Consider the following 72,089-nt stretch of genomic DNA (forward strand, 5'->3'; position numbering starts at 1 on the left):
TACAAAAGGACATCGCAACCTCGTTTTCAACGCTCCGGAAACTAACGCGCTGTGTTTGGTGAAATTCGAATTTATACTTTCGTAATACGAAAATATGCAGCGTATATGTTGCTGCAAATGAAAGGTCTTTCCAAAATTTCTCTCCCTTTTTTTAATTAAAGGTCTCTCCAAAACCTTCTTTGCCCCATCATTTCTTTTTTTTCCGGGAAGTTCTATGCGATTGTATAAAATGTTAACCATTCAAAGGATTCATAAATCTACGGAAAACCTACTGTCACTTAGCACATAAAAAGTGTATTTTCGCCCGGGAAAAATCATATTTTTTAAACGGGGTATCCGGGAGAAATCCGGGAATTTTTTTTCCTTGTCCCCGTATACACCCTGAGTTTGTTTCGTCGTGTGCCGGTTCCACACGTGACTGCCTGCTGTGCCACAGGTGGGCCCTGGCAGCCGATGCTGGCTGAGGGGAAGTTGCAGGTCCGCCTCGCAGCCGAGTGCTGGAGGCTGGCGGGCGCGAGTCTCTCTGGCGGCCCCACGCTGGCTCGCGAGCCCTCACCCCAGCCACTCACCGTCACGCCGCGCGGCGAATCCGCTGCCGGCGCATGCGCGGGGATCGCCTTCTCGCTCGCCGCCGCCGCTGCTGTGTTCTGCACTGTTCCCTTAGCTGCAGCGTCCCATTGAAACGTAAAATGTGGAAAAATAAGTTGTTGCTGTCGACAGGGAAAGGAAGCTCCCACACTCAATCCGGCCAGTTCACTTTCGACGTCAACATTTTATGAGTCTTTCACATGGCTTGACACTTTATAAGAACCTCTTCTGTGCACAGTGGACATGTATCTCTTCCCTCTGTAACCAACAGGTATTTGCTTCAGTCTAGCACTGTTGTCAGGGGAACCGTCTTTTGAAAGTTAGTTGTCGTAGTGAGTTTCGTTTTTGACATCCCCGCTGCTCGTTCCGTCATTTTTATTAAACGTCGTAGACTCAGGTGACGAAAGTTACGAAATAACGACACGCACATTTACAGATGGCGACAGTATGGCAAACTGTATAATTTACATCGGCAGTCACATCTACATTTGAATTAACGTAACAGCAAGTGGCTCATTAGAATCTCACCAACAGTTGGAAGCACTTCCTCGATTCGCGGGCCAAAGTAGAGAATTTTATTTGTTTTACTTTTCATGATAGTGTGACCTCTACGAATCTGCATGATGTGTGACTCGTTCGGTGTGCAGTGTTGTCAAGTATGTGGTGTAACTCTTGCTACCAATGTGAGGCTGCAATTAAAGACGGCAAGCACTTGCAGACTGTAGATACATAAGAATACTCGGCGTGAGAAAGCAACTGAAGACACATTCTGACTGAACGACTTTTGTACCAGTAATTTGAGTATGGTGGAGTATATGCTGGTGTAACATAGCACCTCACATGCTAACAGCATATAGTTTCCAGTAATCGGGTAATGTAGTGGACTGGTTCGAAAAACGAACGTTAATGCAGCTGCATGATGTAGACAACCAACAATATTGCGCCATTCGTGTCTTCAAAGAGATTGAGTGCTGATGTTTTCAAATGCAGGCAGTCGTGATAGATGTCGGCTGTGTTCTTGTAAGTTTCTTGCATATGTTGTATACCGTGAGGAAGACAATCTTGGGAGAGACAAGTGGTGCTTAGTAATAGTGGAGTGTTTTACAGTTGTTACTCAGCTTTTTCAAAAACTGATCGTGAAGTATTTTACAGACTGAACGGCTCCTCACATTAGTTTACAGGTCGTTACAGTTGTCACGGTGTTACCAGAGTTGTCATACGCAGCACAAAATGATATGTACAAATAAATGAACAAAGGATTCATTTTTGTATTCTTTATTTGAAAGACCAACACATATGATGTAACTGATTGTGCTTCCTGAATGCCGTATGTCAGCGTTGTGTCAGCATATCCACCAGCTGCTGCTTTCTGATCGTCCTGGCGAAGTCCAGCGGGATCCTGCCACCACCATCCCTGGCCCTCCTGTCCGCGCCCGCCAGGAGGAGCTCAGCCGCCGCCTCTGCGTGGCCCCCCGCTGCCGCCCTGTGCAGCGGCGTCCGCCCCCGACAATCCCTGGCGTTGGGGTCAGCAGAGGCGCCGACCAGCAGCCGCACCACACCAGCGTGGCCACTCTGTGCAGCCGAGTGCAGGGGCGTGCTCTGCTGCAGGCTGGTCCTGGCGTCGACCTCCGCGCCGGCGCCGATGAGGCAGCTGGCCGCCGCCACGTGACCCCCGCGTGCTGCCCAGTGCAGGGCGGTCCGGATGCTCCCCAACAACCCCTCCTCCCTCGCCCCCACGTCCGCCACCGCCGCCAGCAACTCGCGCAGCTGCTCCACCGCGCCCTGCTTGGCCGCCTCTATCAGCCTCCTCCCTCTCTCCTGTTGAGAGAGGCTCCTGCAAAAAACATCGACACTCTCTCACTCTACTACACAGACAGACACACACACACACACACACACACCAAATCAAAGAAACCATCACAGACGGCACACTGCGAGCAGCCCTCAATACACTTCTGCCCAGCCACGAGTTACAAATCTAGAAATCTCCCCTCTACGATACAGATCAACCAGCGTATCACAGACACATACCAGTATCCCATTATCGAAATCTGCAGCCGCTTCCCGTTAAAAATTGGTGCACTGCATCTCATTACCAGCTGTCATCTCATTACCAGCTGTTTTAACTTTTCCTCCTAATTCACTCCGAGGAGTCACCTCCTGTGACCTCAGCATCCTGTTGGTAACCGATCTTTGAGCTTCAGAGAAACACACCTCTAACGGTTACTTGTGTGTGGAACAATCCCTTCCGACTCTGGCGAAGAAAACATAGGTAACTAATGGCATCTCTAACTACAGAAATACAACTTCCTCGTCTGTTAACAAAACGTAGGTCGCAACACGGACAATATTAGTGAAAGCGAGAGCGGTGAATACTGCATCCATTGCTGGGTTTATGTATTACTCTATATCAACGTTGTCTTCATCAAAATATTTTCCACTACGTGACAATACATTCATTCCAGTGTTTGTTCCGCTGTGTCAAACAAATCTGCAAGTTTTGTTGTGATACCCTGTAGTTCTCTCAGCAGTGCATTTCAAATCTCATCTGTGTATGAAAAAGACAGCCCTTTACGGTTCGTCGTAATTTTTAGGAACAAAATTTCACATCGGGTGATGGTGCAGCCAAGGGCGTCAGCACAGCATGGTTTGTAGCGAAACATGCAAGAACACGCAACGAATTGTAAGCAGATGCGTTATCGCAGTGCAGAAATCATCAACTGTTCCGCCACACATCTGGACTTTTTTTTTTTCGGATTGCGTCATGCCGCTGGCGTTGAGTTTGTAGGTTTTACTGCTTCCTGACCGTTTCACCTTGTGACAGGAATTCGTGGTGCACCAAACTGTTGAAATCTAAAAATATTTACATCAGTCGTAAACACTTCCCGTACTGATAGTAGATTCGACAAAAGCAAAATCTAATGTCTCTAAAATCTTGATGACTTTCACTCCGTTCTCACAGCCAAATTTAATTCAAATGCGATAGTCCGCTTTTACATGAAAGAAACAATCGCCACTTCTACTAACACACCAATAACCTTTCCGAGATGTGACATCAGACAAAATATCCCATTTACCTGGTGGAGACATACTTTTCAGACATTTTTACCTACAGAACGACAAAAAAGTCTTGCGAATCTGTTATAAAAAACGCCAAATGGCGAGTTCCCCGTTACTTTTGAGCACTACTCGTGTCACAAGAGTTGTCGCGTTTCAGAGCACCCCATCAAAGGAAAGGCTTAAATTCTCCAGTACAGCTGCACTGTGTTTTGTTTAAAAACAGTATCTGACGGAATGTATGCGCCACTTGTGGACGAAGTTGAACACGAACACGCATTCACACGAACAGGCATCCGCTTTTATATTTCTAACAGATACTGGAACGCTGACATTAGATTCTTGTTCCCGTGTTGGTGCAATTTACTCCGCAATGTCGTGTTTTCCTGGACGGGGCAGTCGCCGAGCTGGGAGTGAGCGCCGCCAGGCTGTGTGGCCAGACTGGGTCGCCGGGACAGCACTGTGGAGCGGAGAGGGCGCACGACTTGACGGACACACTGTACCGCGTCCAGGGCAGAGGGCGGCCAGGGCAGGCTGCGCCGTCTGCAGGCGGCCCTCGCAAGCGACGCCCCCTACCACCTGTCAGCGACTGTCGAACACATTTCAGTATGTGCTGAAAGTATTTGAATAAAGTATATTCCGTCTACGTACAATTGCGAGTAGTTTGTAATTTCGACCTGAGACCAGGTGTTTCACCGTCAGGAAGTAACAACGTGCCTTCCAGCAGAGACCAGGTCGAATGTTAGGCTGAGCCGGCGGAAGTCGTGTGACAGCCGTGTCTGGACACGCAGGCAGCTGCGGCGTGGCGCACGCGAGCTGCAGGGAGGGCCGAGCGTCGGCCGGGCTGCCCCTTGTACTCGGCTGACTCGCCTGCTAGGGCTGCCGCCGTCTTCTCCAATGGCCGCACCGCTGCAATTGACAGACTTCGGCTGCGGAACGGCAGTCGGCGGTAAACCAGGGTATTTTTAATAACGTGGAGCATCAAATACATCAATATTTACTGAAATGTCGATACCGACTCTCGACATATTGAAAAAACTGTGCATCGGCGGACAAAATATCGGGACACTCCTGCATATAAAAATATTGGCTGCACATTGTAAATGGACTGCTGCTTTTGGAGCTGTACAAGTATCGATTTATTATTACATGTCCTGTACACCAACAAGCTAACAGGGTGTATAGCCTGCATGTACAAGGAAAAAAATTCCCCATTTCTTTCCCTGGTGTTATGATGACGCAGGAGGCCCTTATGTTCGTACGTGTAAAACAAAGGATCTTACATCATGTCACGAAAGAAACAAGACATCACAGGATTACTTCAAGAGCATCCGGATTTCGTGCACCACACTAAAATGCACAATTCGCCTTAAAGTGCGCATTCCTAAATCGAGATTTGGATTTCAATTTTCTTGCAGCAGCAGTACTGCATTACATCATGTTTGGTTCTTTATCATGGTATAATACCATAAGTGCACCTGAAACGCAGCGAACAGTTGAAACTAGGCAATAGTGTGAAATTAAATACTTTGTGTGAAATAAACTGACTGCCTCAGCGGGAAAGATTAATAGAAGCCACTTCTCTTTAGCGAAAAATAGCTTCATTCTTCTGCAAGGTGATTAATGGTTGACTGTCAAAGGTGGAAATAAAATCTGAAACTGACAACATATTTTAGCCCTCCGTAATAATGCGAACGTATTTTAATTCATTTGACAGCTCCCAGTCACAAAAATTCGTTTTGCTTTAATTTAACCCTAGAGCAATAAACGAAGAGGAAACAGTGAAACCGCTGAACGTATACACAGGCCACGTGGAGGCGACCCACCCGCCCACTACAGCTCGGGCTGCCCTGAGCACCAGCCCCGGATCCACCGCATTTCCCAAGGGCGGCGACGTCAGATGGCGGCTCCCAGCCACACTTCTGTAACCACAACAGGGAGGAGGGAGTGCTCACATGCCACTCAACTGCGCATGCGCGAGAGGCAGCCCGCAACTGTTCAGACGAATCCAAGTCAAACAGTCGTCACATCACGCTCGTCGGAGGCAATTTGTTGTTATCGAGCACTGCACAGTGTTACTGAAGCTTTCGACATACTTTGCTGTTGGCAGAAGCTTGTATGAGCACTGTGTTTTGTTGTTGTATGTGGCGCATTTCCTTCGAAACTAAAATTTTTGCGAAGAGTCGTCATTGCTGACAGACAAGCAACACTGCGTGAAATAACAGCAGAAATCTACGTGGGACATTACGACGAACATATGTGTTGGGGCTGTGCTGCGAAATTTGGCGCTAATGCGTTACGGCAGCAGATTTCTGATGCGAGTGCCTTTGCGAACAGTGCGACATCGCCTGCATCGCCTCACTGGGGTCCGTGGCTGGAGACCAGGCGCCTGGAGAACTGTGGGCCGGTCAGGCGGGTCCAGAGTTCAGGTGGTGAGGGCTGGCAGTGGGGTTCGGCTGCGACGTGGACCCCGTGAAGCCCCGGAGGAGAGATGCCGACGAGGCACTGTGCAGGCCGGTGGTGGCCCGGCAGTGGCGAGGGCTGCGTCTGTACGGAATGGACTGGGTCCAGTGGTCGAGCTGAACCCAACACTGACTGGGAATCAGTTGAGGTCGGCCACTTTGGGGGCACGTGGAGCGACTCGAGGACCTCGAGTTCCTGAACGATGACGGAATGTTTGTGGATGGCAGTGCGCCCTGTCACCGGGCGACAAGTATTTGCGACTGGTTTGAGTAATGATCTGGACAACTCGAGCGAATGATTTAGCCGCCCAACTCGCCCGATATGAACCTCACCGACTATTTATGGACATAAGTGAGAGATCTGTTAGTGCACAAAATCCTGCACCGGCTACACTTTCGCAGTTATGGAGCGCTGCAGGGGCAGCACGGCTGAGTATCTGTGCAGGCGACCTCTGACGACTTGCTGGGCCCGCGCCGTGTCCAGCTGCTACGCTACGTCGAGCAAAGGGATGCCCGCCACATTAGCAGGAGGTATCCCACGACGTTTGTCACGCCAGTGTGTTGTCACTGACGATATTGCCGCGTCTGTGCTTTTAAGACAAACGAAGCAACGTTCCTTTTGACACGCATGCACGTCCGAGGAAGAAGGCACTGTAGTGGCCGCAGCTGTCGTGAAGAGCTTGAAATGTCCTCACACATGCGAATGCGGACAACCGTCAGCTGTGTGAGGGACGGAAGGCAATGAAGATTTGTGCCGGACAAGGACTCAGCCCCGGATTTCTCTCCTTGCGCGAGCGCACGCCTTAACCACTTCGACTATCCGTGCACGACTCACGGCCAGGCCCGAACTCCCAAATGTCGTTGTTACTCCATCACAGTCTGTACGCGTGTACACACATGTGATGCGCGTACTGTAAGACCTTCGGTACACACACCGTCAGATTATTTGGCTTGTCGCTCTAACGAAGTAGGCGAGTGTCAGCAATATGTCTCGTGGTCTTATCGTGGTGTGTTTATCTTCTGCCGTTAGGTCGGACGATAGAAATGCCACTTGCACGCTTAGAGTAGCAGATTGACGGTGACCAACTTTAAACAGAAGTTGATTAATTTTCACACACATTTATTGAAATAATAAAAAATCATAGACATTACGTAACTTGATTCTGGATGCTGTTTACAACTGACAATCTGATGTTCCTATGGTCTTGGTACGTTAATCTTATTCTCACATATCTCTGATACCTGACAAAGTGTCTTTTCATTTATCTTCATGGCTATGTACAGGAATATGATAAACCTTATTAGGCGCAGACTGAAACTTGACTACAGACTGATGCAGACTGACTAATCGGAGGTCTATACACTCGTTATAATACCTCGCGCGTTCAGGTATCGCTGCACGAGTGTGATCCGCAAGGAGAAAAGGTTCTGTGTTAGCAGCAATCTCATTGGCTCCGTTTCATATTAATACCCGGATTGGCGGAAGCAGAATTTAGTCCATCTCTAAGACAGCGCCATCTCGTAGTGCGGAGACGGACTGCGCTGTTGTGCTTAGCGGGGCGCACTCTAGTGGGAAAGTTGTGTACACGCTGACTACGTGGAACAATGAACACAACAACACATCAATCACCGTGCAGGGGAGGATACTCTGATTGCCGGATGCTGGAGGATGAAGACTATAATTCCTTGCCTGTTGTTGATTGTATCTTCTTAACAGCTGTTGTTGTCACTGTGCCTCTTCCTTCGGACATGTGTTTGTGTGCAAAGGACCTCTACATCATTTTTCTTGAGAGGTAGGGATACTGTAGCCACAAGAACGACAGAAATCGGCTCTCGGCATATATGCTGTCCAGGGAGCAGTCCGATCCGTGAAGGTGTCGGCATCAGTTGCACCACCACTTTCTCTCACTGGGGCAGGGAGCTAACTCCAGAGACTTACTGGAACGTCAAACAACAGCGGCCAGCAGCAGTGTACCACATTGGTTCAGAACTGTGGTGTCAGTTAATGGGGAATTCAGAGTTTGCAGTTGCTCACTGGATTTGCTGTCTTATTTCACTGATGCACAAAATATTCTCAGCTCCAAACCTGAACGCTTTGTCATTGAAACTTGCCTGCAGCATCAGCGAGGGGCAGGCAGGACACGGCCTGACGTCGCCGCACTGATAGCTGCACCCACCAGCGTACAAAATGCAAGTGGCCGCTCACGCCACGTTAAACCCTGGCCAAGCCCTGCCACTGGGACGATCCAGTTTGCGGTGGAGCCCCTAATTACTCTCATTAGTTTTACCCTCGACAATAATGGTAGTGTAAAGTCCACTAGTAGCTGTGAGTAGCTTTCACTATTAGTCTGTAAGCAAGCTGAGCTTCACTCCTATGGGGTGAGGGTTGTTAGTCTAGCGTTGCTATTTTCCCAGTTGCCCACGGTGATACTGTGTAGAGCGTGAAGAGGCTGTTTCCTGTGTAAGAAGTTAATGTACCTGAAGTTCGCACATTTATGGAGCTATGCAGGTGGGCGTGGCATACAGTCGGGCTGCGTTTCCGTCGAAGACGGCTGAGAATCGTGATGTGCGTGACAAACGCGCCAACGTACGAAAGTGAACAGACGTTTCAATACACTGAACTAGGAGAAAAGACCCAAATCAATAAGTGAGTCTGATAGGGTTCTGGGCGGTGGAACACAGAGACTAGCACAGTCAGTTTCAGGGAACAGAATAACGAAATTGGATTGTAACAATAGGAAGCCGTGCGACCCATCACAGATAGATCCACACATTCCACACGTGTGCGGCTGACCACCACGGGTAATTGAGCAATGAAGCCCTTGAATCTCTGTATAGGGAGGAGTAATGTGTTTTCTAAAATCAGTTCATACATATCCTGTCCCGTGAAAGGTACAACATACGTTTCCCACCCACTTTCCCAGTTGAAACTTAGGACACACCTCTCTGTATAGCATCTTGCTGCATTCTGCTCCGATCAGTTTCATGCTGAATAGTCGCACTGTTGCTAGTCTGAGGCCTGAGCAAGTACTATTCTAGGACATTAAGCAAAGTCAAGGGAGTCTCAATGAAGCCATCTCGTAAACCTTTCAATTCAGTGTCAGATATAAATTTTTGTTTTCATAAAGCAAACTGTCCATGTCGGCTACCATCGGTCGCTGATATGCAATAAGCAAAGTGAGTATTAGAAAGGTATTGGGGAGAAACTGCTCCACGGTGAAAGAAAAACCAACACTGAAGAGACGTGCCGAATCCCACCAGCTGCAGGGCGTGGTTTAACACGCCTCCAGCCTGCCACACCCACAACGGAACTGACCTCATTTCCTGCTTATTGTGAACGAGCATCACAGCTGAGCATGCCTTCACACCTGAACTCAACTTTCATTATGGCTGTTGTTTTCACTCCGACCTTTATGCACCATTTCCAGAGCTCCTCATATACACCTTTGTATTAAAGTTTTCAATAGTTGCTACAAATGAAAGTGTCAATAAATGCCAATTAAAGGAAATTCAAAGAACACTCACTCAGACTAAACAAGCCGTATTCACATTCCTGCAGTTAATTGGCCGTCGTACTTCTAATTCTACTTTCCCTTCTTTCATACCCCCCCCCCCCCCCGACAAGGAACCACTTGCGTGAGAGGTCACAAAAGGCCAATGACCTTTACGACATTTGGTTCCCCATAATACGGCCTGTTAATGGCAACGGTGGTCGCCACTGGAAGTAGCCAATGGTGAGCACAGCATGTGGCTGTGGACCATAGTTTAACTGATCAGTTGACAAGCAATTCACAACAGTGCTACACCACTAGTGCTGTTGATACGAGGCAGAGTGATGACAATGATAAACAAAGCAGACATTGCATTATCTCTACAACAGTTATCGAAGTTGACATTTCGTCAGAAAGTAAACCGAGGAATTCCGTGGTCTAGGGGTAGTGTCTTTGATTCATAATCAAAATGTCTTCAGTCCCGTGTTCGATCCCCGACACGCCTAAATTTTGATAAGTAATCAGCATTGGCGGCCGAAGACTTCCGGCATAAGAAGTCAGCCTCATTCTGCCAACGGCCTTGTCAAAGAGGGCGGAGGAGCGGATAGAGGTTCAGGGCACTCTCTTGTCCTAGGGGTGGGAAATTGCCCCTAAAGGCGGACGAATCAGCAATGATCAACGACATGAGGATGCAGAAGGCAATGGAAACCACTGCATTAAAGACACGTAACGTGTATCCACAGGACATGTGGCCTGTAATTGAAGAAGAGTCACGATGATCTCTCCATTGTCAAAGGATTCCGGAATAGTACCCCATTCGGATCTCCGGGAGGGGACGGTCAAGGGGGAGGTTACGATGAGGAAAAGATTGAATAATCAACGAAAGGATAACGTTCTACGAGTCAGGGTGTGGAATGTCAGAAGCTTGAACGTGGTAGGGAAACTAGAAAATCTGAAAAGGGAAATGCAAAGGCTCAATCTAGATATAGTAGGGGTCAGTGAAGTGAAGTGGAAGGAAGACAAGGATTTCTGGTCAGATGAGTATCGGGTAATATCAACAGCAGCAGAAAATGGTATAACAAGTGTAGGATAGGAAGGAAGGTAGGGCAGAGGGTGTGTTACTGTGAACAGTTCAGTGACCGGGTTGTTCTAATCAGAATCAACAACAGACCAACACAGACAACGATAGTTCAGGTATACATGCCGATGTCGCAAGCTGAAGATGAACAGATAGAGAAAGTGTATGAGGATATTGAAAGGGTAATGCAGTATGCAAAGGGGGACGAAAATCTAATAGTCATGGGCGACTGGAATGCAGTTGTAGGGAAGGAGCAGAAGAAAAGGTTACAGGAGAATATGGGCTTGGGACGAGGAATGAAAGAGGAGAAAGACTAATTGAGTTCTGTAACAAGTTTCAGCTAGTAATAGTGAATACCCTGTTCAAGAATCACAAGAGGAGGAGGTATAATTGGAAAAGGCCGGGAGATACGGGAAGATTTCAATTAGATTACATCATGGTCAGACAGAGATTCCGAAATCAGATACTGGATTGTAAGCCGTACCCAGGGGCAGATATAGACTCAGATCACAAAATAGTAATGATGAAGAGTAGGCTGAAGTTCAAGACATTAGTCAGGAAGAATCAATACGCAAAGAAGTGGAATACGGATGTGCTAAGGAATGATGAGATACGTTTGAAGTTCTCTAACGCTATAGATACAGCAATAAGGAATAGCACAGTAGGCAGTACAGTTGAAGAGGAATGGACATCTCTAAAAAGGGCCATCACAGAAGTTGGGAAAGAAAACATAGGTACAAAGAAGGTAGCTGCGAAGAAACCATGGGTAACAGAAGAAATACTTCAGTTGATTGATGAAAGGAGGAAGTACAAACATGTTCCGTGAAAATCAGGAATACAGAAATACAAGTCGCTGAGGAATGAAATAAATACGAAGTGCAGGGAAGCTAAGACGAAATGGCTGCAGGAAAAATGTGAAGACATCGAAAAAGATATGATTGTCGGAAGGACAGACTCAGCATACAGGAAAGTCAAAACAACCTTTGGTGACATTAAAAGCAACGGTGGTAACATTAAGAGTGCAACGGGAATTCCACTGTTAAATGCAGAGGAGAGAGCAGATAGGTGGAAAGAATACATTGAAACCCTCTACGAGGGTGAAGATTTGTCTGATGTGACAGAAGAAGAAACAGGAGTCGATTTAGAAGGGACAGGGGATCCAGTATTAGAATCGGAATTTAAAAGAGCTTTGGAGAACTTACAGTCAAATAAGGCAGAAGGGATAGATAACATTCCATCAGAATTTCTAAAATCATTGGGGGAAGTGGCAACAAAACGACTTTTCATATTGGTGTGTACAATATATGAGTCTGGCGATATACCATCTGACTTTCAGAAAAGCATCATCCACACAATGCCGAAGACGGCAAGAGCTGACAAGTGCGAGAATTATCGCACAATCAGCTTAACAGCAAATGCATCGAAGCTGCTTACAAGAATAATATACAGAAGAATGGAAAAGAAAATTGAGAATGCGCTACGTGACGATCAGTTTGGCTTTAGGAAAAGTAAAGGGACAAGAGAGGCAATTCTGACGTTACGGCTAATAATGGAAGCAAGGCTAAAGAAAAATCAAGACACTTTCATAGGATTTGTCGACCTGGAAAAAGCGTTCGACAATATAAAATGGTGCAAGCTGTTCGAGATTCTGAAAAAAGTAGGGGTAAGCTATAGGGAGAGACGGGTCATATACAATATGTACAACAACCAAGAGGGAATAATAAGAGTGGACGATCAAGAACGAAGTACTCCAATTAAGAAGGGTGTAAGACAAGGCTGTAGCCTTTCGCCCCTACTATTCAATCTGTACATCGAGGAAGCAATGATGGAAATAAAAGAAAGGTTCAGTAGTGGAATTAAAATACACTCCTGGAAATGGAAAAAAGAACACATTGACACCGGTGTGTCAGACCCACCATACTTGCTCCGGACACTACGAGAGGGCTGTACAAGCAATGATCGCACGCACGGCACAGCGGACACACCAGGAACCGCGGTGTTGGCCGTCGAATGGCGCTAGCTGCGCAGCATTTGTGCACCGTCGCCGTCAGTGTCAGTCAGTTTGCTGTGGCATACGGAGCTCCATCGCAGTCTTTAACACTGGTAGCATGCCGCGACAGCGTGGACGTGAACCGTATGTGCAGTTGACGGACTTTGAGCGAGGGCGTATAGTGGGCATGCGGGAGGCCGGGTGGACGTACCGCCGAATTGCTCAACATGTGGGGCGTGAGGTCTCCACAGTACATCGATGTTGTCGCCAGTGGTCGGCGGAAGGTGCACGTGCCCGTCGACCTGGGACCGGACCACAGCGACGCACGGATGCACGCCAAGACTGTAGGATCCTACGCAGTGCCGTAGGGGACCGCACCGCCACTTCCCAGCAAATTAGGGACACTGTTGCTCCTGGGGTATCGGCGAGGACCATTCGCAACCGTCTCCATGAAGCTGGGCTACGGTCCCGCACACCGTTAGGCCGTCTTCCGCTCACGCCCCAACATCGTGCAGCCCGCCTCCAGTGGTGTCGCGACAGGCGTGAATGGAGGGACGAATGGAGACATGTCGTCTTCAGCGATGAGAGTCGCTTCTGCCTTGGTGCCAATGATGGTCGTATGCGTGTTTGGCGCCGTGCAGGTGAGCGCCACAATCAGGACTGCATACGACCGAGGCACACAGGGCCAACACCCGGCACCATGGTGTGGGGAGCGATCTCCTACACTGGCCGTACACCACTGGTGATCGTCGAGGGAACACTGAATAGTGCACGGTACATCCAAACCGTCATCGAACCCATCGTTCTACCATTCCTAGACCGGCAAGGGAACTTGCTGTTCCAACAGGACAATGCACGTCCGCATGTATCCCGTGCCACCCAACGTGCTCTAGAAGGTGTAAGTCAACTACCCTGGCCAGCAAGATCTCCGGATCTGTCCCCCATTGAGCATGTTTGGGACTGGATGAAGCGTCGTCTCACGCGGTCTGCACGTCCAGCATGAACGCTGGTCCAACTGAGGCACCAGGTGGAAATGGCATGGCAAGCCGTTCCACAGGACTACATCCAGCATCTCTACGATCGTCTCCATGGGAGAATAGCAGCCTGCATTGCTGCGAAAGGTGGATATACATTGTACTAGTGCTGACATTGTGCATGCTCTGTTGCCTGTGTCTATGTGCCTGTGGTTCTGTCAGTGTGATCATGTGATGTATCTGACCCCAGGAATGTGTCAATAAAGTTTCCTCTTCCTGGGACAATGAATTCACGGTGTTCTTATTTCAATTTCCAGGAGTGTACAAGGTGAAAGGATATCACTGATACAATTCGCTGATGACATTGCTATCCTCAGTGAAAGTGAAGAAGAATTAAATGATCTGATGAACGGAATGAACAGTGTAATGAGTACACAGTATGGTTCGAGAGTAAATCGGAGAAAGATGAAGGTAATGAGAAGTAGTAGAAATGAGAACAGCGAAAAACTCAACATCAGGATTGATGGTCACGAAGTCAATGAAGTTAAGGAATTCTGCTACCTAGGCAGTAAAATAACCAATGACGGACGGAGCAAGGAGGACATCAAAAGCAGACTCGCTATGGCAAAAAAGGCATTTCTGGCCAAGAGAAGTCTACTAATATCAAATACCGGCCTTAATTTGAGGAAGAAATTTCTGAGGATGTACGTCTGGAGTACAGCATTGTATGGTAGTGAAATGTGGACTGTGGGAAAACCGGAACAGAAGAGAATCGAGGCATTTGCGATGTGGTGCTATAGACGAATGTTGAAAATTAGGTGGACTGATAAGGTAAGGAATGAGGAGGTTCTACGCAGAATCGGAGAGGAAAGGAATATGTGGAAAACACTGATAAGGAGAAGGGACAGGATGATAGGACATCTGCTAAGACATGAGGGAATGACTTCCATGGTACTAGAGGGAGTTGTAGAGGGCAAAAACTGTAGAGGAAGACAGAGATTGGAATACGTCAAGCAAATAATTGAGGACGTAGGTTGCAAGTGCTACTCTGAGATGAAGAGGTTAGCACAGGAAAGGAATTCGTGGCGGGCCGCATCAAACCAGTCAGTAGGCTGATGACAAAAAAAAGAAAAAAAAAAAAGAAAGAAGAAGAAGAAGAAAGGAATGGCAGATGAAATATTGGTGTTTCTAGAGGGTGAATAAGCAGAATGTACAGTCTCATGTGTTTGACAGTGCAGACAATGTACATAAGGAATGCAATGATGGCGATATGTGCTTAACGAGTGGAAGTGATACTGAAACAGTTGTCGAGCCACGTAGTTCATCGTTCTTGTCAGACAGGGATCCACAAATCCCGCCTCCATTGAAATGAAGTGAAGGACTATCTCTGTCCAAGAAGCACAGCAATATGACCGTGTCGTCCGTCCTCGAGGGAGGACGAGACACACTCGTTACAAAAAGTGGTGTTTGTGCATTTCGAGGATGCCCGACAGTTTACAGGGTTGCACGATAGTGACCTCCTACGTTATGCACATCAAACTGCGTGTGACATAGGTTACAGTCATCTGTGGGGAAGCAGTGGATGGGCATAGCTCCAGAAAGTGCTACAAAATTGAAAAAACAGGTAACGAAATTCCAAATAAGGCCTGAAGTCGATAATGGACAGCGAACTGCAGGAGCCACTTGAACATTTGTAGATGAGATAAACTTGTCGCATCATTCAGTACGGAACTTTTTTTGAACTTTAGCTATTCGGAACCTCAAGAGAAAATGCATGTAACAGGGGACTAGAGGTACCGCAAAAGTTCTGTCAAGATGAACTAATATCAATGCCTTAATGCAGCCGTATACAACTGAGCCGACCGTTAATCTGGATGGTAGAGTGGCTGCAAAGTTATTGTGCTGGCACAAGTTGGGGGTGCTGCTCCCCCTACGATTCTTTGTCGTGTGCGTGATCTTGCAAGGGCAGTAGGGAGTAGTTACGCCAAACTGAGCAAGAACAGGGAAATGGGCGTAAGAGGACGTACGGTACGAGCACCACTTTTGATCGATAGCTGGCCACTAATTCCTGGTCTGCGTATAAAAACCATACTGTCTCAGAGCGAACTGTACCTCCTGAATGGTGTCTGATGCGATTTTTATCGCTGGAAAATATTTGTTTGTTTCGTGCCTATAAAACGTACTATCGCACAAACTGCATGTACGCCTTGCAGGAGAGCCAGTTTCATGACGAACACCACGACACACAGTTTCGCATTCGTTTGCCGTGCGCCATCACATTCCAGCAGTTGCCCTCACACCATTGCACATGTATGCTTCATATAAAAGAGTGGATGGTTAGCCGATCGTTCTGAACGGTTTGTAGCTCCCAAGGTCTTTGATTCGATCTCGAGGGTGCGCACCTTTGCGACCACTGTGACTCACGGTTTTGCATTTGGTGCTCGCGGTTCAAGTTGATGATCTGTCCTGAACATTTCTGAAATGTGGACGACGTCTATTTTGTTAAGTGTGTTACGTGTGTCCCACAGGAGGTGGGTCTCTGTACCTTGCGGACACTCATTTTCTGTCGCCCTCCTCATCAAGATGGTGAGTCATTAGCAGGTGATATTTTTCCAAGTTAGAAACGTTAACACTTTCAAATGAGCAAAAGACTGAATTTGTGATCTCGCACTCAAAGAGGTTCCTCGTGAGTACTTCCAAACAGTTCTACATTCATTGCCGTGACACGTAGGTTTCGTTGAATGACAGTGCACCGACAGGCTGGCTTTATACCCACTTCCTTCAGAACTAATTTCTAATATTCGCAAGGAACATCCAGAGCAGCAGTTACATTGAACATACCAATGAAATGTAGAAATAATTGTTCCTGATAGCTGTAAGCTCAGCTTTATCGAAAATTTCAGAAAAATTCAAATTAGATCTTTTTAGCGTGACACTCGGTTCATGCGGCAAGGTGCTGAGCATTACTGTGGGTGAGCAAGTCGCGCGTGTGCAGCGGCAGCACTCACCGCAGGCGAGAGACGGCCGCGTCGTCAGGAGGCGGCGGAGTGTGGCGGGCAGCCGCGCCGCTGGGAGGCTGAGTGGCGGCACCGGGGCCGGGGCTGGCGGGCGAGCTGAAAACAAGAGGCGCTGCAAACAAGAGGCGCTGCAAACAAGAGGCGCTGCAAACAAGAGGCGCTGCAAACAAGAGGCGCTGCAAACAAGAGGTGCTGTGTGGGCGGGCGTGTGCACAGTGCTGGGGGTGGGGGGCCGCTTATGCAACACACACTGCCTGTCACGCTGGTGGGTCTCCCGAGTTCGACGACTCACCGTTCCATCAGTTTACAGGTCGGTTCTCCCAAGTTCCTCCGTAACAGCAGCTGAGTTTACCAAACCGAAGATGAATGTAAGGGCTCAGCACAGCTGGACGGATAGGAGGGTTGTTGAACAGGACACTGCAAATAAACCACTAGCTCATTTATCAGGGACTTGACTGTAACAGGCACAGGCAATAAACGTTAAGAAACCGGATTATTAACTTTGCAGGGAAGGTACCTCAGAGAAAGCAGCAGTGCAGAAAGACTGCAAGACGTGAGACAATGGAGCTAGGCCAGTGGAAAATTTTACAGTCATTGAAAATATCATAACATCTAAATGCTGTCCACTAAATACGGTCAATACACACACGTTAACGACACACTCGACTCAGGTAGGCCCATCCTAAACACAATCCAACTACAAAGCCGAATTGGTGTACATAATGACAACGTAGTATGTTACTGCCTGACATATGGTAAGAGGCTCCCACTGTACCAGAATTAAAAGTTTGAATTTGATTGTATTCACTTTAAATAGAATCTAAGAAAATGGATTTCTGTGACGGCTCGAGGAATAACGATTGCATGGTGGAAGTAAAATTAATAAACAACGGCCTCAAGTGCACGTTTATTTATTGAAGATACGAATGGTTTCTGCCTGTGGTGTTTGATAATTTTCACATAACGCTGTGTAGAGGTAAACACTAAAAATTCTCATTTGCACAGGGAAGTCAGCTAACATTAAGTAGAGTGTGCGTTGAAACCACGTATCGTTAACCATGGGGCTGGCAGGGAGGACGCTCACGTCAGCTGCGCATCAGACAGTGTGGAACAGGGCGCGTCACACCAGTGTCAGCCACCGGGAAGCGATTTACGTGTCGTATATCAAAAACGAATGTCCATTTTTACAAATGTACAAAAATTACACCGTAAACACAAAAAACAGGTATTTCTATACCCTACGGATATCGTGTATGTTAAAAAGTTTATAAAACAATAACAAGCCAACGTGATGGTTTAAACAGTAATTTTTGTGCATTCAGTGTGAGCACCATGTGTTACACGAAAAGTGCCAAACCACTGGCTCATTTCCTGCCACACACGAAGCAGCTGGTGTCTCGTTACAGAATTCGCAGCTTCAACAGCGCGGTGTCGCAGACTTTGAAGAGTGTCACGCACAGGTGGGGTACGAGCGCCACGTTTCACGTAACCGCACAGACACGAGGGTCAAAGTTTCAGGCCTGAGCTGCTGGGTTGGGAGGGGGGATGAACTTCATCGCCGGTGGCCCCCTGAGTCTCCAGGCCACTGTGCTATTACGAATATGTGAGATAAGTTAGTTGCTACGGGAAAGGCGTCTTCGCATTCCGAACAATCGCCTAAAAATGGGGTTCTGGGTTACAGTACCACCTATCACGTTCGCTTACTATTTGTTTTACAAAACTGTTTTTCAGATACACGATATGCGTAGGGTGTAGGAAGCCCTGTTTTGGGTTAAACTTTTGTTCATTTTTAAAAACAGAGTTTCAGGTCTGTAAACGTGAATCGCTTGCCACTGACTTAACACTGGTGTGACGCGCCCTCTTGCACGCTGTCTGACGCGCGGCTGTAGTTCCTCAGCTGAGGCGAGCACAGCTGTTGCCAGCGACCTCCCTGCCAGCCCCGTGGTTAACGATACGTGGTTTTAACGCACACTCTGCTCAATGTTTGCAGACTTCCCTGTGCAAATGAGAATTTTTGGTACTTACCTCTACACAGCATTATGTGGAAATGGCCTACTTCTAGAGTTGGAAAATGGTCATATCTTTAATATACAAGTGAGTGATCGACACTGTTTTTTACAAATTTTCTGAAGTGAAATATCGCTGATTTCCTAAAATGTTACCTAAAATAATCAAGGAACTAGTTGTAACATCAGCTGGCTGTGACTTTAGGCTTTGAGGAGTTTAGGAAGCTAATTGCTGAACGGCAATCAGAACTATATTTACATGTACTGAATATCAGAGTAACAAGATTTGTTGCTGCTTGGGGGTAATAAAATACGTTGGCTACAGAAACTGCTGGCATAATGGATACAAGTGCCAAGGAAATTAAAGCAAATTACACAAAGTACCGGGTGATCAAAATGTCAGTATAAATTTGAGAACTGAATAAATCACGGAATAATGTAGACAGAGAGGTACAAATTGACACACATGCTTGGAATGACATGGGGTTTTATCAGAACCAAAAAAATACAAACGTTCAAAAAATGTCCAACAGATGGCGCTTCATCTGATCAGAATAGCAATAATTAGCATAACAAAGTAAAACAAAGCAAAGATGATGTTCTATAAAGAAAATGCTCAATATGTCCACCATAATTCCTCAACAATAGCTGTAGTCGAGGAATAATGTTGTGAACAGCACTGTAAAGCATGTCCGGAGTTAGGGTGAGGCATTGGCGTCGGATGTCGTCTTTCAGCATCCCTAGAGATGTCGGTCAATCACGATACACTTGCGACTTCAGGTAACCCCAAAGCCAATAATCACAAGGACTGAGGTCTGGGGACCTGGCAGGCCAAGCACGGCGAAAGTGGCGGCTGAGCACACGATCATCACCAAACGACGCGCACAAGAGATCTTTCACGCCTCTAGGAATATGGGGTGTGTGTTTTTTTTTTCTCTTTCTTTTGGTTCTAATAAAATCCCATGTCATTCTAAGCACGTGTGTCAATTTTTACCTCTCTATCTACATTATTCCGTTGTTTATTAAGTTTTCAAATGTATACTGACTTTTTGGTCACCCGGTACTGTCTGCACTACAGCAGAAGCATTCAGTGGCAAGAGCGTACGGAACGCCAGCTGGTCTTTACACTCACTGACGTATCACACTTCTGAGCGAGTAGGACACTGTGTTTCAGTTGGCCCGTTGACCACACTGCAAGGTACCGTTACGCTGCGCCCACAAATGCAGTTTTTCAGGGGGGGTCACAAACTGCGTTCTGCTGGTGGCAGAAACAAGGCGTCTAGTGTTTCAGATTGCCCTTAGCCTGAAGACCATCTGTACACCTGTCGCGAGAGATGCCATACTGTAGCTATCCTTCAGTACACGGTCAAAGCTTGAACACCTCACACTTCCTAGGGCCCAGGCAAACTGAGCAAATCGGCTGGTTCTTTCGCGTAAGGTGTGGCCAACGCAGCACCTTAGGCGGCTTATAAAAGCACTAATTGTTCATGGGCGGTTCCTGTGAAAGCCAAGGACAAAGACGATTTTTAGGTAGGCCAAGTGCGGACGGTCATTTCTAGTCATGAAATCGTCTTTGCCATGTCTTCTTAAGACTACATTCTTGCATAACTGATTTTTTTTTTTTCGATATCATGTTCATGTTTGGCATATACAGGGTGTAACTTTTTAGCTGGCAAACCAGAATAACTCTAAAAATAAGCTTCAGATTCTACATAATAACTATGTACATTTTTCTTGAACATTTGTTTTGATTCTTATTAGTTGTCGCAGTAAATCAAGAAATCCCATATTCTCATTTTTGCGTGTAAAATGGTTACAGATAAATAAAAAACACTTTACTTCATAAATTTTTATTCACTGAAACTAAAACTCTCCCTCTCCCCCCATAGGGTGGGGTTTGAGAGAGGAAATGTTGACCGAAATACTGTATTAATTTTTCTGCAGATTCTGGTAAGTTTTGTTTGTTTCGTGGTCATGAGGCCACACAACTTTTAATTATCAAACAAATCATCTGACTATCTAACTAACTAACTAACCAAACATCCTACTTTTTATTTATCCGTAACCATTTTCCATGTAAACATGAGAACATGGATTTTCTTGAATAACAGTGCCAACTACCAAGAATCAAAACACATGTTTAAGACAAAATGTACGTAGTTTTTTATGTAGAATCTGGTTCTGCAGTAAAAAATGGTGGTTACCATTTGAAATTTTAAAGTTGGCTTACGCCCCACCCGCAGGCGGGCTAATTTTAGCACCAGCAGATATCCCCCTCAAAAATAATCAACTTTGCATTTTACACATTATTTCATGTGAAGCTTATGTTTCGAGTTATGCTGCTTTGTCAACTGAAAATTTACACCCTGTATATGCAGGCAAAGTATTAATATAGTTTTAACTGATGTAATGAAAACATGCCAAGGGTTTTAGGGCCATTGCATAGGTTCTGAAATCACCAAACATCGCTTTTAGCCAGCATTTTTCCATGAATAAAACCCTATGAGGCGCTACCTTTGTATAACAGGCACTTCACGTGTATACAAATACAAGCGAAGTGGTACTACAGAGGCAAAAATGGCCTCGGGAGGGTTTTCACGTGTTGAAAAGAACATAAAATGACTTAAAAACTTTTACCTGGAAAACTGCAGCTTCTGTAAATTATTTCTAACAACATTTTTGTGTGTCGAAGTATACAAGTGAACTGTCAAAATGTTGACGACTTGCAGAATTCTACTGATAACGGGTGTCAACCTACATTTCACCATCAAAATCTCTGGAACCACCAACAGATACTGACTCTCAGCTTTCACGGGTACGAATGTACGGCAGGGGCTCACGGAAGCCAGAACTGCGAGACATTCTGAACCGTGTGCAAATACTGGTTTCAGCACGATCTTAAGATTTTTCAAAAAGGACACACCATATTATTCCATACACAGTAACATGAGAAATCATAATACTCGTAGTAATGGGACTGACTGCATCGCAATATGTCAGTTACATCCCGAGAAATTCGTACACGAATTTGGCATGTGAAATGGGTGGAACACGACATTATTGTAGTTTTTGCGATACAAGATTGACCTGCACGCAGCTCGAAATTGCAATGTGATTGATGTACTACAATACAACCAACGCTGTATTTATGTACTGCTGTGTACACTGTTAGTACGCGGCCTGGGAAACATCCAGATGTCCAGTCACCCGCAATATAAACAGAGACACGGTTTATTCGTATGTGCTTCATTGAGCTTTTGACAGTAATACAGTGCACATAACGGCGACGAAATGCCGATGACCACCGGCCAGAGTAAACAAAATTAATGGCTGTCAAAGGGCCGCACAGAGAGATACATGCTGTTTGTACGTAGTTGTACATCAATCACACAACAGTACATGCCACGTGCAGGATGTGTCACTGAACATCTTTAATGACTGCAACCCAAGTGAACCATTGCAGATGGCACAACCCTTACATAAATGTAAAGTAGTACCAATAAAACAAACTTTTGGCTTCTTAGTGATACCATAAATGTACGACAAGTGTGGAGTCAGTCACATGTCTCACAGCAACACAGCTAATACATAAATTACTTTCCGAGTCCCAAAATGTACTAGAATAAATAAAATGTCTGCAAAACACCGCATTGTAGAATGCACTTGCTGTGAGGCAGTCGCAATTCCTGAAATCAGGGTGTATAAACAGACAAGGAAAAAATTCCCGGATTTTCCCAGATATCCCGCTTAAAGAATGCACTCTTACCCGGGCGAAAATACACTTTTTCCGTGCTAAGTGACAGTTATCCATAGATTTTAGCTCCCAAGTGTAAAACTTATCAATGCTTTGAACGGTTAACATTTTGTACACTGGAGCAGAAGTTCGCGGAAAAAAAGGGAACAAGGGAGAGAAGTTTTGGAAAGACCTTTGATGTCAGCAATATGTACGCTGCATATTTTCGTATTACGAAAGTGTAAATTCAAATTGCACCGAATATACACAGCACCTCAGTTTCCGGAGCTTCGAAATCGAGACTGCGATGTCCTTTTATCAGCCAATCTTATCCCATGTCACGTGATCTCACCAGCCGATGGCAGCAGATATTCAGAGCATAGGACATGTGATGTGGTAAGCCAATAGCAACATTACTTACATAGCGCACGGACACAAAGAGGAAAAGTTAATGGTTTACATTAATATGCATAGCGTCGCAACAAAAAAAAGCTAACCTTTCACATATAATATTGGTCCCTGAGATTAATAACATACAAGGGAAGCTAAGCTTTCACATCTAATATTGATCTTTTTTGCGTGTGTTACACTTAAGGTACTTCACACAAATGTGCCAGTACATTTAAAACATTGACGTGAATGTCTCGTTTTCTGGGCTAGAAATTATTCTATGTGGCTGGTCCTGAAAGTGTTCACTTTTAAACGAGAGTCAAACACTCTGTTATTTAAGAAATCCAACCCACTTTCTCACACGTAACAATTCATCTTGCGTAGAAGCAAATTTACTTTGAAAGTAACACTTTTCAAACCACCATTCGCAGTACTACCCCGAGACTGTCAGAAATATCTTCGGCTTAGCAGTAGCCAGAGCGCCACAAAACAGGCATTACTGTGCGTGCACAGCTGCAGTGATGTAGGAAGGCCGCATGTTTGTGTGTATACAGCATAAAGAGAGCTTAGATTACGGCATAAAAGAAACAGGACACGAGAGGATACTCCGTAAGCATAGGAATTTCGTAAACTATACTAAAATGCATAATTCGGCCTGAAGTGCACATTGGTTTGTGCAGATTTACAATGAAGTATGTCCCACCTGACATTAAGCTTTTCAGTACGGTTTTTTGAGCGTAAATTTTCCTGGAATATTAGTACTGTACTGTACTATCTCATGTCTGGTTCTTCATTATCACATAATCTCACACATGGCATAAGATATGCATTTTACATTCAACGAACAACTGTGGAATGAAACACTTTGTTTCAAATAAATTGACTGCCTCAGTGGGAAAGATTAATGAAGCCAAATATCTTTAGCAAACTGACAACAATAAATTCATTGTTCTGCAAAGTAAACTATTTCATCTTCTTCAAATTATAATAAAGTATACCTGTACACACACACACACACACACACACACACACAAGTTGAACGAGACTTTCACTCTGCAGCAGAGTGTGCGCTGACACGAAACTTCCTGGCAGATTAAAACTGCGTGCCGGACCGACACTCAAACTCGGGAAATCTGCAAAGGTCCCGATTTCGAGTCTCAGTCCGGCACACAGTTTTAATCTGCCAGGAAGTTTCACACACAGTGGATCATCGGTGATCACCTCGTGCTCACCTGGATTCCGGTGGCGTCTCCGCCAGCATCTTGCCGAGTTCGACGACGTCTTCTGGCTGGGTGCGCACTGCGTCAGCCCAGGCCTGCGTCGCCATCACTCGGTGTGTGTGGCCCTTTATGTAGGAGACGGCTGTCTGCCGGAGGCCGGGGCAGCAGTGTCGCACCGCGAGAACAGCTGTGGCCACCGCGTTGTCCACCGTCAGCCCAGCGGCCAGCTGCTGCTCACACTGCGCCTTCAGGCTCGCCATGCCGTACTTGTCAGCGGCGGCGAGCAGACGGGGGGCCAGGCTCGCCAGCTGCGGGGCACGGAGGGTGTACAGGTACGTCAGCAGCTCCCTCAGCACCAGCCCGTCCACGTCTGCGACGTCGACGAGGCCGCCGCGCGACTCCGCCGTGTCGTGGCGGAACATTGCCGCGAACACGGGGCTCCCGGCCACGAGGACCGCCCTGTGCACCACCAGCCGCGTCTGCCCCGCCACCAGAGTCACGGTGGCGCCCTCCCCGTCATCCAGCAGGGCGCCCAGGTACACCGGTGTGCTTTGCTGAGCTTCGTTGCCGGCCGCCATCGTAGTCGATTCTGAAACACGGCGTTACGGCGCAGCTCTTTATCGTTACGCAGCACCGTCGACGAGTGTACCTGCATCGGTCGACAGTTTGCGAAACCTGTCCATGCGTGTCAATTACGACACCGAGATAGCTGACACTGGTGAACAGCTCGTTTTTACGGATGAATCCAGGTTCTGTTTACAGCATCGTGATGGTCGCATCTGTGTTTGGCGACATCGCGGTGAACGCACATTGAAAGCGTGTATTCGTCATCGCCATACTGGCGTATCACCCGGCGTGACGGTTTGGGGTGCCATTGGTTACACATCTCTGCCACCTCTTGTTCGCTTTGACGGCACTTTGACAGTAGACGTTACATTTCAGATGTGTTACGACCCGTGGCCCTACCCTTCATTCGATCCCTGTGAAATCCCACATTTCAGCAGGACAATACATGACCGCATGTTGCAGGTCCTGTACGGGCCTTTCTGGATACAGAAAATGTTCGACTGCTGCCCTGGCCAGCACATTCTCCAGATCTCTCACCAACTGAAAACGCCTGGTCGATGGTGGCCGAGCAACTGGCTCGTCACAATACGTCAGTCACTACTCTTGATGAACTGTGGTATCGTGTTGAAGCTGCATGGGCAGCTGTACCTGTACACGCCATCCAAGCTCTGTTTGACTCAATGCCCAGGCGTATCAAGGCCGCTACTACGGCCAGAGGTGGTGGTTCTGGATACTGATCTCTCAGGATCTATGCACCTAAACTGCGTGAAAATGTACTCACGTGTCAGTTCTAGCATAATATATTTGTCCAATGAATATCCATTTTTATCTTCTGCATTTCTTCTTGGCGTAGCACTTTTAATGGCCAGTAGTGTATTTGGTACTTTGTCCCAAGGTGTTTGACACAAAGATTCGATCAGGGATGTAAAATCTTTCGGTAAAAGAAATCGACTAATTACAGCGTATACAGCCTGCCTGTGAAGACAATTTTAGCGATGCTGGAAAGAGTAATTGGCAATCTGGTGATATTATAGGTAATTATAAATACTAAACGTTGCAAATAAAATGTCTTAAGGCAAAACGAAATAATTAACAAGTAGTTTGTTAACGTGGCCATCACCTGCAGCAAGCACAGAAATATTCGTTTTGTAAATAACAAACGCCATTTTCTTTGTGTGATTTATTTTATTTGTCAAAGACGCTTTTCGCCTTTTACTTGAAGGCACTCCCAGTGGACTCTCAATTGTAAGTTATGAAACACATCATCATCTTTTTTGCCTGAACAAGTGGCCACTTAATTATTCGAATGTTTGGCTGGCATTTGCGTTTCCTCTCACTTGGTCGCGGGCTGCAGATCGCACTATAAAATCGCAAGACATAAGCACATTTTCACGTTAGAAACTTTTTACTTCACAATTTTAATGTTCCTTGCGCTAATTGGTGTACAGCACAATTATTCTTGTGTCAACAGCTACGCATATTTTGGTAAAAAGTGATCTAGAGTCGTAACCGTTGTGTGTTCAATTTGTCTCTTCTAATTTGGTTTGTATATCTACACGTTGCCAAAGAAACGAAGTCTAGCGGCGGCGTTCAATTCATAAAACGGCGCGGCGAATGTTATCGCAGCCAACTGGCGCGCAGCGGCGCACGCCGCCGATCCGTTTCTCGTGAGCTTCTCGAGAATTGCTCGAGAACTAGAGGCTCGAGATATTCTCGGTGCGCTCGAGTCGCCGCGCCCCGCCGTCCCATCACTGGCTGGCAGGAGGCGACGTGTGTCGGGCTTCGTGACGTCAGCCGCATACAAAGCACACGGCTGCTGCACCTCAGCTCACACCACCACCCAACTCGAGCTGTTCGTTTGTGTGTGGAACACTGAAACTCGACATGTAAGTACTGTGGACTCAACACCTGGACCTTAAGACTCATTTGGGTTATACACACGCGTTCGTCCTCTGCATGACCAACAGAAAAGGCTTATAGTTTATCAGTTGACTAGTGTTTTTGACACGCAATGTATGTCTCGGTTTTGGTGTATAATTTATAGCAAATACCTAGATGTGAGGTAGCATGATTACATTCATGAAGTGGTAACCGTCATAAATGCATCGTATAATGTCTCAATTTTAGCCATGAGGCTTTATCCATCTGTTTACTCGCTTCTGATTGAAGCCATTTACAACGCAGATTGTAACTGGCATCTAAACTTCAGGTTATGTTAATACTCGCTTTAATACTCAAGTTGTGGATGAAAATTTTTTACCAGTAGTATTGCATATACGAGGGCTATCCACAAAGTACATTACGTTTTGGAATTAAAAATAAATAAAGTATTGGAATTTTTTTTATTATATAGAGATGAAAGCCACACTTAAATACTACTTTTCTACATGGTTGCCATTTAAATTAAGGCACTTAGCGTAGCGATGGACGAGCTTGGAAATTCCTTCGTCGTAAAATTCGGCCGCCTGCGCCTTCAACCACGTGGTTACCTCTTCTTTTGAGACAGAAACGGTGTGATTTTTGTGGATTTCCTGGAAAGAGGCACTACAATAAACTCTCAAAGGTATTGCCAAACTCTGCACAACCTCAGAAGAGCGATACAAAACAAGTGCAGGGAAAAGTTGGGCTCAAAGATCTTGCTGAGTGGTTGGCTATGCAGCGTTTTGATGACGACGCACAGCTCCGAGAAGAGGTGATCACCACATGGTTGAAGGCGCAGGCGGCCGAAATTTACGACGAAGGAATTTCCAAGCTCGTCCATCGCTACGGTAAGTGCCTTAATTTAAATGGCAACTATGTAGAAAAGTAGTATTTCAGTGTGGCTTTCATATGTATATAATTAAAAAATTCAAATACATTATTTATTTTTTATTCCAAAACGTAATGTACTTTGTCGATAGCCCTCATTCTACTTTTCCTGTATCTTAAAATATTGCACTGCTTTCCACTGTGACTGTATAAATTTCCTTTTTTATAACGTCCTTGTTTTGTACAAATTTACAAACAGCTTCGGTGAATTGGTTACTACAGATTGTGGAAACCGGCCAGTTTCTCGCACCCCTTGTAAGGCAGACCTGGTAGGGAGTTGGTTACGTTGCAGTCCTTAGTGTTCCTACAGAGCCACGGCTCCATTGCCCACCAGCGCCGCCTGCCCCTCTGCCTTTCACTGCATAGAGGTGGCAAAAAATAACGCAACTGATAGAAGTAACCGGTCACTGAGAAGTAACCGGTCACTGAGAAGTAACCGGTCACTGAGAAGTAACGGTCACTGAGAAGTAACGGTCACTGCAAAGTAACGGCAAAGTAACGGTCACTGCAAAGTAACGGTCACTGCAAAGTAACGGTCACTGCAAAGTAACGGTCACTGCAAAGTAACGGTCACTGCAAAGTAACGGTTACTGCAAAGTAACGGTTACTGCAAAGTAACGGTTACTGCGATAACCGTTCCTCTTGATTTTGGCAGTTATTTCAGTAACTGTCTACTGTCAACAGTGCCTCGCGCCATCTGTTGACCGAAGATCGTACTGCGCTTTTGGAAGGCGTTCTATAGGCCATGGGAATTATATAACTGTGAGACTGCACGCCATCTGTTGATAAGAACTGTGTACTATTTCGTGGGCCTTCGTTACTTTTAGCACAAACAAATAAAGTTAATGTCCGAGCGGCGGCTGATAGGAGCTGCAGTACAGGCATCAACAAGCACAGTCGATCCCTTGAGCCACCGCCTTATGTGTTAATTTAGTTTGCACGGGTAGTACAAGGAGAGTTACCATAAGGAATTCGAGCAACTATGGAAATAACTGTCAGAGATCGGTATTCACCTCCGGCAGTTATCGGGCTACCACTACAGGTAACCTGGAAGTTGGTAACGGAAAATAACTGTGTGTCCGTGTTCCTGGCACAGTGACTCCAGTCTTAGACACCGGTGACATTTCAGAGACGATAGTTACTGGAGCTAACAAATATTTACGTTACGTACTTCTTCGGAAATAGCTGCTGGCCATCGCGAATGACAAATAACACGTCAGAAAGTATAACATAATACAGTTGAATATAATAATTATTATCCTCATCATTTGTCAGGAGATTGTCAAAATATGTCAATATATTACAGTAACTACTAATATTTACAGAATTGATACACCGTCAGAATAAAACACAGTTACGCACTTTTAATAAATTTATCATACACAGAATACCCGATCTTGCACATCTCTGTTGTAGGAGTCGGTAAATACTTGGGTTGTAGAACAGTCCATATTGCCTGGCTCACTTGTTTCACAATTTCTGAGACTGTCGAACGTCCTAACTGAGAAGAAAAAGCTACAGTCTGGTGACTGTCGCCTGTAGTCGAGTATGTTGAAAAGATTAAAATAAATTATGCCGATAGAACGAATAGATAAGTTACCGACCAAAGATATGTTCGTTTAAATTCAATGACAATGTTATGAATACAATGAAACAAAGCAATTTATTAAGTAGAAAGTTCTCTCTAGCGGCACATATGGAACCAGATGTTACTATCGTTTGCTGTATTCGTAAACACTGCAGATAAATTTATCACTCCACTCGTAACTACGTTGTGGGACAGCAATTTCTTCCGCCGAACATTTCATATCATACAGCAAAACTGAAATGGAATAAATTATATGATTTCTGTTTGAAGCACAAAGAGGTCACAAATGGTAAAACTTACCTCAAACAAATGGCTAGTCTGTGCCTTGTATCAATTGGCTTTCTTCAGTTCGTTGAGCACTTCTAGGTGCTACCTTTTTATCAGGCGATGCATTTCCTCGAAACATCCTCGCGACGTACGAAAATATTTGAAGAACCTATCTTCGTCAGACTCTAGATTAACACACAGATGATGCTATTCTCCTAAGCTTTCTCTCTCGCTATGAATGTCGTGCACTCAACATCTCGTCTTCTTGGTGCCATTTCGTATCGCTAGTGCGAGCTACTCATTTCCTCGCACAGAGATAACGTGTCCCGCGTGAAGATACCAAACCGTCTTAACGCCAAGACAATCGCGCTACGCATGCAAGCTTAATAATGGGGTTCGGCCCCTTCCACCCTGTAACAGCTGACCAACGTCCCTGGCCGCTGACGGATTCTGTGTGGCCAGGCCTTAAGCAGCAATTTTTTTTTTTTTGTACGTATGAAACAATGGAAGTTTAAACATAAAATGTGTATGTTATTCTTCACCTCTTATGCTATTTTCTGCATTTTAGATCTGACGATGGTTGGTCAATGTTCTGAAACTATTAGTGAATGAAGGAGTTTTAACGACCTTGAACTACGGTTCTTAAAGACACATTTTAACATATCACCCTGCCTTCCGATTTGACAATGTCGAATAACAACGACAAAAACGTAAGTTGTGCTCAAGGACGTATTTTGCACAGTGTTTGCACCTGTGACAACTCCAATTAGGTCTTAATTTCATTCGGCAACCTAAAATCTAAGTTCTGCAACGCCTTTTTGAACATGTAATTGTTTACTTTCATTTTCGTACCTGATTTATTACTGACCATTAATAGCAGCAGTTTGTCACAATAAACCAAACGTGTTTCTTCTAAGATAGATTTGCCTCGATGAGGCAGAAATTCACGCTTAACTTTTCAGCAGTCGAAAAATTATGAGCGTTACGAGATTACGAGTCACATTACATACAAGTTGGATAGAATGCAAATGAAAAAGAAATGGAGGACAACGAAGAAACAATTCACACAGGTAACACTCCAAATACGCTACAAGCTCTGGTAGAGCGCATCCCGAAGAAGCATCCCGGAGTCTGTGAAAAGTGAGTTTGTCAACTTGGTCCACGAACCTCAGCGAGTAACTACAGCTGCGAGAGGAATGTGTGTGTGAACCATTCAAAAAAATTTCACTCTCGAAATTGTTAGGAAAACTGCGGTCCTACAACAGAAGAATCTGAATGAGGAAATGAATCTCCCGTTACCGATTCTGAAATAGACGCTTTGTTCTGAATTTTAATTAAAATGAGAGCTTACCTGGATATTTGCCACAGTCTTCGAAGAAGTGAACGGTATATTCGCAAGGTGGGCGTCACAATACAATTGACGGGATGTTGTGTCTTGCCATTTAACGCTTTCCCCAAAGGCAAACCTGGCGCACACGTTAGCACGTTCGGTAGTGCAGCTGAGTGATACACAACAGAAACGAAGGGAGAGCGGGCGCGCCTGCGGACGCCGTGCTGAGAGAGAGTTTGGAGGCACCGGTGGAGCCGGCAAGGAAAGGAATACAGGCTGCGACACCACAACCCACCGTCTCTGTCACACGACTACAGGCTTCTCTCAGCTGGGACTTCCTAATGCAACACGAAACGCACACCGAAAGAGCTTAGACGGCAGCAGGCAAAGAGGTGTATTCCTCCAGGTTTGCATTCGCAGATTTACCGACCAGTAAGCCTCCAGTAAGAGTTATACTTGAATCACAAAGGAGAAAGTGAAGAAAAATTTGCTGCCAGGAATGACAACTTGACGCACGGAAGAAGGAAACCCGGTAAAACCTTAGGGAGGAGTGGGTGCTGCAGACCAAACGCCAGGGACGGGAGGCGTGTGTTCTGCAGTCTGCTTGCCGTGGCTGCGCTCAGCTCTTAACACAACGCCCAGCGTGGGTGTGCCTCGGCGCAACGAACGGCAGAGAACTGCAGACGCGCGAATCAGGATTCTAGCTTTCGAAGAACGATTCGAGGACTTGAAAGGACTGCATTTGCCGAACATTTACGCTGTAAGAGGCACACCTGCAAAGAAGCTAGAGGTTATTCAAGTTACTCCTGTTCCAAACGAAGAACCAGCTAGGAGAAAGCCAGATGCCACACATGCTTCAAGAACGCAGTTAAGCAGAGAGCCAGGGATAAAGACCACAGAAAGCGACTTAACGTGTGGAAGCTACGGTTACCATCTGTGCAAGAGAAATTCTGAGTAAGTGCTCCTGTGTGCAAGGGAAAAGTGTCATCTGAAAACGACAGTATTCTCTACGATTGAAGACAGTTTCTCGACAGTTATAAATATACCGTAACCTACATTTGTGCTATGTTTTCATTACTGTTTGTGAAACTTTTCGTCGCTGGCAAAAATGTATTACTCAGTTATTAAATCGAAGGGTAAATAGAGAATTTGGACGCCAGTTTCTTCAAATTGAGTTTACGTTTCTTTCATTGTCCACGTTTCAACGACTGTTTGTTATGCTTCAGAAGAGAGAAATAGTGTATTAAGCTGCGCACTTCCGGACGCCCTGTATGTTCTCGTATTCGGAAGGACGACGGTTCAAACCCGCGCACGGCCATCCTGATTGAGGTTTTCCGCCATTCCCCTAAATCGCTTCAGGCAAATGTCGGGACGGTTCCTTTGAAAGGGCGCGGCCGACTTCGTTCCCCTTCCTCCGCAAATCAGATGGGAGCGATGACCTCGTCTGGTCCCTCCCGCAAACCAACCAGCCAACCTGTATCTTGCAAACATTACAGTTTCAAACTGATCTCAGGCTGGAAACCATCATCTGAAATAGATACGCATTAAAAGATTTTAAAACCTATTGTAGCAGGTTAATAATTTCACGTCTTACAAAAATCTGTGTCCACGACAGAGGTACGTTCCTTGCTGCTGCGTGCGCTCACACACACACACACACACACACACACACACACACACACACACACACACAACCTGCTCTGCTGTGGAGAGGGCACTTGCCGCTGCCCATGGAGGTAAAAATAAGAGGAAAAATGCCGGCTTGCATCGTTCTGATTGTAGTCTAAAGTCTAAACAAATCACATTTCATTCGTAAGTGGACTTATTTAAGTGCTATTTTCTTATATATACCTGAAATTCTGATGAACTGTAAAGTTTTACAGTATGGTTTTATTTCCGTGATTTGACTTTAGACTTCCTGTCAATCCAACGCGAACAGCTCTGGAAGTGAGCGATGCACTTGGTCTTCAGTGTTTGCTTACTCCCAAGTAACTGGAAAGTGCTGGCAGGAAATATCCTGAAAATGGACACCAATGTTTTAAATGGGATAGTTTAATACTAAAGTAATGTAACTACAAGTAGTTAATTGAATCTTCAGTGAAATGTGTGGAACACCTGTTACAGTGGTTGAATTATAAGTATTTAAAGGGTTGGATATTTGTTACAGCAAAGTTCCCTATCTAAGTCCAGGCTACTTAGGTCATTACATTAAGCACTGTGCTGTCGTGTTACCCTGTAAATTGCTGTTATTCGCCACACGGAATGTCAGTTGGTACGTACAATTTAAGAACAAAGCAGACGTGTAAATTACAATGGGCCTGACAATCTTTAATTCCGTTCACTGCCTTCGCAATTTAACGAATCTTTCACTCTGTTGACACGACAGCTGGCTTGTTTCAATCATCCTTGCATACATCTATGGCACACCAAAGGAAATAAGCTAAGTTTCTTGCAAACTTGAACATTTAAAATTTGCATTTGACTTGAAAATGCAACGAATACAAATCGGTATCTCTAAACTATCAATCATTGCTTTCGGAGTTCTCGTTTTATCAATTATCGACACAAACACAATGAAAGTGAATAGAAATGGATTACAAAAGCACGCTTTTCAGAGCACATACTTGTCTTCTCGGTTATTCGAAGTGTATAAACAAAAAGGAATTACAGTACTGCGGCCAGAAGCGTAATATTTTCGTGTCGTATTACTGTATCGAATACGCATTTAAGACCAAAAAACGTTTGAGGTTGCGTATCTTATGCTGTGTCGTTCACTAAAACAGTGTAACATTTACTGTACAAAATAAATATCGCGTGTACAAGACAGAAATGACGAACAAGAAGCAATTGTGAACGTCTGCTAACGTTTTGTGGGATCCAAGATGGCGGCAGCCCCGCCCACTGACTTCGAACAACTTACAGCGTCAGTCTGCAGCGCCGTCCGTCTCCACTCATTCCGCCCCCATGATCCAGCCACTGTTCCAGAACCGGACGCGGCTCTGACGTCACGTGACCCCCCCCCTCCTGCCAGCACTTTCAATCCCCCCCCCCCCCCCCTCGCCCGGGCAAGAAAGCTTACCGCAATTCTCGACAGCCGCCTTGCACTTCGAGGGGAAGGATGTAATATTTACCTCTCCCTTTTCTTCCATATAAAAATTTCTGTGTAACATCACACACGAAGACGGAATAGGGCTGCCGTGTTCGATAATATCTTCGTGTTAGAAGGTATCGTTAAAGGATTTGGATTTCCTTCCACAAGTACTTTTAACTCGAATTAAAACCTTGCAAACAACTATGCAGCTGAGTACTGTAACGGATCCCTATGTAGCGGTGGCTCGGAGCGCCTGCTGCCCGCTGCTGACAGCGCTCTGAATTCTGGGTCGGTTCCCTCGTGGCGCGGCCAGCGCTGCGGGTTTCCAGCCGTGCCGAGGGGGTCGAAACAGCTGCTCTGTGGCGGCTTTACGACAGGTCTCGTTCCTCAATGGCACGAACCTGTAATCGTCTCTGCCAAGTGGCAGTCAGCTCGGCTGGCTTAACAGAGAGGAAACACAGGAGTGGACGGCGTTTACTCTCACCTTCCCGAACAAGCTGTGTCGGATGTGGCGGGTTTGCGTTTGAAATTACGTGCGAACAAAAAATATTCGTGAAAAGTCGCACTTGTCTGTTCGATGTGCCGTAATGTAATGGCGCAAAATGTCATGGCGGCATACGAGAGCGTTACCTCTGCAAGTATCAGTTAGCGCTGGCAAACTTCCGAGCTTAGCTTTTGCAGCTGCCGCTAACCACACGGTGTTCGAGACTGCGGATTGCCGCACAAAACGATCAACTGGGAGGACATGACGCGAGGTTCTTTTACGCCTGGACCAGAGATTTCGCCAGAGAAAAGCTGTACTTGGCACTGTAATGAAGTGTTTCAGCAAGTTATAAAAACTGCGCGATTTCATCACGTAGAGGCTGTGTATTACATGTTCTCCTGTGAAAGTATACTGATGTACACGTGTCGAGGTGTTACCGGACAGAAACGCCAGTTACCAAATCGCCATTCCAGACCGCTGACCGGACACGTCGTCCGTTCCTGGCAGCGGCTACGTCAGGGAAGTTTCCCAGGAGTCCGCCGCACGCCACGCAGTGTAACGCTGAGCTGGCGACGGGCGGCGAGACGTGACTGCGGCGTGTGCAGGGCGCACAGCCGCGGGGTCCCAACTGCTGCCCGACAGCGGCGCATTCGTTCCACATCCTTCTCAAGTTCTTGGCCCAAAATTGCGTTGAGGAGACAGATAGGCAGCTGAACTGCGGGAAGTTTGTTATAGCTCTAGTTACTACGTGTGTAGTAGTATTTCCGTAGAAATATTGGAACACGTGAGGCAATACTGACCTTACATTACGTCGTTCCTTTCTTGTTGCTCCCATGGCGACGCACTGTTTCTATCGCAATCGGTAAGCGCGAAAGGAAGCTACCGTACAGACGGAGGAATCTGTATTTATACTTGGCAGAACGAATTACATACTACATAAGCGTCGGAATTGCCTTCGTTTCCCAAAAGTTATAAACATTTCGATTTCGGAAAAGAAGCTCTGTATTCGGCCAAGATGTCGAAGAAGAAGGTCCCTTACGTACTGGTTGAATCGAGTAAGATGTGGAGACGGCGGTTTGAAAGCGAACAGAAGAAGTACGAGGAAGGGCGACCCTTAACCTGAGGGGTCGCTACCTGGCGAAGGGGCAGGAGTGGCAAATGTCCGGCGTTCGTCCAGACATCGCTACACGAGTAACGAACTAGAATCCCGGGAGGGTGAGTACGTGCAGCACGGGGGGGGGGGGGGGGGGGCGCAGCGCAGGGCCAGCAGCGAGCAGCGCGCACCAGCCCGTGCTCTCGCGGTCGGCGTAGCCGGGTTCGATTCCCGGCCGAGTCTGCTACTTGCTTCTCTTGGTCACCTCAGCTCATCTCCACCGGGGGGGGGGGGGGGGGGGACTTTACTGGGAGCGTCGTGAACTCAGTGGCGAGGGAGCAGTGCAGGACAGGGAAGGAGAGGAGAGGCTGACTCGCAATCGACGAACCACTTTTATAACCGGAACGAAAAACGATACAATTTGTGTTGTCAAACTATGCCAACATACGAACAATCACATCTTTCATATGAGCTGAAGGAAACATTCTTCCACCTGAAAACTTCATGTGGCTTACACATTTTTTTATGGCCCGGTGTTTTCCGCACCAGTGTGAAACATCGCTCTCGAAGATATGAAGCGTACGGAATCTACCATTGTGAATCCAATAGTATACTCTCATCCGCGCAACCGTAATTCGTTAATTGCTCTATTGCAACACATGTCTCGTGCAACAACCAAATCTAAACGGGAAGTGGTACCGAATTAATACTGTGATGGGGAGTGCAGTAAAACTGAGTAACCGCCTGCATCACGTTGCGGTGTGTGGAGGAGGGTACTTGGCGCACTCTCGGCCTCGCCGCTGCGCACTTCTCTGCCGGCGCGGCCGCTGACGTCACCGGCTGACCCTGAGCTGCCGACACGCAGTTACCTGACCCGCGGTGCGCGGACACGGACGCCCGCTTCCTGCGGCCAGACTGCTGCTTCGCAGCGCCAGCGCGCCTCCTCCAGACTTGCGGGCTTGCAGCGAAATGAGCGCGAGCACGAAATCCGGAAACTGCAGCCAATACAGACGCTTACAGACCACCACCTTACCCATTCGCCATTCGCGAGCGGAACAGGCATAAACGGGTAGTATTATGAAGAAAAATAGGCACTTCTGCAGTTTAGGGGGTACATGCGCTGATCACGAGCAAAGTACCTATTTTTCGAGGAAACGCGTATCTGCACATATATGCACGGAATACCAAAACATTTTTTTATTTCAAAAATTGTGTGTTACAATCATATCTGATGCGTTTATATAGATCAATTAACTGTCTCAAAAACTTTTTTTTTATCAGAAATGATGTATTGTTTTTTTGCAAAAAAGATGGAATTAATAACAAAATTCTCAAAAAATCGTATTTGTTTATTTTGCACAGGTATACATTAAAGCTCGAATCACAGATTAGATAAAAACAGCTACCTCAAGTTAATTTGCGACATTGCGACAGATTTTTCGAACACGCTCAATGAGACTGTGGAATGGATTTTCCCCAAAACGTTGACGCCAGAGAAATTCCGCCGGGTACTTACTCAGCAGAGCACGGTCAGTTCCGAAACTGACTTTTATTTTTTTCTTCAGCTTTTTGCCAGACTGACTCCACGTGATTTGTGGTATCGTTTGTAAAGGGATCGACAAAATAAAGCGAAAGATTGACAGATGATTCTAAGCCCATGTTCCCTGCGGTGGTGTGAGCTTGCCACAAATCGGAAACTACTGTGGTTCCGGGCAAAACATACTGTTGCAGCAAATGGGTAGCATCACGACGTGGCACAGCAACCATAAAGCTTTGCTTTCCCTCAACGTCGACCCATTGCTCCCGCACACTATGACCTTTACTTTCTCCTGAAGAAGCAGCTCTCGTCTATTTCAACAGTACGGCCAGGGCCGCCCAAAACTATTGGCTCAATTACGAAATATTCATGGCAGATATCCCTACAAAATTGGCACCAATCGACCACAGTCTGCTCACTGCCAATTTTGAGCTCCCTCATTAAAAATTTTTGCTTATTGAGTTCGAAAGCCCACATGTAAGACAGTCGCAAAACTTTAGAAATGTCTAAATGACTGCCAGCAAAAAATGACATTTTTCTGACAGAACATTTCATTCTGCAGGCCCTGCCAACGGAGCAGCGCCAAATTTCGCCATCTTTCCCTATAGTTTTCTCCTGTGTATCCAACACAATTCCCATTTTCACACACCATATCGTTCTTCGAAAGACCTTGTTGCCTAGCCCATTGTATAGAGCTTTAGGTGTTCTCCGTAACATGGTATAAATCTTCCATTACAAAGTCACATCTCGAAAATTTCTCGCCATTTTGGCACACACAGTGATATATGATACTTCAAAACAGACAGCCTCAACAGAAAAATATAGGTTGTTGGGCGCGCTGATCAAGATATATAACTGTGAGCAACAGGGACATATACCATATGCAACAATATGCAAAGCCAACTACAGCTATCATGGTTAGGATGTATGAAACTATAAGCTTTACCTATGGGTAAAGTCTGTGAAGAAATATATTGAAGAGTCTGCAGCATATTGGTAAGTTGGTCAAATCAGACAGTTAATTGATCTTTTTTTTGCATTCATATGAAAATAAGTACTTTTTTGGTATTCCGTGCATATTTATGCTTATATCTTGAGAAATACGCGTTCCCTTCAAAAATAGGCACTTTTCTGGTGATCAGCGCATGGACACTATAAACTGCATAAGAGCCGAAACATCGTGTTGAGCATGGTATTTTAGTTGATACTAATGTCCTCCGCGGTACCATCCGTCGGTAATTAGGACAGTATCACATCGGTTGCATTCCAGGGCTCCGTACATTAAACACGAGGCAATTTTATTGAGAAGAAGACCAAGTCCGAAGTATGCTACCTATTTCTTCGGCTGTACTTTCTTTCACGGTTTCACTTCTAAACAGGAGTAACATTTGTTTCGTAACTGAGCACTTCTGAGCGAACTCTTAATTTTCTTTCATTTCTATTCGGCCATTTAGTAGCAAGCTGGATCTATTCTGCCTGCATAGCCCGAGTAACAGTGTGAGATACACGTTGCCGCCTTTTCGGGTCACTAGAGCAACTTTTTTTTTCAGAGTAAACTGAGCACATATTGGTAATTAGAATAGTATGCACTTCACCGCTCTTTACACTGAATGTGACGTATTGCTACCGGGAAAAGTTGCAACATCTTTTTGTAAACAAAGGTACCACAGTTCGGAGAACAGGGCGTCGTTCGTGGAACGTGTTGTGACCACAAGTACAGTCACTCCACAAACTATTCGACCGACCGTGGCGCATAGACTGTAACACAGCCATACAAATATTGCTGCGAAACGAATAGTAACTATTTCCTTACGTCGGCTGATTTCTACACTTGGCAATAAACCGGTCTTCACCTCTATTTGCGACCACATACACGCTACGTAAGACCGCCAGACGAGTCCCCCCCCCCCCCCCCCCCCCCTGGGCCGACACACGGCCTCCCGCGCTCGTCCGTGTTCCCTGCAGCCCAGCGAACAGCCGCCCCTCCGGTCTGGGAGCCGTTCAGTCATACTCACACCATGTAGGTCGAGAGCGTTGCTACACTATAAACGAAGAGAGACGTGCCTCAGGTTGTTTCGACGGGGAAAATGTTTTGGAGAAACCGCCGGTACACACAGCAGTACAGTTACGAGTATTATACACAGGTTCAATCGGAGCAGAAAGTACGAAAACAAATCGCGAAGCGGTCGTGCTGCAGTTCTGTCCGAGATGGAGAAACGACAGCTACTTCGAGAGAAGTCATCAAAAATTCGAAACTGTGCGCCCCACACCTCGCTACTGGTTTTCGTGTGCGTACAGGAAGGCCTGTTTCTGCACGAACAGCCCGCAGAAAACCGTACGTCAGTAAAGTGAATAGAAGAAAGCGAGTTGCATTTCAAAGGGAACGTAAATCAGGTGCGTTTGATTTCTGCAGGAAGGTTGTATTTACTGGCGAGAATGGATGTGAGCTGTTTACGTGTAAAGGGCGCGTAACAGCGTGGAGAAAAAAGAATTCTGAATTTGAACAGAGAAATGTAACGGCCCCAGTTACACATGGTTTCAGTACATGTGTGAGGGTGCTCATTGATGGCATTATGGACCACAAGATGTACCATAAATACCCTAAAAACAGTACTGTGAATCATATGGGTATTATATTTTCACACAAGACATTCATTCAAAACGTACAGCTCCAACTGTGGCTGTTGTATGACAGGCCCCACTGCATGGAGACAGCCCAGACACTAATCCTATCGACAATTTGTGGCGTTTGCTCGACGAAATCATCACGTCAGATATCCAATAGAATTGATCGACAGACCGCTCTCCAAGAGGAATGCCGTAAAATTACAGTGCAAGCAACAGAATCTCTGGTGAAATCCACTCCAAGCAAGAATGCCAGCGATTATAGGAGGAAAGGAGGCCCTACTAACAACATTCTATGTTCAAAGTGTGATCTACAGTACTGCAGACGAATACTGATTTTGCGTCTTACATTGCCTATCTGTATTTCTGAATGCTTAACCGTGTTTATTCACATAGCGACCTGTGTTTCTTTATAGCATACTCATTTTCACTGATCAATAAGGACGTGCTTGTACCTGCTTCGTTTCAATCCGCCAGTTTTCGGCCCTTTATACACCCTTAAACATACGATCACGTATTAGACGAACACTTTGCGGAGTCACTGTGTCACCGGATAGCCGATATTCCGTGTCTGCAGCTCCGAGCACGTTTAGACTAGACTGTAAATACAACACGACGGTATCTTCAGCGTTAAGAAAGATTTCGACACCTCAGCGGCACATTACGCAGCATTTTACGGCCTAAGGTGTGCATGACGTACGTCAGACGGCGCCTACATTCTTAGACCCAAATTCCACGAATTACGTTGCATGTATTACGAAAATGCGAAGCATAACTAAGGAAAATAATTAAAAGGTAACTGTGATTGCGACACACACACACACACACACACACACACACACACAGACAGACAGACAGACAGAGAGAGTGGTCCATTGATCGAGACCGGGCCAAATATCTCACGAAATAAGTGACAAAGGAAAAAAACCACAAAAAAAAAACGAAACTCGTCTAGCCTGAAGGAGGAAAACAGATGGCGCTGCCATAGGTCAAACTGATATCTACTGCTTTTTCTAAAAAGGAACCCCCATTCTTATTACATATTCGTGTAGTACGTAAAGAGATATGAATGTTTCAGTTGTACCACTTTTCTCGCTCTGTGATAGATGGCGCTGTAATAGCCACAAACATATGGCTCACAATTTGAGGCGAAAAGTTCGTAACAGGTAGGATTTTTAAATTAAAATACAGAACGTATGTACGTTTGAACATTTTATTTCGGTTGTTCTAATGTGATACATCTACCTTTGTGAACTTATTTCTGAGAATGCATGCTGGTACAGTGTGATTACCTGTAAATACTACATGAATGCAATTAATGCTCAAAATCATGTCCGTCAACCAGAATGCATTTGGCAATACGTGTAAGGACATTCCTCTCAACAGCGAGTAGTTCGCCTTCCGTAATGTTCGCACATGCATCGACAATCCGCTGACGCATGTTGTCAGGCGTTATCAGTGGATCACGATAGGAAATATCCTTCAACTTTGCCCACAGAAAGAAATCCGGGGACGTCAGATCCGGTGAACGTGCGGGCCACGGTATGGTGCTTCGACGACCAATCCACCTGTCATGAAATATCCTATTAAATACCGCTTCAACCGCACGCCGAGCTATGTGCCGGGCATCCATCGTGTTGGAAGTGCATCGCCATTCTGTCATGCAGTGAAATATCTTGTAGTAACATCGGTAGAATATCACGTAGGAAATCAGCATACATTGCACAATTTAGATTGCCATCCATTAAATGGGGGCCAATTATCCTTCCTCCCATAATGCCGCACCGTACATTAACCCGCCAAGGTCGCTCACGTTCCACTTGTAGCAGCGATCGTGGATTTTCCGTTGCCCAGTAGTGCATACTATGCCGGTTTACGTTACCGCTGTCGGTGAATGACGCTAAGTAGAACGCGTGCAAAAAATCTGTCATCGTCCCGTAATTTCTCTTGTACCCAGTGGCAGAACTGTACATGACGTTCAAAGTCATGGCCATGCAATTCCCGGTGCGCAGAAATATGGTACGGGTGCAATTGATGTTGCCGGCCGGAGTGGCCGTGCGGTTCTGGGCGCTACACTCTGGACCCGCGTGACCGCTACGGTCGCAGGTTCGAATCCTGCTTCGGGCATGTATGTGTGTGATGTCCTTAGGTTAGTTAGGTTTAAGTAGTTCTAAGTTCTAGGGGACTTATGACCTCAGCAGTTGAGTCCCATAGTGCTCAGAGCCATTTTTTTGCAATCGATGTTGATGTAACATTCTCAACACCGACGTTTTTGAGATTCCCGATTCCCGCGCAATTTGCTACTGACGTGCGGATTTGCCGCGACAGCAGCTAAAACACCTACTTGGGCATCATCATTTGTTGCTGGTTGTGGTTGACGTTTCACATGTGGCTCAAAACTTCCTGTTTCCTTAAATAACGTAATTATCCGGCGAACGGTCCGGACACTTGGATGATGTCGTCCAGGATACCGTGCAGCATATTAAGCCACGCCCGTTGGCCATTTTGATCACAATAGCCATACATCAACACGATATCGACCTTTTCGGCAATTGGTAAACGGTCCATTTTAACACGGGTAATGTATCACGAAGCGATGTTCCGGCAACACTTGTACGCCGTCTTCTGGCGACGTGACACACATTACTCGGCAGACTTTCTCGGAAGAATTCGTCAGAGCAATTCGCCGAGAAGTGTACTTCCGCACTGCTAAACTGGCAGGTCTCCAGTAGCGGAAAAGTTGTCCTCGCCTCTGTGGCGGCACGGAATGGCCATCTCACGTCAGTCGCGAGCGGGTGACGTAATTCACGCACGCGGTCACGTCTGCAGTGGTTCACACTAGGGCAGAAGGCCAGCGTGGGAGGCGCGCCGCCATGCAGCTGTGTGGGCGGCGGGGGCGGAAGTGGGGGAGGCGGGGCGGCCAAAGCCGCACCCTCCGGCAGCGGCTGCCCCCGCGTGCCGCCCCACGGCCTCACGCCCCCGCAACAGAGGAAGGCCACTACTTAGTGTTACTGAAGCATCGATAGCCGACACACTATTGATGGTGTTCTTCAAAACTATTGATACGCGCCATAGAAACTGGTATAGGTATACGTATTCAGACACAGATATAAACATGCAGAATATGGCGCTGCGGTAGGCAACGCCTATATAACACAAGTGTGGCGCAGTTCTTAGGCTAGACGCAAATTAAGACGCGTATAGCGCGACCCAGTGCAGCGCGCGTTTTCGTAACTCCACAGGTTCAAATGGGACCGCTCAAACTGCGACGCGACGCGACTGGGACGCGACGCGCGTCTGCGCCAGGTCGCGCGGCGCTCTGGTTGCGGCACAGTTTCTCGCGCCGCGCGAGCACTGAGGCAGGGATGGGGCGGGGAGGCAGTCCTGCCGTATGTTCACTTGGCATGGCGCATATGGCCAGTGAAAGTACTGCCCATCCGAAAAATACGGCCCTGCTGTATACTGTATTTTACTGTCACTGAGTAATGTTTCGTTTTTCGCCGTTTAAGAGCTCCATCTATTTTCGTTAGTACATAATAGTTTTCAGTTACATATATCTGTACAGTTCTTTCGTTTTGTTTATTCTTTTGTCAAGAACAATGCACAGTTCAATAACTGGTGAGGCATTAGCAATTCTGATTAATTTTCCGCCTCCACAATGTTTTCAGATCGTAAGAACGGACAGACGTGAAGGAAGTCATTAAGGAAGTAAGGAATATTATAAAATCACGTGATTTAGAGGCAAGGCAGGAAAGTAAAACACGGTTATCTACTTGTTGCCTGTTACGCTGACGTATCTCTACGATCTGTTGCAAAAAGCCGAAAACGTGGAATTTCCACACATATGACCCCTTCGTGCATCTGGAAAAAATCGTCCAAAGGAATGTAGTACACAAGTTCCACTATAGTTATTTGGATATTGATGCAATAAGAGCCATTACACTATGTACAGGTGGACATCACATTTCCACTGTAAGCTAGAAACAGTCGAAAAACTGTCACAAATAATCATGTTTTAATTGGCTCGCCATGTTGAGAGAAACGATTTGATTTGTTAAACGATTTCAATTGTTGCATACATAGTATCAGCATTAATAAACTAATTATGAAACAGGCTACACAAATAAAAAAAATGTCGGTATTGTTACGAAAGTAGGAGTTTCCTGAAAGAGTGTGGTAATTAAATATATTTAATTTGTTGAAATGTATTGCTGACAAAGGCAGCTCTACTTTCATGACAATGTTTTTCGAACTATCGCTCACAAGGCACAAATGGCTACCTTCCGCATTACTTTCGTGCGCATTATGCTCAACTGCTGCCAATACACTGACCATAGTGTTGTGCGGCAGATCATTTTTTTATTTTTCTCAGTAAGAACTATTTTATTCGCGAACTGCACATTGTGAGTTTTGCAAGGCGTATGTGAGTAAACGCTCGTCATTAATTTAAATCATGCTCAGATCAAGAGAAGGAATAAAATCCTTTGGCAAGTTTCCATTCCAGTCGCTCAGTGTCAGAAATACCGATGCGTTATGGGGATTCAACCAAAATTCCAACAGAATTGGCAGTCTTTGTGTGCGTTGATCAAGCTTTCTGACGCGCACTATGGCTGTCGATAACTCTTACAAAATTAGTGACTGGAGTGAAAAAAAAGGAAGTCAATTTGCGCTTAGCCTCACATCGGTCACTGCTGCTACAAAGGCAGGCTAACAACAGTCAAGTAAGTTGGAACGTGGTGTGACAGTCGGCGGACTAGCCACGGGACAAAGCATCTCCGAGGTAGCGATCAAGTGGGGTTTTTCCCGAACAAGGATTTCACTATTGTACCGTGAATATTAGGAATCCAGTAAAAGAACATCCGAAAACATTCGCGCGTCTATAGAAGAAGATTTCATTATAAACGACCCGATAATGACGATAGTGCACAGGCTAATAATTGATCGTTAGTTTATCGATGTTTACGTAACTAGTCCTACCTGTTGCGTCCACGGACACGCCTGCCCTGCTGTAGGAAAGCGACTGAGCGCCGCCTCGCAGGAGACTGTTCTAGAAGAGGAGGGGCGGCGGTTGTGACGTCACGTGACCCCCCCCCCCCCCGCCATAACACCAGCAGCTGACGCAGAGAGCAGTCACGTCCGCGCCTCGTGCACTATTCTCTCTCTCTCTCTCTCTCTCTCTCCCTCTCTCTCTCTCTCTCTCCAAGAACGGAGCAGCCTCCACGCTTCCCGCGGCAGAACACTGCATTCCGAATAAACCAACTCCCTGTACGTCCGCTCAGCCCCTCTCAGCTACGCCGTAACGTCCCAGCGTTTGCTGCCACTCTGCTGCTGATGCGTACGGGCGGGGCTGTTCTCTGCAGTCTGACCTGAAGCTACACCACCGCTGCTGCTTTCGTGCCAGCGCTCTCCGAGGCCACCCCTGTGGACTCAGCGCTACGGATTCAGTGGCCGAGTCTCCCTCTGCTGTCCGTGTTACGCTCCTTCACTTTGAGAATACTGTTTTATCGTGTTTGATTAGATAGTCACAACGAAATTGAAAGGGAAGATATATTTCGCTAGAGGAACAGCGCAGACGAATTTGTTTCGCCACCTGGGACATCCTTAAATGATGACAGTTATCGAAGTGGTAGAGCCCCATCTTTAGCTAAAGGTCCTGCATTGAAACAAATGTCGGAGGTGACCGAAGCATCTTCCAGCGATGGCAGACGATAATACTTTTCCGCGTGTTGGGCGTAAGTGGTGTGAACGCGTTTGTCCTTCACAATTCCTACAGAAACTATACTCAGATGAGCCGCTTTGATTTTTTGATGAATCCTGCAAACTCGTTGCTCACGGCACAATAAAGAGCGAGTCAACCATTACCGCATAGCCCGCGAACTTTGTGGGTCGATTCATCTTGTTTTGCGCCTACCAGAACCGGAGGTAGCAGTAGTGGTACAACGGTTGGAGAAACGCAAAACACGCTCCATCTGCCACCCAAAAAAGAAGAGAAAGACTTCTTATGTTTGCCATTGCTGCAAGAAGCCACTCTAGCTAGATTTCTCCGAAAAAATTCCAGCTAGTCCACAGGAAACCTCTGAGAAGAAAATTAAAACCTGTTAATTAGTAGTGTAGTTTTTTAATGTTAATAAGGTTTTTAATGTCTTGTTACATGATGATAAAAAACGGTACTGGCCATTAAAATTGCTACACCAAGAAGAAATGCAGATGATAAACGGGTACTCATTGGACAAATATATTATACTAGAACTCACATGTGATTACGCTCTCACGCAATTTGGGTGCATAGATCCTGAGAAGTCAGTACCCACAACAACCACCTATGGCCGTAATAACGGCCTTGATACGCCTAGGCATTGACTCAAACAGAGCTTGGATGGCGTGTACAGGTACAGCTGCCCATGCAGCTTCAACACGATACCACAGTTCATCAAGAATAGTGAGTCACGTATTGTGACGAGCCAGTTGCTCGGCCACCAGACGTTTTCAATTGGTGAGAGATCTGAAGAATGAGCTGGCCAGGACTTTCCTTATCCAGAAAGGCCCGTACAGGACCTGCAACATGCGGTCGTGCATTATCCTGCTGAAATGTAGGGTTTCGCGGGAATCGAATGAAGGGTAGAGCCACGGGTCGTAACACATCTGAAATGTAACGTCCACTGTTCAAAGTGCCGTCAATGCGAACAAGAGGTGACCGAGACGTGTAACCAATGGCACCCCTTACCATCACGCCGGGTGATACGCCAGTATGGCGATGACGAATGCACGCTTCCAATGTCCGTTCACCGCGATGTCGCCAAACACGGATGCGACCATCACGATGCTGTAAACAGAACCTGGATTCATCCGAAAAAAAAAAAAGACGTTTTGCTATTCGTGCACCCAGGTTCGTCGTTGAGTACACCACCGCAGGCGCTCCTGTATTTGATGCAGCGACAAGGGTTACCGCAGCCATGGTCTCTGAGATGATAGTCTGTGCTGCTGCAAACGTCGTCGAACTGTTCTTGCAGACGGTTGTCTTGCAAACGTCCCCATCTGTTGACTCAGGGATCGAGACGTGGCTGCACGATCCGTTACAGCGACGCGGATAAGATGCCTGTCATCTCGACTGCTAGTGATACGAGGCCGTTGGGATCCAGCACGGCGTTTCGTATTACCCTCCTGAACCCACCGATTTAATATTCTGCTAACAGTCATTGGATGACGACCAACGCGAGCAGCCATGTCGCGATACGATAAACCGCAATCGCGATAGGCTACAATCCGCCCTTTATCAAAGTCGGAAGCGCGAGGATACGCATTTCTCCTCCTTACACGAGGCATCACAACAACGTTTCACCAGGTAACGCCGGTCAACTGCTGTTTGTGTATGAGAAATCGGTTGGGACCTTTCCTTGGGTCAGCACGTTGTAGGTGTCGCTACCGGCGCCAGCCTTGTGTGAATGCTCTGAAAAGCTATCATTTGCATATCACAGCATCTTCCTGTCGGTTAAATTTCGCGTCTGTAGCATGTCATCTTCGTGGTGTAGCAATTTTAATGGCCAGTAGTATATAGCCAACAGAAAAAATTAGACTGCAGGGTATTTGAGTTTTCAGAGCATTAAAATTATTATGAAATATGCTGAGAAATCCTTGGGTAACAGAACAGATATTGAATTTAACTGATGAGAGAAAATATAAAAATGCAATAAATGAAACAGGCAAAAAGGAATAACAACGTCTCAAAAATGAGATCGACAGGAAGTGCAAAATGGCTAACCAGGGACGGCTAGAGGAGAAAGAAGTAAGTATGTAGAGGCATATTTCACTAAGGGTTAAGATACTGCCTACAGGAAAATTAAAGAGATCTTTGGAGGAAAGAGAACCACTTGTAGGAATATCAAGAGCTCAGATCGAAAACCAGTTCTAAACAAAGAAGGGAATGCAGAAAGGTGGCAGGAGTATGTAGAGCGTCTATACAAGGACGACGTACTCGAGAGCAATATTATAGAAATGGAAGAGGACGCAGGTGAAGATGAAATGGGAGATACGATACTGCATGAAGAGTTTGACAGAGCAGTGAAACACCTACTTCGAAACAAGGCCGCGGTAGCAGACAACATTCCATTAGAACTACTGATAACCTTGGGAGAGCCAGATTTAAGAGCAAGATTTAAGAGACGGGCTAAATACCCCCAAGACTTCAAGAAGAATATAATAATTCCAATCCCAAAGAAAGCAGGTGTTGACAGGTGTGAAAATTACGGAATTATTAGCTGAAGTCCGGGCTGCAATATCCTGACACGAATTCTTTACAGACGAAAGGAAAAACTGGTACATGCCGACCTTGGGAAAGACCCGTCCGGATTCCGTAGAAATGCTGGAACACGTGAGGCAATACTGACCCTACGAATTATCTTAGAAGATAGATCAAGGAAAGGCTAACCTACGTTTCTAGCATCTGTAGACTTAGAGAAAGCTTTTGACAATGTTCACTGGCATACTCTCTCACAAATTCTCAATGTGGCGGGAGTCAAATTCAGGGAGCGAAAGGAAATTCACAATTTGTACAGAAACCAGATGGCAGTTGTAAGAGTTGAGCATCATTAAAGGGAAGCAGTGGTTGGGAAAGGAGTGAGACAGGGTAATGTTAATCTGTATACTGAGTTTGCAGAAAAGGAAACAAAAGAAAAATTTGGCGTAGGGATTAAAATCCATGGAGCAAAAATGAAAACTTTGAGGTTCGCCGATGACATTGTAATTCTGTCACAGACAGCAAAGGGCCTGGAAGAGCAGTTGAATGGAATGGACAGTGTCTTGAGAGGAGGATATAAGATGAACATCAACAAAAGCAAAATGAAGATAATGAAATGTAGTCGAATTAAATCAGGTGATGCTGAGGGAATTAGATTAGGAAATGAGACAAAGTAGTAAAAGAGTTTTGCTATCTGGGGAGCAAAATAACTGATGATGGTCGAAGTAGAGAGGATATAAAATGCAGACTGGCAATGGGAAGGAAAGCGTTTCTGAAAAAGAGAAATTCGTTAACATCGAGTATATATGGGTCAGGAAGTCTGTTCTGGAAGTATGTGTACCGAGTTTAGCCATGTATGGAAGTGAAACTGACGATAAATAGTTTTGACAAGAATAGAACAAAAGCTTTCGATATGTAGTGCTACAGTAGAATGGTTAAGAACAGATGGGTAGATCACATAACTAATAAGGAGGTATTGAACAGAATTGGGAAGATGAGGAATTTGTGGCACAACGTGACTAGAAGAAGGGATCGGTTGGTAGGATACGTTCAGAGACATCAATGTATCTGTAATTTAGTATTGGAGGGCGGGGTGGAGGATAAAAATCGTAGTGGGAGACCAAGAGTTGAATACATTAAGCAGATTCAGAAGGATGTAGGTTGCAGTAGGCACTGCGGATGAAGCTTGCACAGGATAGAGTAACTCGGAGAGCTGCATAAAACAAGTCTCTGGACTGAAGAAAACAATAACAACAACGACGACGATACTGGACAATAACATTGATCAATTTTTCAGCATTATTTTGCAGGAAGAATAAAGTCATTAGTGTATTGGCTTTTAGTAGTACTGGAGTCTCGACAGAATTAACTTCTAGACTTAGCCTAATTTCACAATTCAAACACCTGCAACCAATTAAGGGCGCGTGTGTCTTTGTCTATGTATACGACAATCAGATGCGAAATTGCGTTCGGTTACATGTACGTACACAGTCTTGGACATAAAAACTAAGACGAAGTCAGTCTCTCTCACTTAAGGTGACCAATAAAACCGACCGTCCCTAAGAACGCGAAGTTCAGCGATCTGCACAATCTGTTAACACTGTAAGATGCCGAAGTCTCAGGAGGAAGTTTTGTCTGCTTCCGTGATGTGTTGTGCGAGACCGTGGGCTAGGTGTAATCGTCGTGCATTCTGAACTTATAGGCCAGTGTTTGCGTCCATTGTACAATTGGGTCGGAAGTGGAAAAAGATATAACGTCTGCAACAATATTTACTTTTAGTATAATAGATGGGTGAATGCAGAGGAGGCAACTCGAAAGATTTGAACTGTACGTGGAGAGAGTGTTTTTGGGGGAAAATACGCCAGAAAAAAATGGTTCAAATGGCCCTGATCACAATGGGACTTAACTTCTGAGGTCATCAGTCGCCTAGAACTTAGAACTAATGAAACCTAACTAACCTGAGGACATCACACACATCCATGCCCGAGGCAGGATTCGAACCTGCGACCGTAGCGTTCGCTCGGCTCCAGACTGTAGCGCCTAGAACCGCACGGTCACCCCGGCCGGCCAAATACGGCAGAATAATATTTTCTTGTTACAATAAAGATCGTTCTGACATGAATGATTTTCCACTTCAAGCAAGTCTCGAATACTGATGTGACGGATTACTATTTAACCGTCATTCGACGCTTCCATTCAACAGGCAGAGTTCAGCATTCTCGTGTAGGGAGGGGTGCTGCATGCTCTAATTCGAAAAACAACAGAAATCAATACAGTGACTATTATTGCAGTTTTGCTTCAACATCATCAGGTCGTTCAACGAGCATTCCTAAGCAATACTCCTGGTAACGTTAACTTGCTATGAAGGAATGAAGGGCTGAGCCCTACCAAACGGCGTAAACTCGAGCAAAGAGTAGTGTGAACATAATATTTTCCATCTGATAGCTCCAACAGTGTGTTTTGCTCTACGAATTCTTCCCCAAGGGTGTGTCCATCACAGCTGGAATTTGTTGCCGAGAATTGGGACACCTTTCGGTCGCCGTGTAAGAAAGTCGACCAACAAAACTACATCACACTTGCTGCTACATGATAACGCATTCTGTTGATCTGAGGAACAAAACTATCCAGGAGACTGATAGGGAAGTCATCTCTCAGGCGCCTGTCCCTCATAGTATACGCGTAAACTTTTACCGTTCCCGCTCTCGATCGATCGACCGTCAAGGTAATTCATTTCTGGACGAAAATGCTCTTTAAAGTACACTGGTTTAATGACATCGTTAGGACCAGTAGATTTCTGCAGGCGTACAATTTGTAAACTACTTTAACATTGTCAGATTGTTTTAGATATTGTGAAAGAATATACTGTTGCTGATTAATTTCTCTTACCGATTAGTCTTGTGTTCAATAAACGAATGGAAAACGCAATTAAAATACTGACTGTACTAATACAAATTAAGTTGAACTTGCTACCAGAAACATCACGACTGTAGTCTTATCTTTATGAAGCATCAAGTGTCTGTAAGACGATTATGCCTATTTTAACGCGAATTAGTCTGTATTTACTTCATGTCCTGTATCATACTCAAGTATTGTGAGAATGTGGCAGTTCATAGACGAAATTATGTATGCACAACAAAAAATACGTCGGCAGAAAACAAAAGTGGCGTTATGAATTTCTCAGTACCGTTAAGGTTTTCGCTCTGACACTGTGGGGTATGGAAAGTACCAAGACGCATTTTGGTCGAGCGTTGTCTTACGATTGCCTTATTGAGTTTCCGACTGCCTGCTTGCAGCTCCGCCACAAAAGAATTAAAAATGTGGCTTTCAGCGATTGTCGAACGGCTAACGAATGCAGCTTTGCACCTGGCAGGCGCGCTCGCTACCTCAGAGGTGCGGCGTGTGTGCCTTACTTACTGACTGGCCCAGTGGCCGCTGTGACAGGAAATCGCTACGTTAAGAGGCGTGGGTGGGCGTATTTCCCGTGTGGAAAGCATTAACTGATATCCTTATATCACACCTCAACAGAAAATCACTCGCATTATTCAACTGAAACACGACACGAAAACATGGAGTGAATGTAGCAGCATAGTTCTGTGGCGTCAAGGAAGTAACTCGTCGGTCGCAGAGTTGCCAACCATTCTGCGTTGTTGCCAAGTTCCAGGAAGGATACCAGCTGACGTGTTCTGTGAGTGAAGTGACTACAGCTTCGTCTCCAAGTTGTGGGTGGCAAGGGCCGGAATATCCTCATTAGATGTCTTAATCGCATTTCTGAAGCTAGGTTTAGGATCTGAAGTGTAATTACTTGCAATACATCGATGCACCGAGTGCGAACGAAACGTCGTACATTAATAACTGCGACAATTATTTGTGTTTTACTGCCTTAATCGGACCAAAACCTTGAACCCGTGTTCACCACACGCTATTCACAACTTTGGAGCTTCTCCAGCGGTTCGGTTGGCAACGTATCTTCGCTGTACTACACTGTTACCGAGGTGACTGTCTCTGACGAAGCCGCCGTAAGGCAGGCGTGACGTGGCTTCTGTGTCGCCAGCTCTCCTTGCACGGATATTCTGCCGTTGCTCGAAACGTGAAGACTCGAGGTGAATTCGAATATTCCGAACGGCGAAAATCTGATTTTTCTATTCTTGCAGCGCTTACATTCAAAAAATAGTTACAGTAAGCATCAGAAAAGCGTCTGTGAACCAGTCATAATTAGTGCGATCTGCAAACTCCATCTGGCATCTGATAATTGTGGAAAACTAATTTTTTTCATTTGCACAGCACTGCAGCATGAACTCGAGGGTTTCGTTGGATTCCTGTACTTAATTTCGTTGTCATCGTTTTCAATGACAGTAGAGGAGGAAAAAGACCATCTGAGTTGAAGTATACTTTTCCAGTGGGATTTGAATCTTTGGCTAAAGTTGGAATAGCACATTCAGTGGGTTATCAAGATTGTGAGCATTCACACATTGCTGCAGTATAGTTCATTACCTCAATTTTTACCACAGTTTAATAGATCTGGAATATTCTAGAGTTTCATACACCATCGAGTATGGTTTGTATGCTGTGCAAAATTCATCAAAGAGAGTGTCTTATGAAGCAGAGTGTACCTATAGCAACAAACGCAACCAACAGTAAGTGAAAAAACGATAAAATTTCACATATAAAAAATTATTTTGTTATGTTTTTGAACTTCCACTGCTACAAGTGTGAATCCTGAATCCTTCCTGGCGATGCTGAGAAAGTTTGATAAATTTGTAAAAGTAAAGGCAGTGGAAATTAAAATGTCCTGCGGTGTCTCTCGTACTCCAAATCGGCCCGTTTGTCGTTCTGCCCCCCCCCCCCCCCTTAAACAGTCACAATTTTATTCAATCAAACAATGGAAAGTGCAAGATCGAATGTAACAATATTAAGAGAGGCAAAGTAGCTACTCAGCATATAGCTGAGACGCAGACAGGCACAACAAAAAGATTTCCACACTTAAAGCTTTCGGCGAATTGCAGTGTGGTTTCAGTTGCCTGAGACTGCAGTCTTGTGTGTGTGTGTGTGTGTGTGTGTGTGTGTGTGTGTGGCTCTGGCTCCGAGCAGTATTGGACTCAACTGCTGTGGTCATAAGACCCCTAGAACTTAGAACTACTTAAACCTAACTAACCTAAGGACATCACACACATCCATGCCCGAGGCAGGATTCGAACCTGCGACCGTAGTGGTCGTGCGGTTCCAGACTGTGGCGCCTTTAACCGCTCGGCCACTCGGGCCGGCCTGTGTGTGTGTGTGTGTGTGTGTGTGTGTGTGTGTGTTTAGAGAATGGCCATTGGCCGAAAGCTTTAACTGTGAAAATAATCCTTTTATTGTTCCTATCTGTGACTCAGCATCTCCACTGTATGGTGAGTAGTTACTTTCCTCCTCGTAATATTGTTATTGTTTCACTATCACTGAGGACGAACACGATTTAACGATTAACTTTGATTCCGATAAGGTGTGCTAAACCTAGTAGCACACAATTAGTACTGAGCCAGACTGCGCTCTACAAATAAAAGGGTCTGCTCCCGGCCACTTGGCGGTGTGTGGTGGAGGGTACTCGGGCCAGCGAGGCCCCCCCTCCACCAGTCCAGCTGCATTGCGTCAGATGCAGTTTTCTTTTCTTTTCCATCCTCAGTGCTGATGGCGGCTCTCGGGCGCACTGACAGCTTAATGCTCTCTTCACACCTTACACTTTCCTATGTAATTCAGTTTAGACTATGTATGACACACTGGGCTTCCTTATAATTATTTTCTAATTACTATTGTGCACTTATTAATTTCAGAAATGGGAATCTGGTTGTATTCTGCAATCTGTACAGCAGTTCCCTCCGATTTCGCGTAGTTTCTCATTACATGTACCATTTGTTGCACTTCTATTTGTGATTGCCGCTCGTACTCACTAATATACTCATCAGTAATTCTATAGTTTCGGTTCTCACACTTGCCAGTTATGACGACGTGCAGTTTGTCTGATCACGACACTTCTGACCTCTTCAAAACGGGGCCATTGTCAGTAATTTTTGTCTCGCTTAAGTGTCGGTAAATGTGATGTCAGAGACTGCCATGTCTGCAAAGCAGTGGCTTACCGTCAACAACGGGTAAGTCTTCTGTAGCAGTATGTGGCCAAACGAAATAAAATGTGCCATACCTGTCTGTCAAACATAATTAGTATGTCTCCACAAATGTTATCATTCTGACATGATTCAGTCCTCTGGCGCAAACTAGTAACAAATCACCTCGACTCTCGCAGTTATTGCAGTGGAAATGACAGAATTTAAATCTATATTCTACCGTCGTTATAGGCTGCATGTAAAAATTTACGCCGCCCTTTAATCTCGTCTACTGAACCTCGAGTAAAGAAGTTGGCCAGTGGCTGCGTCAGACCCGGTAAGATTCACTCTTTCTTGAGACACGACTGCAACAACTTTTCTGCACAACAAGCCGCACACGACTCGACGCGTCTGCAAGAGATCTCTGATGCTTTGCTCTCTCAGCACATCATATGCTCTCTCATCACGCAAATTTTTAACACGAGAACAGCCAAACGAAGCGCTGCAGCGTGGAACAGAACAAGAAAAGTGTGGCGTGTGACTGCTTCCGTTTCATCAGCAAATCTCAAAAGAGGAGACGTGACGTCACACAACGATACTAAAGAATGCGAAAGGTTTTATTTTACGAGGCACGGACGTTCGCCAACTTCTAACCAAATCGTCGCCTCAGTCTAACCAAGATATTGGGGAACGCAACAGATTTCTCGTCCACCACAGCCCCGATTCCAGGAAATTGTAAAAATACTGAAACACACGCAAGCACGTCGGCATGGCGCCACGAGTCGGTCACAGGAACAACTTTCGACGTCTCATTACTTTACAAGTGAGCTGACGTGTGTAATATCTGACGTCAAACGCGCAAGCGAGAGAAAGATTCAGAACGGTTTGGAACTATTCCTGACGTGCCTTCGAAGCCTCCAAGTGCTATGGCCATGAAACGCTGTGTGAGTACGGTCTGGTTAATTTGCGCTCCGTTTTAAGCAAAAACTGGTTTTCCGCGCGTGTAAATGTTTATGACGTCATATCTCCCGACGCGTTTGGCGTACAATGATATAATTTGGCCGATACTTTCAATGGTGTCTGTGGGTACTAACTGCAAACTGTGTTGCCAATAGCGTCGGTACTAATGAAGCAGTAAAACGCCATGACTGATGCCAAGGTTGAAGGCATGAGCAGTGAAAGTGTCGTAAAATTTTTTGGCTGTGAGGTCCGCCAGTTAAGCAAAACACCGTTTTTCTCAGTACCCAAACATGTTTCGGCATCACTGGGCCATCATCAGTGGGTTTTCGTTTTTATTTATTCTGCTACGTGAACATTTTTGTTTAATGATTATAAAATTGTGTGCGTTTTTAGTCCAAACAACAGATCATTTCTTTTTGTAGATACCTTTACGTTTGGTGTGCACGAACTGTCTGGATCACATTTGTGTTAATTACTACTGGTAGCTTGTCATCTGCAACCAAACGATGTTGATGAGAAAGTTTTTTGCTGTAATGCAAGTCAAAGTTGACAATAAAACTTGTCGCAAAAACAGAAGCAATTAATATACAGTCGCTTCCTGCAAGAAGTCCTAACACACTGCGAAGCGGCTTCATTCTTGCACGTTCAACAGCCATTGAGAAGCATTCGTACATAGAAGCCGAGATTTGAGTTCTCTGTAATTTCATACCCGTTTCATGACAAACGTTACATTTAACGGTACGAACATTGTCCAGTTTATCTTGAATTGATTTAACAACTGAAAGCTGAATGTGAAACACACAAATACAGTGCTTTACTCGGCAGTTCCTCATTGAACACACAGAAAACATGTTATTTACCGCGTGAGTTTCCTCCTGCGTGTCTTCACAGAAGGGAACGTCTAGAGTGGAGCCGTCAACACGCCACCTAGACGTAGAACAGTGGGCCAATGTTCTTTTCACACACGAGTCCCGATTTGGTGGAGAGAGATTCTCGGCGGATTCGCATGTGGGGGGCGCGTGGGACACGGTGCTGGGGCCCAAACCTTGCGGAGAGAGATCCCTGGTGGTGTGGGCAGGGACTGTGTCGACCATTCCAGCACCTCTTCAGGAACTCGTACGCGTGAACCAGCGCGGCTCAACTGCTGTGAGGAGAGCTCGGAATCTCAGGCGCGGCTGCTGCGAGCTGCGGTGTGCCCAGACTGTCTCGATGAGCGGTGATGGCCGACCTCTCTGAGCACACGCGGTTGGTGTTCCTCACGGAAACTGAAGATGCTGCACGCGTGCCGCGGCCAGTTCGCTCTCCCGACTCGAGTCTGGGACGCAGTAAGGAGACAGGCTGCGTCCACTGGCCGCTCTGGGAGACTCGGGAGCAGCTCTGCAGGCAGAAAGGGCGTTGTCGCCTCAACACGAGATTGGTGACGTCATTCACAGAGGTCCGTCGTTGTGAGGCCCGTATTTGTGCCACAGGAGGTCACACGCCCTACCGAGCACGCTAACCAGTTGTCAGAATGTGAGCAAATCCGTCAAGTTGGAAAAAACGAAAATCATTTCTCTCTACTACGCATGTTGCAGTTGACTACGTCCTGCGTTCTTTGCACTGTTTCCATTTTACTGTCTTTTTTCACAGCTTTGTGGCAAAATAAACGCAACCTTGAAAAATTTCCGTTCCTTGCTTTGATTTTGGACACTAGTGAAGATGTTGAATAACGTTTACAATGATCCCTCTTACTTGTGACACATACAACGAGGTAGAGGCGATGGACATTACAGTTGTGGCGCAGGACTGCCAAACATGCACTCTCACATGGAAACAGTGGGTTCTGCTTCAAGTATACCTGTTCTTTAAACAAAATTTCACCCAGCAAACAAGCGTAAGTTTGCACGAAGCAATAAAAGATACTGTAAATCGGAATGGTCTGTGGCTTATCCGTGGCTACATTACAAAGAAAATAGTGGCAGTGGTATCTGCTATGACTGCATTCGGTCCATCCACTTAGTCAACAATAGAAGACCAAAGAAAGGGAGAGCTTTTCTTAAAAACTTCTTAGTCTTCTGTAACTGGAAAAAACCGGAGAAAAATTCGAGATACACGAAAAGAGTCTTTTCCACCGAGGGTCTCGAGCAATTACTCGGCAACATGAAAACAGGACACCTGTTACTGGTCGTGTCAGATGTCTGCTGACCGATCAGGATGAAGCTAGAACCGCTCTGCTAGTAATTATCAGCTCACTCAGGTTCCTGGGTCGAATGGGAAACACACAGAGGTGTTGAAACAGTCTCTGGGAAACTTCACGACATTTCTTGATAAGAAGAACGATGTGCCAGAACTGAAGATATTTCTGAAAACGTCATAACCCTTGGTTGCCGCCGGCGGTACAAAACGAAGTAGTGGAAATTATGGCTCACACGATCCAGCGAGGAAATGTGCAGCAAATAAAAAATTCGCCTTTTTGCAGAATTAGAACAGATTCAACGACGAACTTGGCTGGCACTCTTCGTGTACATAGTGTTGACCCTGAGACGCTTGAAATAAAAACTTTTTCTGGGGTTATGCAGTCCGTCGGACTCCAAGGCAAAAACGCTGATAACTACGATTGCAGACATCCTTCTAGGGCTGTCACTAAAATTGAGTTTTTGCGCGCCCACTGCTTCGATTGTGCAGCTAATATATCTGGGCGGAACAAGGGGTGAAGAAAACCCTTCAAGACCGGCCAAAGCGTTGTTACATCCACTGCAGCATTCATTGTTTGAAGAAGTTGTCGTCCATTGTGTCATGTACCGGTAACTGTGAAAGACGCCTCAAATACAATTCTAAAATCAGCAAAGCCGAAAGACGTGTATGCACATGTTGTCAACGTCTGATTCCCATGTGTCCCACCCAATGGGCTGTAAGAGTCAAATTTTTCACATATTTGAGGGAAAACTATCAGCGAGTCCAGACGACAGTGACCGAAATATTGAATGTACCGAGCTCACTTAAGAGACAAAAGATCAGTCCTGCGGGGCTATGCGAAGCGGCCCGAAGAGTTTGAAACTATTTTTTATATACGCAATGATCAAAAGCATCCGGACACACCCAAAACGTACGTTGTTCATGTTAGGCGCACTGTGCTGCCACCTACCGCCAGGTACGCCGTATCAGCGACCTCAGTCGTCACCAGACATCGTGAGAGCAGAATGCGCGCTCCGAGGAACTCACCGACTTCGAACGTGGTCAGGGGATTGGTTACCACTTGTCTCATACGTCTGCACGCGAGATTTCTACACTCCCTAGGTCCACTGTTTCCGGTGCGATAGTGAAGTGGAAACGTGAAGGGACAGACAGCACAAAAGCGTACAGGCCGACCTCTTCTGTCGACTGACAGACCGCCGACAGTTGTAGAGGGTCATAATGTGTAACAGGCAGACATCTATCAGACCATCACAAAGGAATTCCGAACTGCACCAGGATCCACTGCAAGTACTATGACAGGCGGGAGGTGAGAAAACTAGGATTTCACGGTCGAGCTGCTGCTCATAGGCCACGCATGACACCGGTAAATGCTAAACGACGCCTCGCTTGGTGTTACGGAGTGTAAACATTGGACGATTTAACAGGGGTAAAACGTTGTGCGGAGTGACGTATCACGGTACACAATGAGGCGTTCCGATAGCAGGGTGTGGGTATGGTGAATGCCCGGTGAACGTCATCTGCCAGCGTGTGTAGTGCCGACAGTGAAATTCGGAGGCGGTGGTGTTGTTGTGTGGTCGTGTATCTCATGGAGGGGGTTCGCACCCCTTGTTTTGCGTGGCACTATCACAGAACACCCTTACATTGTCTTTTGAGCACCTTCTTGCCTCCCACTATTGAAGGGCAATTCGGGGATGGCGATTGCATCTTTCAACACGATCGAACACGACCGGTGGCGGAGTGGTTACACGACAATAACATCCCTGTTATGGACTGGCCTGCACAGAGTCCTGACCTGAATCCTACAGAACACCTCTGGGACGTTTTGGAACACCGACTTCGTGCCAGGCCTCACCGACCCACATCGATACACCTCTTCAGTGCAGCACTCCGTGAAGAATGGGCAACCATTCCCCAAAAAACCTTCTAGCACCTGACTGAACTTATGGCTACGGGAGTGGAAGCTGTCATCAAGGCTAAGGGTGAGCCAACACTACACTGAATTCCAGCATTACCGATGGAGGACCCCACGAACTTTAAAGTCCTTTTCAGGCAGGTGTCAAGGTATTTTTAATCACGCTGTGTAACAGTAGCAACTGAAGCGTCTGGATTGTGTGAGAACTGGCCAGATCCCCACGGAATACAAATTTTAATGCAGCCAGAGTGAAACATTTTGTCGAGGTTCTGAAACTGGCTCCTGCAAGTCCAACTACAGAACCATATGACATGCTGTTAGAGAAATCCAAAAATTATTCTAAAGACCAAAATATGAAACACACAAATATCTCTCTCGTCCGGCCGTGGTGGCCAAGCGGTTAAAGGCGCTACAGTCTGGAACCGCGCGGCCGCTACGGTCGCAGGTTCGAATCCTGCCTCGGGCATGGATTTGTGTGACGTCCTTAGGTTAGTTAGGTTTAAGTAGTTCTAAGTTCTAAGGGACTGATGACCTTAGAAGTTAAGTCCCATAGTGCTCAGAGCCATCACACAAATATCTCGCAGGCAAGAAAAATTCCGGCGAAATTGCAACACACAGAAACACCATCTATTCCCAAAAAATTGTCTTCAGAACGAAATTTTAGAAAGGATTCGTTCGAAATTCTTGATCTCATTCTGAAAAAATTATCGAGGGGCAACCAAGAGGATTTAGAGAGACTATCCCATCTTGAAGCGATGGTTATTAAGTTCTCCCAAAGATGTGCAGTCCACTATATACACGACGTTTGGGAATATTGCTTTGAGTAAATTCAACAGACTTCAAACTGGACGGGCTTTCTGCACAGCTCGAAATGAGGCGAACCATTGCGACTGGTATACAACCATGTAATGTACCCTCTATTGGAAGAAAACTTATCGCTGAACCTGTTAGGGTTAAACAACTCCTCCAGGAAGTTATTTGCCTCATCATTCTGGTTCTGACAGTTCCAGAACCGTCACCATCATCAGAGGTCATACAGCGCTTTGATACGATTTAAAACTTGCTTCAGATCAGCGATGACTCACCCCTTTACTCGTCTTCCATATTCATCAAGACACGACTGGAAAAATTAATCTTGTCGATGTCATGAAAAAATTTGTTTCCCGAACCGTAGAAAGGAAAGCTACGAGGGTTGCCCAGTAAATAATGCCCCATATTTTTTTTCTCCAGAAGTATTTATTCCACAACAATCAAATTTACATATGTGAAAGACTGATGTTTTGTCTACTTGCTTTATTTTTCCACATAATCTCCTTCAAGTTCGACGGCCTTTTTCCAGCGAGACACAAGAGCGTGTATTCCCTGCCGGTAAAAATCTGTACTCTGCCTACGGAGCCAGGTTGTCACTTCGTGAATCACTTCTTCGTCATCGGCAAAACGTCTTCCACGAATGAAATTCTTCATTGGCCCAAACAAGTGAAAGTCTGAAGGAGCCAAATCGGGGCTGTAGGGTGGATGGGGTAACACTATCCAACCCAGTTTCGCGATGTGTTCACAAGTCCTCAAACTTGTGTGAGGACGAGCGTTATCATGCACACACTTTTGAGTATCCAAGCTGATTGATAATCACATCCACACTTCCTTTGCTTACTGACAACTCCAGTGCCAATTGTCGAGTCGTAATGCGTCGATCCCGTCGAATGAGAACATCAGCCCGCTGCAACATGTCAGGCGTGACAGCCGTGGGAGGCCTTCCCGACCGCGGCAAATCTCGGAGCTCCGCAGCACCGCCCTCTGGTGCTTTCACCCTCTGTGCCCAGCGACCAACAGTATTCCTATCGACTGCAGATGTTCCGTAGACTTTGCACAAGCGTTTATGAATATTGCCCACGGTTTCTTCCTCTGCTACGAGAAATTCAATCACTGCACGTTGTTTATGACGGATGTCACCTGCAGACGCCATTTTAGAACATTCCTACACCACCGCTCTCTGTCGGAGGAAATTGAAACTTTGCGTACACACGCGGGAAACTTCAAATAACTCGCACCTAAAGTGTCACATTTCTAATATTTTTTATTTCGGAGAAAAAAAATATGGGGCATTATTTACTGGGCAACCCTCGTACATTTGGAAATTGTACCTAAATATTTGTAGTCTAAATAAAAACAAAACAAATGCCCTCATTTCAAATTACGTTTTTCTTTTTCTATTATGATGTGATGCACAGTATCTCTAAAATAGTAACACTAATCAAAGATTTCTCTACACGATTGTTATCCACGTCTATAATATAATAAATAGGTATTCCTTTTCGTAAAAGGTCTTAAAACGAATTTGGACCAATGTCTTTCCAGATAAACGCCTTATAAAAATTAATGCAACGAGACAATTTTACAGAGGACTAACCTTAAAATCTCGTCCATATTATTATTATTATTATTATTATTAACGAGTTGTTTCTGTAGACGAGCGCTGCGTAGCTAACACCTTCCCACATGGTCGGTATCTATGTATTCTTTACGGTTTGGCTGAAAGACGAAATCAGCAAATGGGGTTTACTTGATCTCCCCCCCCCCCCCCCACCCTGCCAAAGAATTTGTTGGTACGCCACTAAGTGAGTGGTTCTATTAAACAGCCTTGACGCCACATCAAGTCTTCTCTTCCGCGGTTTCCTTTATTTATTTATTTATTTTTGTCTTCACAATACAGCGGACCACGCGAGCAGAACCGTTGTTCCAGCTCCACGTAGTTAGGCTCGTACCGCGTGCCTGGAGTGCATGGAAGCGAAGGTGGTTTTCGTTTTCCAGTATCTATGTCCATTAAAATGTACCACGAACTTAATTTCGTAGAGTAGAATTCAATAAGCAATGACTCCGAAACAAGCTACCTAAACTTCGCGAAAACTGAATATAATCTGGCTTCTGTTCCGACTGCTGTTTTCGGCCAATCACAGCACAGGACGACTGTTGCCATGAGAAGAGGCACTGACGTCGCACTATTTGTTAATGACGGGAAAATTCTCCGTACAGCTTCCTGTGCGTTATGTGGGTAACAATGAAATTTCCATCCCGACGACAAATTTATTACCGTCTATTCATTTACATGCTGATCAGTGAACGTTCTCATCTAAATTCTGGCCTCCATATAACACTACACATTTGCAGCCGAAGATCCTACGGTCAGAAACATCTAAGGAACGACTCGTAAAGATATTGTTCTCCGGCTTAGACCGAAAACACATTAAACTGCACATTATTATCGATGCACGAATTTCGTGAAATATTCAAAAATATGGTACCTGTTAATACTACTAGCCATCTCGTTTGACTGATGACCAAAACGCCAGATAAACCACTCCTAAAATGCAGTATGCGTGAAATATCTGTAGCAACAAAAAGTAATTTATTCCCCCTAATAAGACATTCATATGCTTCGCATAGTAATGAACTCCCCTTTCAGTCTAAGCTACAGAAACATATGAGCACAACGTGCCAAGCAACAGTCTAGGAGGAAAATAAATGTGTTCTGTCTGTGGAGGACGTCCCGTGAAATTACGACACAGGTCAAAGTAAATATCTGACATCGGCAGGGCACTCATGGGACAATTCCTTTATCGTTCTAACATATGCTGAAGTTACCTTGCATTTTAGGTTTTAATTTGGAAGGTATGATACACAGGGTGAGTCAGGAGGAAAGGTACGTGTTTTGACGGGTGATGGCATTAGTGATTCTGAACAAAAAACTTTATGTGGATATATGGCCTATTCCTAATGGTTTCCGAGATAGAACACTTTTAATGTACATTTCTATTTACGTTGTGTATTATATTCTTTTTACAACGTACCACAGGAACAGAGATGAAGTTGGACGAGCAGTTTGGTACAGGACGCTTTCGGTCTATCAAGTAGGAAAACTGCCTCAAACTGGCCTACAAAAAGCTACAGCGCACGCGCGAGATTTTCAATATTCTCGTGATGTCTCCGCGCAAACTGTAAAGTCCTAGACCAAAAATAAATAGGACGTTTTTTGTAGCAAATTTAATTTAGTTTAATTGTGTACTAAGACACATTTTCATTGGAGTGTGCGGTTTTCGAGAAAAACGTAGAGAAGTAATATTAAACGTATCTCCGAAACCATTCGCAATGTGGCACATGTCCACATGAAGTTATTTGTTCAGTATCACTTATACTACCGCATCTGAAAGCATGTACCTTTCCTCCTCACTCGCCCTGTATGTGGCAAAGTGCCTTAATTACAGTGCAAATGTGGACATCAGGCGCTGCTGCATAGCAATGCGTTGCCCATTCACATCCAATGGATTACCCGTCTCCAACAATACCGTCTTATTCCAACCTAACCTAGACCACCTCCTGTGCTACAGACCTGTCTATCAGCGTAACCAGGGACGTAGAGAGGAGGTTATATCACTCCTTGATCCTGAACGTTTGTCTACTGTTCCCATTCCTACTTTTTCGTTTACTTCAACAAAAAACGTTAAAATTACTCTTTGCGTATCAGTGATATAAACCGTACTGCTTGCTCTACGTAATAGCAATACACTTGATATTGTAGGCAACTACAGCTATAAGAATGTATTTTCGTTAAAACCGCAGCAGCAGTTGATTAATCCTTTATTTAATCTAATGAAGTGTTACTCAACAACTCCTGTGGCTTTGTTTAACAAGAATATATATGTGAATCCTCAGTTTCTACCAAGCGACAATTGTGTCGTAAAGACATTTAAAAAATTTGGAACGAGAAATGTATCTCGCGACGAAGTAAATGTACAGGAACCTCGTGTATCATCGAGCGCAAAGACGGCGTAAAATTTTATAGTAAATATTACATTTAATCTTCGTATCAAGGAGTAAACTCCTTAAATGTAAACTTCTATGCAATTAATACGGTAGAATAACGATCCTTGATTATTGTTGAAATAGGTAGAAGACATACTGTACCACGTAAGTTAGATGTAGTTAATATTGTACGTTGAAGTTTAAATGTGCGTTATTTCGATGTACAGTGAGCCCTCATGTTCCTTGCATCCAATTAATTTTTCTTAAGACGTTTACAGCTCCACAATTTTAGCGGCCTCTGCTTCAACAGACGCATTTCAGAAAATACATTGAGGGCGATCGGTTTTAGAAAAAAAGTTTTAATATTGGTGCTAAATGTGCGGTATTTTTTCCACTCATTCAAATACTTTGTTAGAAAAAGGAGTGCTGTTTGATAAGTATAAGCCACAGTCAGTCTGAAGATACACGATTATTAGCCTACGTGAATGCAGTACTAAACCCATAACGGCGAACATTTGGAGGTGAACGTAAGAATTCATTGATTTCTGCATGTACACAAATACGCTAAAGACGAAATGTAGCACAACCTGATCTGACTACCCAACAGGCGGAATTGTCGCCGAAAACATTACTCCACAAAAGTAAAAATATCAACTTGCTGTTTGCGAATACAGGACAGGGAGAAACAAGCTATTAGAATCGTTGGACTAAATAATTGTCAGGCTCAAGTGCTGTATTCGGCTGCTTTCGTAAAGCTGAGGGCTTCCGAAATATCCGATTCAGTGCCGCACGACGGCATTGTCAAAAGGCGTCTCACATGGTTTGATGTCTCGCGACTAATATAGTATCATACTGTCCCATGTTCTATAATATAGTATCATACTGTCCCATGTTCTACGCAGCGAGCAAACAGAACGTAGTTCTTTAATTCAAGAGTGGATTAAGTTCTGTCCTAGCATCGCACCTGCTGAAGATAGAAGGAAAACCTTTTATTTCACGACAAAATCTGTGTCCCACCATTCCGTTATATTATTCCCCACCTACAAGCGTGGCAGTTGTTTTATGCATCAGACGTAACGAGTACAAACCAATATTTCGAGAAAACAATTCAACAAAATGGCGCGATAACGAAAAAAAAAATCTAGTCCGTCACTGCTTTTCATTCATTCCTACAGTCAGTAAAACAGCAGATTTAACTGGAATTTCGATAGCGCTTTAAAATAACAAGATTTTTAATACGAAATTCGCTAGTATTTTGAGAGCATAGTAACCTTCATAGTTTGCTTTATACGCAATGGCCTCGACGGAGAACACTGAGAGCGCACAACTACCACAGCTTTGCAAAAACAAAAAAGAAAATAATCCAACATAGCTGGAACGAATGGAAATGGTCACCTTTACCTTATTAACGATATCCGTGCGGTAGAAGTTATCAACTCGGAAGCTGCAGCACAAAATGCGGAGTCGCGCCTTCACACTGGAAACAGCTCGCTACAAATGCGACAGACAACAGAAGGCGGAGGGACTGCCACGCTGCCAGTGCTGCCAACTGCTGAGATGGCGGCAGGTACCAACTGCAGTCAGCCTCTCACAGGTCTGTGGGCTGCTCACGCAGTGCTGGCTCTGGAATTTCTGTAACAATGAGACGTTAAAAAGAATAAACAGAGTAATACGTCTCCATTGTGTCACACAACTATGAAGTACATTTGAATGGCGATAGGACTTCTGATAGCTTTTTGTATAAAATGATAAATATAGAACAGAGAAGAAATGTGAAGTGTAAAAATATTTTTTGTCTGTCATCCCGTTCTGGGAAACGAACGATATGTTAATATTCACTTTAACCGCTCCAAAGAAAATATAAAACCTACTTTTAACAGTCCTACACACAGCTAATAAACACACTCTTCATAAACCCATGTGCCAGCACTCCTTCTGGTTCGTCCTGTAAACAGTATCAAATCGGTTCTGGAAATGCGGTTATCGATGCCGAATTCCCTACTGTGTTTTTAAAGTAAAAATCAATACGACGGCATTCCACCATTTTACCGTTTTAAGCACGTTCATTTTATCAGAGATTAAGTATGTAACTCCTGATAATGCGGTCAGCACCTTTGTCCCGTCACGTCTGGCATGTGTAACGGTGCTGGATGACAAAACCTCGCTCAACCAGCACTGTTCATGTTATATAAGCTGCAGGCACGTCACTGAATGACTTACAAACGTACTGACATTGTTTTGAAGTCCATCGCATTTAACTGAACTAGCAGATCTTAGTAATGAAGAAGACGAATTTATTTTTCCGTCAATTCTCCTTGCCCTGCAGCCCACAGAGCTTTGTCGCTGCCTCAAGCGACTGACTGTTGCTGCTAGCACTCCGGAATGTCGGCAGTTTAACTTCCTCGGGAACAACGGCCGTTTTACGAAGTAAATGAACACGGGAAAAAATGTTAATATATGTACAAACAGCATTGAGACTTTACATATACCATGGTAATAAGCAAGTATAGTTGTAAACGATAAATTACGTCGGTGGGGCACACAAAATTATGATTAGGCTGCGTAAGGTCACATTTAGAGGTATGGCTCCACAGACAAATTCGCAAAAGTTATCTTTCTTCCCAAATGAGATTACGAACGATATGTTAACATTCACTTTAACTGCTCCACTGAATGACTTTACTGAAAAACGACACTGACTTCCACTAACCACTTGTGGCGTCATGTTTGCATAACACTTCCACCTCCCTACAGCAAACAGTTGTGTGCTCAATTACGCAATCTGTCGGCCTATAAAAACAGTTCATTATTTTCGCAGTAGTCATGGACGGAATATAAAAACTTGTCATCTCCTGTCTCCGTAATTTCACGTCAGCATTCACACGTGTTACTTGAGCGTCGACCAGCGGTTTGTTCACATGCCGTGATAATGATTTATTATTGTGAAACAGCGGCTAGAGCTCGTATGCAGACGTGGAAAGCGTATCGCAAAAGTCGTCGGTCATTCCAGCAGAAACTACCTGCCTTATTCGTCACCAGAAAATGATACTTACTGATGTAAGCGGCAATAATTTTTCTCTCTCCAAAGTCAAATGTTTCGTCAGCTCTTCATTGTAATTACATTTTTCCTCAATTCAAGGGTTTTCAGTTCTTTAGCAATGCATAAACGTGCAATTTATAAAACGACGTGAAAACAGCACTGTGCTGCAAAATTCCGTTACAACTGCAAAAGGAATATTTCGCAGCGACATTCTTGTGACGCACGCTTTCGGCGTTCTTGCCGCGTTAAACGTGAACAACGAATCAAGATCCGGAGGAAACTCTCAGCCGCCTCTTTCTGGACCAGCTGGCTGCAGCCGTGCTGCCAAAGAGGGTGTCGACGTCTGCGACACTGCTTCCACCATGCTTGAAATGTAAACAAGTCTTGTAAATGACTGTAGACTGTTAACGCTAAGACAATAGCCGTCAAACCAGCATCGGAGACGAATTTGCTTACGTAGAAAGCTACTTATGAAAGTTTACATATATTTTAGAACCGACAGAGCTTGGTCTGTTATTGACCTCACAAAGAAAATACATTTAGCACTCGAAAAGTTTCGTCATTTTAGGAAGTTAAGGAACTTGAAGGGTGCACTTTTCTTTGGCTCTAGCATCAACACAGTGTAAAAACATCTCAGTGGTGTATATATAACCGTTAGCAACTCTGCGGCTTACGTATAATTTTTGTCGCCTTATTTGTGTATTACAAGCTGACTGCTTGGCATGTTTTCTTTATTACGGCTTCTTCCATTGCCAAGTGGTTCTGTCGCCCATTACATATTCCGTCCACATATTAACAGGCTGTTGTAACTGTAGTGCTGATAATGGAAATGAAAAAGTCGTTATTTTATCTCGTATTATCAAGACCTTAGTATCTCTGCAGTCGCCCTGTGACAGTGCCTGATTAACTAAAGGTCACGGCATGCGTGTCTTGCTGCTACACTATGATGACGTTGCGAGTTCACGTGGCAGCTGAATATTTACGGCGCTATGCCAACATGAAAACGGTGGTCATACTGAACATCTGCTACGCATACGTATCACGTCACATCAAGTGCTGGCTCGTTTTTCACTCATTTTGACCTCATAAAGACATGTTCAAACATGAAACATGGACATTTGATTCTCTTCGCCTCTAAAGAAGTGCTGCATGTTACGTCAGCTTAGTACGATACACGTGTAAATAATGCAGTAAGTTTATATTGTTGTCATCGTGACGGTTGGTTAGTCCAAACAGCGTGTTTAATCACACATTGTCTGTAAATTACCAATCATTTAGAGCAAAGACGTCCGTGTGTGAGATTTGAATTACGTCCCCGTAGCGCCGAAAATACGCAGTTGCGACCCCTAGTCGCTGTACTCAAATTCCTATGTTTCACGCTGCCTTTTCGCCGCACACTTTTGGTCAAATTGCTTTTCCGCAACCTGTATAACGAAACTGGATTGCAAACCTCGCTCAACCAGCGGTGCTTAAATTACTCATTTTTTACGTACGCTACACAGACAGGGTGAGTCAGGAGGAAAGGTTCATGCTTTGAGGTGTGACAGTATTACTGATTCTCAAGAAAAAACTTCATACGGACGTATGCCCTATTCCGAATGGTTTCCGAGATAGAATACGTTTATCATCACTTTTGTACGTTTTTCCTGAATAACGCGAAAACCGCACCCTCCAGCGAAAACGTATAGCAGTACAAAATTAAATTACATTAAATTTCCCACAAAACAGGTCCTATTCATTTTTTTGTCTAGAACTAATGGTTTGTGCAAAGAGAGCGCCAGAACGTTGCAAAACTCGCTCGACGCGCATGCGCTGTACTTTACGTAGTTTTTGTAGACGAATATGAGGCAGATTCCCGACTTGATAGACCACAAGTGTCCCGTACCAAACTGTTCGTCTCAACTTGCTCTACAGTACTGTGGCACATTGTGAACAGTGGCAATGTATGGTACTACAGAAAACAAATAACAGTGTGTTCTACCTCGCAAGCCATTCGGAGTAGTATTCAGTACCACTAATACTGTCACCCCTCAAAGCAGGTGCCTTTGCTCCTGACTCACCCTGTGTGTCACTGAATGGCTCCCAACCCGGTCGGCCGGCTACATTCTGTTCTGCCACGTCACAGGAACGCCAGCACGCGACACTCAGAATCACGAAACCAGCGTCATACTCGCATAATTACACTGTACTAATTTTGAGGACATTTAGACGTTGACCACATTTGCACATAGTTGTAGAAGCTGAATTCCTTTCAGTTAATTCTCCTTCTCCAGCAGCCCACAGAGCTTTGTTGCTGCTGTACTGCATCATAAGAATAAACCTGATGTAAACAAACACAAACGCGATGACTGGTCAGAAGCCGTAGCACGCATACACTGGTGTTGTTACGCTCTTGGAAGTAGGTCCTACTTATGGATTAGGTATCTTATTACCAAGTTACGTTAAATGAAACTGTAAGATATTCAAATGTATTAACCGGCCATCAACGTGTTTGTGAGTCACGCTTTAGCTGCGTAGTTTTTACTCCACAAGCCGTGTACAGTCACTGCCTCTGCACTGGTGAGCCCTGACTGCCGCGCTGTTAATGGCCGAGGCTGCTTCCTGTTCCGTGGTGAAACACGCGTGTGGGACGCAGTTACAAAGTGCCGAGGAATAGGCTGTTCTCAATGATCTTCATAAATTTACAGAAACAATCGGCTTCTAAGTTTTCCAAGGGACTCTATTAGACACATACCGTCCAGTTTCAAAGCCACACTCCTTGTCGACGTCTATGTCGGCATGGCAGCTCAGTGTGTTGCCGGGACGGTAACTCTGCGTGTTCGGTCAAAGGGTTAGCTGCCCCCTGTAATAAAAAAAACTGAGTCAGTGGATCAACGACGAACTGAAAAGGGGGATCTTGCGACGCACGCCCGGAGCAGATACAACTAACAAAACGAACAAAATCAGATTAAAAAAAGAAAAAGTGTGTTCGGTCAGAGTGTTATCTGCCGTCTGCAATAAAATTAACTGAGTCAATAGATCAACGATGAACTTGAACAAGCGCCGTGGAACGTCCGCCACGAGCAAATACAACAAACAAAATGAGATAAAAAATATCGGTAACCTAGCAGATTCATAATTCTCTGTATATCATGGTCCACGTGTTGAAGCCTCGTCCAAGTCACTTTCTTTTTCTCGTTCAAGTTGAAATACCTACATCTCGTAATTGTAAAATTCATCATCATTTTTTATAAATATTGCACGTCTTCTTCTTTCTAATTCGTGTTTTCATTTCAAATACAAATTAATAATTATCAATATTGTATGAAAGACTGTTTGTAAAAGTCGCTTAAAATAAGAAAACATAACAATTTAATTTTTAAGGCAAAAATGAAACGCCAAATACTCTTTATTTGATCTGCATTTTTTTATACCACAGTTGTAGATAAGTATCGTAGGAACACGGAAAACAATCACTTTCACAGCATCGAGCACAACATACAAATGCTGCATTTTTACATTTTCCACTGTGCCATTACAGTATGAACCCAACAGAACTGATCTGGAGCCAAGTTAAGGGATCTGGCCCGAGAAATAACAAAACACTGTTAATCTGCCAGACGTAGTGGAACTAACAAACGCAGCTTTTTCACATGTCAGTGCCGAACGCTGGAGGGATCCAGAACGGCAGAAAAGAAGAGGAGAAATGCGGCGCCTGGTTGGTTTCGTGGATTCTGTTGTTGATCGACTCGTCGTCAGAGTAGTGAATTTCTCGGATACGGGTGAGGAAGGAGCTAAGAGATTACCTGACGACTGACTGCAATCAATACCTTCATTAGCTTCAGTAGTCAACATTACGGTGAAATCTCTGTAGTACACTTTTGCGTCACACACAGCTGGCTCAGAAAAATTATCCTGTGTATAAGTTGGGAATTTTCATCACACTAGTTTGTAATCAGAATCCTATGCAAGGTAAGAACGAGAGCATTTTATGCTTTGCGTCTCGCCGCCTAAGAAGCGCGCGGCAGTGCCGGACTTTTGCCGAATATTATTTCATTCGTTTTAAAAATTAAGTGACATTTGAAGCTATATTGTTTCTTTGCTCGTCTCTTTCTGCGTCTGAACTGCAGCTGGTCTCAGCAGTGCAGGTTAGTTGGACCGCTAGCTGGCCACTGCTGTCCGAGTTTAAGGCGCCGGTGAAGCTGTTGTACCGCGTCACAGCTCAGCCTGTATGTGTGTGCAGCACAGCGTAAAACGTGTCCTTGTGATCGGACTCGACTGCACTGGACACAGCTTGGCTTCCGCTCCACGTGAAACGAAATCCAATGAGATTCGAGCAAACGCGGAAGAATAGATGGCGTAATCTTTACGTCAGGTTTATTCTTGTGACGAACAGAGTGTAGCGCCGCTGAACGTTGGCAGTTTGAAGTCTCCCGCGAGTCGTGGCGGTTTTCTGAGGTGAATGAAATTTACACCCCAGTGTTCGTCGTCGCAATGAGAGTGAATTCCCACTTGACGCGACGGCTTAATTCTTAAACTCCGCCCACAGCAGAAGGCCGCGTGTCCCCCCCACGTGTGGATCACACTCCTGGCCGCTGCCCAGCTCCGCCGTTTTAACGCATCCGGACAGAGCTGCTCTGCACCCCGCACGTCCCTGCACGGCCTTCTGCCACACAAGCCTCCAGCAGGCGTCACCCTGCACTCCTGAGAAGGGGGAGGCCGTGGGAGGAAATCTTCCGGAAGACACGTCAGAGCATACGGTCAAAACGTTCAGTCCAAGCCAGTTAACGCACGAGATTCTGTGTAATTATGTTCACCTGGATGACACGCGTTATGCGTAATATGCGTAGTGGTAAGGGGTGGAATGCATTTACACTCCGTGGCTTTGAAGACGTATAATGGCTAGAAAAATTCCTCTCGACTCAAGGCGATAACTTAATCAAGTACATTGAATGACCACATGTGCTGACACCACCCACCGTTTGTTAAAATGTAACAAAAAAGCTGACTGCATCGTGTGTTTCGCATCGACACGGAGTATCATCGCAGGGTGAGAAACTGTTTCACTTCGTGGCAGTGTGTGCAGCTGTTGTCCTTCGGCTGCTACGGATGGCATTCCTACCTGGTAGCGGATAGGGAAAAACATCTGTCGGCGGCCTTCAGACACTTCACACGTCAGGAGGAGAACTGCATTCACCTAACAACTAATTTACTGAAAAGGCGATAAGAACAAAAAAAAAAAGTCGGCAATATTATTCCGATCGCAGAACAAAGCCCACCAAAGCTTTATTTTACGGTGTTGGACCGCTGCATCCACTGCTCTTTGGCGTATGTCAAACTTACCTTACACCATGACGATACACACATAGACGGCACAGACCCCTACCCTTGCCGTGTTAAGGTCCGAAACCGAGTCGATTAGACAGTTACAGTATGTGTAGCTGGAACCAAGCTCTGGTTTCAACAACTGGTCTCCCTGTTGTATTAGTGTCACACACGTGCAGTAATTCAGATAACCTAATC

The 72,089-nt window shown here is 45.3% G+C and overlaps 1 protein-coding gene and 1 non-coding gene across 2 annotated transcripts; both read right to left on the minus strand.

Moving 5' to 3' along the window:
* Positions 1-1,847: 1,847 nt before the first annotated feature.
* LOC126108771 (poly [ADP-ribose] polymerase tankyrase-1-like) lies at positions 1,848-44,402 on the minus strand. Its single transcript, XM_049914121.1, has 4 exons — positions 44,374-44,402; positions 24,019-24,595; positions 16,649-16,753; positions 1,848-2,422 (listed from the first exon to the last, which is right to left on the minus strand). The coding sequence occupies exons 2-4, from the start codon at positions 24,582-24,584 to the stop codon at positions 1,921-1,923; spliced, it is 1,173 nt and encodes a 390-aa protein (XP_049770078.1). The 5' UTR covers positions 24,585-24,595; positions 44,374-44,402; the 3' UTR covers positions 1,848-1,920.
* Positions 44,403-52,803: 8,401 nt separating this feature from the next.
* On the minus strand, positions 52,804-52,887 carry Trnas-gga (transfer RNA serine (anticodon GGA)). Its single transcript is given in 2 exon segments — positions 52,804-52,838; positions 52,848-52,887. It is a non-coding gene; the product is annotated as a tRNA-Ser (tRNA).
* Between the last annotated feature and the right edge of the window lie 19,202 nt (positions 52,888-72,089).

Source organism: Schistocerca cancellata, chromosome 11 (assembly GCF_023864275.1).
Source record: "Schistocerca cancellata isolate TAMUIC-IGC-003103 chromosome 11, iqSchCanc2.1, whole genome shotgun sequence".
Lineage (NCBI taxonomy): Eukaryota > Metazoa > Arthropoda > Insecta > Orthoptera > Acrididae > Schistocerca > Schistocerca cancellata.

Excerpts from the sequence above, each read along its gene's own strand:
- LOC126108771 (XM_049914121.1), bottom strand. The coding sequence starts at position 24,584 with ATGGCGGCCGGCAACGAAGCTCAGCAAAGCACACCGGTGTACCTGGGC. Across the intron at positions 16,754-24,018 it reads GAGACGCCACCGGAATCCAG|CTCGCCCGCCAGCCCCGGCC; the intron begins GTGAGCACGAGG and ends TCTTGTTTTCAG. Across the intron at positions 2,423-16,648 it reads GCGGCCGTCTCTCGCCTGCG|GAGCCTCTCTCAACAGGAGA; the intron begins GTGAGTGCTGCC and ends TGTTTTTTGCAG.